The sequence below is a fragment of the Phaseolus vulgaris genome, chromosome 11 (assembly GCF_051622355.1).
Source record: "Phaseolus vulgaris cultivar YP4 chromosome 11, ASM5162235v1, whole genome shotgun sequence".
Taxonomy (NCBI): domain Eukaryota; kingdom Viridiplantae; phylum Streptophyta; class Magnoliopsida; order Fabales; family Fabaceae; genus Phaseolus; species Phaseolus vulgaris.
In genome coordinates this window covers 10,584,664-10,645,611 of record NC_143508.1, presented here as the reverse complement: position 1 = coordinate 10,645,611, position 60,948 = coordinate 10,584,664, and the positions used below count along the sequence as shown (strand labels likewise).

At 31.7% G+C, this 60,948-nt stretch overlaps 2 protein-coding genes across 3 annotated transcripts; one reads left to right on the top strand and one right to left on the bottom strand.

Moving 5' to 3' along the window:
• The first annotated feature begins 579 nt into the window (after window positions 1-579).
• LOC137811170 (serine/threonine-protein phosphatase BSL3) lies at window positions 580-20,108 on the top strand. 2 transcript variants are annotated; one of them, XM_068612800.2, is made up of 21 exons: window positions 580-1,499; window positions 3,633-3,693; window positions 3,769-3,847; window positions 3,954-4,033; window positions 4,114-4,208; window positions 4,307-4,406; window positions 5,751-5,820; window positions 7,179-7,280; window positions 7,366-7,447; window positions 8,043-8,222; window positions 14,321-14,594; window positions 14,686-14,923; window positions 15,020-15,190; window positions 15,289-15,527; window positions 17,107-17,191; window positions 17,279-17,377; window positions 17,460-17,659; window positions 17,746-17,821; window positions 18,862-18,997; window positions 19,088-19,227; window positions 19,398-20,108. In XM_068612800.2, the coding sequence occupies exons 1-21, from the start codon at window positions 1,067-1,069 to the stop codon at window positions 19,479-19,481; spliced, it is 3,024 nt and encodes a 1,007-aa protein (XP_068468901.2). In that variant the 5' UTR covers window positions 580-1,066; the 3' UTR covers window positions 19,482-20,108. The 2 variants fall into 2 exon arrangements, with proteins under 2 accessions (XP_068468901.2, XP_090153139.1); XM_090297013.1 differs by having other exon boundaries at window positions 658-1,499; window positions 4,307-4,609.
• Window positions 20,109-34,526: 14,418 nt separating this feature from the next.
• On the bottom strand, window positions 34,527-36,990 carry LOC137824676 (protein FAF-like, chloroplastic). The gene is made up of 2 exons (XM_068630349.1): window positions 36,821-36,990; window positions 34,527-36,429 (listed from the first exon to the last, which is right to left on the bottom strand). Exon 2 carries the CDS (start codon window positions 36,396-36,398, stop codon window positions 34,815-34,817), a length of 1,584 nt encoding a protein of 527 aa, XP_068486450.1. The 5' UTR covers window positions 36,399-36,429; window positions 36,821-36,990; the 3' UTR covers window positions 34,527-34,814.
• Window positions 36,991-60,948: the final 23,958 nt, after the last annotated feature.

The following is a 60,948-nucleotide window of genomic DNA, read 5'->3' as shown; positions in this document are numbered from 1 at the left end:
AAAAATTACAATTTAAAGAAGTCAACCTATATATTACTACTTTAATGTCAATATTGAAATCTGAATTCTAAAAATTCCATGGTGTTTGTTTTAGTATAAAGTACAAGTTTAAGAGCATATTTTTTTTTTCAATATAAATAATGGAATAAAAATGTATTCTTTGAAGAACATAGCGTATCCTTTCTGTATAAAGGTTAAGAGAATTATATTGATAGTTTTTTCTAAATTATTATCTAAATAATTTTTTGCAGTATTTAAATAAAATTTTCCCCTTCTTAAAAAGGAGAAAAAATTTCTAAAGACAGCGCGTGGTGTCACCTTCCATGTTTATTGGTACAATAATGGTAAAAAGAAACAGAATGATGTTACCTTAAGTGGCTGAGTTGTTTTTGTGGAGTTAAACCAATCCCCGGTTGTCCCGGTAACTCTCTTCCGTTCTCCGCTCTGTCGCGGCAACAATTTATTCCGTACGACCGCCCCTACCGGTCACCAACTGCACTCTTCCTCTGCAACCAACCAACCAAATACCGAATAATTCAGTATCAATAAATACACGCCCTTAGAAATAATATATAATATATATAATATAATATATAATTAGCTTTTTAAAAAAAAGATTAGAAAGCTAGAAAAATAAAAGTAGAGAGAGAAAGACACGAACCCTTTGTCTCAGTGAAATAATTTTTTTTATAATTTTTTATTAATTTTATTTTTCTGCTTTGGGTGGTGATTGTGTGTGAGAGTTCAGATTGCTCCTCCGTCCCGTTTCGTTTCGTTCACCACCGCTTCTTTCATTTCTTTGTTTTTCGCACAGACAGAGAGCGAAAATACAGAGAGAGAGAGACAGAGAGAGAAAGAGAAACGAAATAACCTAATCGAATTTTCCTCTATTTTTGGAAAATTTGCGTGGGTGAAAATCTTAATTTGAATTTGAGGAGCGGAGGATCTGAGTTAGGGTTTTCGATAGCAATTTTTTGAACCGAATCGTAATGTTGGCTCAGGACGCGGTTTCGCGGGAATTCTAGCTCCGATCTTACAGGAATTGCTCGAATCTTAGGGTTAAGAAATGGACGTTGATTCCTCGATGGTGCCGGAGGCCGATCACGATTCGGCGGTGCAGAACCATGCCGAAAGAGACCAGTTAGGAGAGTCGCCGCCTCCGTCGCCGCCGCCTTTGTCGACGGGAGGTGGATCTCCGGCTCAGTCGCCGTCGCAACAGCAGCCGTCGTCGCCGGTGACGGCGGGTCAGGTGCAGCACAGTCCGGTGGTTGGTCCGAGACTCGCGCCGACCTACTCAGTGGTAAATGCGATTTTGGAGAAGAAGGAGGACGGGCCGGGACCGCGGTGCGGCCACACGTTGACGGCGGTGGCGGCGGTTGGAGAGGAGGGGACGTCGGGGTACATTGGTCCAAGGTTGATTTTGTTCGGCGGTGCCACTGCGCTTGAAGGGAGTTCTGCGGCCTCAGGGACTCCTTCATCCGCTGGAAATGCTGGCATACGTATGTATTTTACTTTCCTTTTCGTCTTTCCCTGAAAGCAATAACATGACGTAGATACAGCTGCTGAGTATTTTGAATTTTGGTTTTGTTAGTTTGATCAGAATCTGGAAATTTGCGCTTCGCGCTTTGTATTGAGCCATGTATGTATTTGGCTAGTTATTATGGATGTTTACACACGATGGCTTCGATTGCCTTGTTGATTAAGGTTATGGAAATGTAAGTGCTAGGCCAGAAGGTTTTTTTCCTGTTCATGTCCTATGAACTAAATGCTGGTCATGGAGACCAGGGTTCTCATTAAACTTGTTTTGGATACTTCATTCATCTTTGGCACATTGCAATAAATGAGTTTAAATCTATGGAATTTTTTAGCAATCTTGCCACTTTATTAATTTCTTTCCTTTTTTGTGGTATGTGGGTTAAATTGGAAGTTTATAGTTAATTTTAAAACGTTTCCATTTGCATGGCTTTCTGTCCTCTCTTTAGTGGGGCTTGAAATGAATGGAAAAAACAGTACTAGGAAACATTTCATTAGATTAGCTAGTTGTCTTTGATTCCTAAACATAATGTGTCTCATCTCTTCCAATCCAATATATGAGCCATAATTTTATTTCATTATCATTTATATCTTCTCCGATTGCTGTTTGGGCCAATCTCCATTCCTTTGCTGTGGATTATGGAATATCCTCTTTGTTTGAAGCTATGAAGCTCAGATCTTGAAAACCGGTAACTTATTGGTGTAATCCACGTATCTAATATCTGATACCAATATCGTAGATAAAGTATTCAGGGAGTATTCTTCAACTATCTTTTCTTTTCGTTTATTTTTAAATTTAATTGACTGATGTTTGGGTTTGGGATGTGCTTCTGCTACTTTGAGTATAAATAAAATTATATATGATTGTATCTTTTCCTCAATATCCATAAAGCTATTGGCTATTATATGGAGCCCATAATTCTTTTGAATAGTATGAAGGATATATTTTATCACATTCTAACAGGTTATGGAAAAATATGTAAAGGGAAGATATGGAACTATGATTTTCTTGCAACGATCACGAGTATTCTTTTTTGATTGCAAATTATGATCATCATCCATGATGAAGTCTTGAATTAATGGCAAAAGATCAATATCTCTTTACAAACACTATGAATTTGCATGAGTTTTGTTGTTGTTTATAATTAATGTCAACATATCTAGCACTTATATTATATATATTGAACTTTTACTAAATTTCTGTGTTCTTGTAGCCATGTCATATCATTTCCGTGTTGCTTGAAGTATCTAGGCTCGGTTTGTCTGAACTTTTTTATTTCCTTTCTTCCTATTGTTTCTCTTGCTGTTGTATATCTCATGTATTCTGCTAAGATTTTTGTTTGATATGCTGATGTATAATGGAAACATTCCTTTTATTCTAGAAAAACTTTGGATTCAAAAAAGTACCTGTCAAGATATGGTTGTTTGCATATTTGGCTCTTTGGTTTCCTGAATACCTTAACATGTTGTTTCTCATGAATTACAGTGTGAAGTAGTATTGATATTAAATTATCATAAATTAAAGGATATGGTTGGTTTCACAATCACAAGATTGATGGTAGATTGCTGTTGTTTCTGGTGTGATTATTTTTTCTTTTGAATTTGTCTCAGTTACTTGATATACCACTATTGATCAAGGAAGAAAAATAAAAAGGCAGATTAATAATGTTTTATTTCTCATCTAGGCCCAAGTGGTATTCTTTCAGGCAAGCAATGCAACCCATTTCTACATAGTTGACAGGCCTTTCCTATATGTCATAATTTAACGGCTATATTTTTGTACGTCATTTGAAGCTCCATACAATTAGTGTAATTCTTGAAGTTCAAACTATTCTAGTAGAATGATTTTTATTATTTCTGGTGCAAGCCAATGTCAGAAGCTAAATACTGATGTAAAAACTTGATTTGGCCATTCCTAATTTAATGGGAATTTGTATAATCTGTTCATTGTGTGAGGGACGTTTCAAGACAAAAAATGATTTTGTCTACATTTTTTACATTCTTCCCTACCCCCCTTTGTATAAGCACTGATATTGATTGGATCGTTAGTCTTTATGGTTGAAAATTTTCATGACTGGTACATTTCATTTGCACTGCAGGTTTAGCTGGTGCCACCGCTGATGTCCACTGTTACGATGTTATAACTAATAAATGGTCTAGGTAAGCTCAGAACCAGTTTTAAGGCTTAAGTAATGCTTGTATTGCCTTCAGAGCTTATAAGGAAATTTAATGCAGGATAACTCCCATCGGTGAGCCTCCAACCCCTAGGGCTGCACATGTTGCAACTGCTGTGGGAACAATGGTAGTTATTCAGGTACTGTGGAGAGTCTATCTCTTAAGTTATCCGAGTATTGTTTAATTTAATTCCTTAAAATGGGTACCATAATTCTCACTGGAGTATTTTGCACACCATAAAACAGGGTGGCATTGGTCCTGCTGGTTTGTCAGCTGAGGATCTTCATGTTCTTGATCTCACTCAGCAAAGACCACGATGGCATAGGTTAGATATAATACTAAACTATAATTTCTTTCCTCCTCAATGACATTTATCTGATATAGTGGGTTCTGAATGTCATTTAGAGTTGGTGTTCCTGGCCCTGGACCAGGACCACGCTATGGACATGTTATGGCTTTGGTGGGGCAGAGATATCTCATGGCAATTGGAGGCAATGATGGTAACTACCTGAATGCTCCTTTTTGCATTGTTCACAGTGGATGTTCCCTCTGAATGTAAATTTCTTGGATGTTAACTCGTTTGTTCCCTGCTTTCCAGGAAAGAGACCTTTGGCTGATGTGTGGGCTTTAGACACAGCTGCCAAGCCTTATGAATGGCGCAAGTTGGAGCCAGAAGGAGAGGGTCCACCTCCATGCATGTAATGTGTCCATGAAACTTACCCTTCTTTACTAATATCTTGACTTCACTACACACACACATATCAATTAACTACATTGTATTATGCATGTCCCGTTCCAAAAGCCTTTGATACCACAGACTAGGTTCTGAGGCGCACTTAGGGCAGCCTTTTCTTGTTCTGTGCCTCTGATGTCTTAAACTAGGTTCTGATGGTTAACACAGGTGATTGTATTTGAGTTGAATAAATTTAAATCCTTCATGTTGGTTTGTTAGATTGACATGGTTGTGAAGATGTAGATGTGTTGGTTTGTTAGACTGATATGCTTTCGGTTAAATTTATTTTTAACTTTTCTTCGCTTCATATCATATTATTTGCCCCGATTTTGAACTATTTCCATGCCTTGGGTTTGTTCCTAATGTTCTTTGTTCTCTCCACTACCCCCCTCTACCCCTGCCGTACAAAATTGGTGAAACATAATTTTCTGTAATTTTCAGTAGTTCTGCCATGTTAAGCATGCTAGTATTTGGTTTACCATTGCATTGCATGTTTGGGCTTGTATATTTGTTGATTATTGCTTTATTATTTCTACACCTATAGAACTTTTTGATATTAGAGTAGGTTTGCCTTTATATTGGGGTTGCTTTTATGTGTGATGATAATTAGGTTGTGGAATATTTTTCTGAATCGTGTATTGTTTCGTATCGTGAATCGTAAGATTCATAAACATTAAAAAATGTGACATAATTTAATATATAAGATATGTAGAGATGCAATTAATAACAAAACAACCTCATATTTCATTTTGAGTGTTGTATCTACATATATATACCACACAAAAGAAGAAAGTAGAGAAGGACGTACAAAGGAACTTTTGAAATTAGTAGGGGACGTTTGAAATGACGCACCGGGTTCTAAAATTAGGGCTTTTATTTATAAAAGCAATTAAACTTAAAATTAGGATTTTTATATAATAATTCAAATTAAAATTAGGATTTTTTCAAAAGCAAGTCGCGATACGGAATCGTTTCGCGATTGCTGCGATTTATGTCACGATTCACACGATACAGCTGCGATATGGGAGCAAAAACGATTATTCTTGCGATTCGTATTGGGGGCACTTTGAATCTTATCGTATCATGAATCGTACGATACTTACTACCATGATCATGACACTTTTTACTAAATTCTTGCTTAGCTATTGCTGTGTTTTTGTTGAGCTTAGTAGTGCACTATAAGAACTTTGATCGTTTTTACCGCATAAATAAATCTTTCCTTTTCTTTATTTATGTTGTATGTCATTTTGTGCTTGGATTTTTTATAATTTGGGGTTGAGTTGCTGTTTTGTCATTTACTTTTTATTAGGTATGCAACTGCCAGTGCACGATCTGACGGGCTTCTTCTGCTTTGTGGCGGGAGGGATGCCAATAGTGTTGTGAGTTATCTATTCAGTCATTCACTTTGTCATTCTATTGAATTGAATTCTGTAGAAATTTCCTGGTATGAATTTGCCATAGTTTGTCATCGATATCACTCTTATTTTCCATTATGCCCTTGTCGCTTGCCTGCATAGTGGCCTATCCACTTTTCTTAAGCTAGTGGGTAGATTGCGATTGTTTTCTAAACTCACCATAATAATTAGGTCTGTCTCTACCTGGTTGCTATATAAGGAACATTCTGATGGAGGAGGAAACTGGGGGCAAAGATAAGGTGTGGTCAAGATTTGAAAAAAAAGCAAAATCAAAACAGAGATACTAGGAAGATTGTAGCAGATTACAGGACAGTATATTTCTTGCAAAATTGGATTGATCCAAAGAATGGTGACTGCCTTTCAATTCTTCCTAAATGAGTGATGCTCTGTTTTTTGTGCTAGATTTGCGTGTGAAGTACATCAAGGGTGAGAGCAATGTTTAGGCTTGCAATTCAGTGTGAAATAATATCTTAATCCTGTTGAACTGCTGTTTGAGCAAAGGAATCTCAATTTACTATTGAGGGATCTTTGGGCTTCCAGCCAGTTTTGTCTAGGAGAAACCTTAGACATTCAGGTCAATAAGAAGCCAAAAGGAATATAAAATGGAGAATAATCCAGAAGTGTGCAGAGTTCAAACCCTGGTGCCAGAATATGCACAGAAGCAAGTAGATTCAAGTGAATTAAAAAAAATGATGAATACTCAATCTAACCTACCTCTAGTACTGAAGGTTTTTTCCTCATTCTAAAATCCCAATACAAGGAGCAGCAGGACTAGGATATAAAATATTTATGGGCTATAATCAAAAGTAGAAAAATCATATGGTCAAAGCACACATTCAGTTTCCACCTAGGCATCATCATAAAACTTAATTCAGGTTCCGTCATGTTGATAGTGACCATTTGTCTGAAAGAAATATACATGGATTAATGTGAGTAGAGGTAATCACTGGATTGACATCTCCATTCATTCAGATGTAAACTGTATTTGCTCTTTCTTGATAAGTAAAATAACTTGCTTCTTTATAGAGGTATTGCTTTGAAGGAAAAAATCCATAACCATACCACTTATTTTTTTTCAAAGTGTAGCACAAAATCCAGCAAGTAGCAATATGATCACTTCGTAGATCCCACTCCCTTAACCAAGCAAAGTCTCTGTTACCAATTTATGCCTTTTGTTTTCTTATCTGCAAACACTTTTTTGTGGATTCATGTAATTCTGTCTTTGTTAAATATTTTCATGTGGCCCATGTGAATTTCTTGTTTCTAACCTTCTGACCACTTCTTCTTTCCCTCTTGCCCTTCCCCAAAATCTTATATTACAGCCATTGGCAAGTGCATATGGACTTGCTAAGCATAGAGATGGTCGTTGGGAATGGGCCATTGCTCCTGGTGTCTCACCGTCTCCAAGATATCAACATGCAGCGGTTTGACTTAGTTTCTTTTATTATTTATATTTTTTACTTTGTCATATATTCTAAGGATTTCAATTTACTTGTTTAATGATTCCAGGTATTTGTTAATGCAAGGCTCCATGTGTCTGGTGGGGCCCTTGGGGGAGGACGGATGGTTGAAGATTCATCAAGTGTTGCAGGTACTTGATTCTGTCGCTGCTAAGAATTTGCATTTTGGTTGGTTCTTTTTTTAGATGTTTGATCTTGGATAAAGAGCAGAAGTATAACTGGTGATTGAAAAATTAATGGCTTATATTGTAGTAGCATACATGCAATTGCATACCGAACTATGAGATTATTATGATCTATGCCTTTTTAATTTCAGATCAACAGTTGTGACTTTGTGCTTTATCAGTGTATCCCTCCTCACTTTAGAGAAATTAAATCTTCTACAAACTAGTTCTTTACCTTAATGCCCTTATATCTTCCTATACTCTTGTCTACATATATTTTCATTTTTGACTGAAGGATGAATATACTTTTGGTGAAGTTGAGAAAGAGAATCTTCTTGTGGAAATCGGGATGATCTGCTATAAGCAATAACAAATACTTTTGAAGTTTCATTACTGTTTTAGGTACTGTTTGTAGGGTAGCTCGCCGGTGCCTAGTTGCCTCTGTAGCCTTTAGTTATTTTTTTCCAATGGTAATTTCTTTTGTGTGTGAAAGCAAGATTTATTGTTATGCCAATTAATGTTGCATTTAGAAGTATTTCTATTGTTTTTTCACTGTTTGTAGTGTTGGACACTGCTGCTGGTGTTTGGTGTGATACAAAATCTGTTGTTACCAGTCCAAGAACGGGTAGATACAGTGCTGATGCTGCTGGTGGAGATGCCTCTGTTGAGTTGACACGGCGTTGTAGGCATGCTGCTGCTGCAATTGGTGACTTGATTTTTATCTATGGTGGTTTACGGGGCGGTAAGTCTTAAATTGATTGAAGTTATGTGGGTTGATCTAAATGGAATTAATTTCCTATTTGCTTGACCATGCATGATTGTTTTTGTTATAATTATAATTATTAAAATAAGGAGTAAATCCTATATAACAAAGAATATTTAGGTTTATATGTATTATTAGGAACAGTTTTATTTATTCATGTATCATATCTTTATTATTACAGGATATAAAATCTCATTTATTTATTGTATTGATTCCTTTTTTCAATATAAATAAAGCATCTGTGTTGTCTCAGAAACACATGCTACTCAGTGTCTCTCCCTTTCCTATAATTTAACATGGTATTATACTCTATTCTAGCAAACTTTTGTTGGGTCTATTGCACCACCTACTATCGAGTCACTATTGGACCACTCACAAATCTATTCCTAAGCTTGAGATGCCCAATCCTTGACGTGACGGAGGATGTTGGAGATTCTATATCAACTAGAAATATGACCAAATTGTAATATATAGTGCAAACCTCACCTTAAATATTGGTTTTGAAGGTTAATTTTAAAGTTTGCTTCTAAGATAGTTTGATATGGTATGTTGTCTACATAAGTCCCTACATGGTCTCAAGCGATAATCTCGTGTGGTTTGAGTGTTTTGAGACTATCATCCAACAGTTTGCAATAATATAAACGTGATGTTGATTGTTCTTTGTATTATCATCATTCTCCCCTAGGTTATATCTATCTCATTGTATATATGAGTAACATTGTTATCACAACACAACAAGGATAAGGAGGGTGTTGTACAACTAAAACAATATCTTGTTCAAAAGTTCCAGAAAAAAGATATTGGACACTTGAGATATTTCCTTGTCATATAAGTTGCACAATCCAAGGATGGTTTGGTTATAATGTTAGAAAAAATATACTCTTGACATTCTAGAAGAAATAGGGATGTTAAATGCTAAGCCTGTGGATACATGAATGGATTTGAATGTCAAACTTATACCTGACCAAGTAAAGTCGTATTCTGATCCTCGAGATACAAACGATTAATTGGTAAGCTAAATACCTCATTGTGACTAGTCTTGACATCATCGTTGTACTGAGCATCGATACAACCATATGAATACTAGAGTATATTAAGAAGGCTCTTGGTAAGTAAGGATCATATATGAAGATAAGGGAAATCTCAAATGTTTGGTATTCTGATGCTGACTAGGCAGGGTCACCAAGCAATTGACCCTCCAGTTTTAAGGTATTGTGTTCTTGTTGGAGGTAATTTAATATTGTAGAACAGTAAGAAACAAAATTAAGTGGCAAGATCAAGTGCAGAAAGAGAATAACGAGGAATAACACTAGTCATTTGTGAGCTCATATGGCTAAAACAACTCCTCAAAGAGTTTGATGGTAGGACCAAATATATTAAGGTGGATTGTCATTCATAAAAGAAAAAAACTAAAGTTTGGAGACATCACTACTAGATTTGTCAATTCTAGTGAATTGTCAGTTCTAGTGAATAGTCGGCTGACATATTCACCAAGTTTCCGATAGGACCAAAAATTGATTATATTTGCAGCAAGCTCGACACATGACATGACTTATAGGGGGGTGTTATACTTATAGAAAAAAGGAGCAGATTCTGTATTAAGAACATGTTTGTTTATTCTCCTATCATATCTTTATTATTAGAGGATATCAAATCTTCTCTATTAATTGTATTAATTCCTTTTTCTTAGAAATTCACAGTTTCAGTTTCAGTTCAGCTCAATCTCTTTCTTTCCTATTGTTTAATAGTTTTATCAATACCAATGTTGTTGATTAGATGAGCCTGCTTTGTGATGTTAATTTAGTCAATTTAGTTAATTTGCTGTATGTAATTTACACATTTTATTTTGCTTAATATTTAGTTGAATTTATTTTTATAATTTTTATTTTTGTTTGGACTTTGGAGCGAATGTTATAAAATTTTAGTATCTTTTACTAGAATATGAATTCTTAAATTGTGTTAGAAGAGGTGGGAGATAGAAACTTACGAAGTAACTCAAATCATACGATCAGCTTAGCATCTCTTAAAACGTGGATTTAGGCTTAATTGAACCTCACAAAGTCAGCTTGTAAGTTGAGATTTGTTCTCCATTTATATATTATATTTTAGTCATATTACTGGTTGATGTGAGATCTACAATATCCTCCTTAGAGTTGAGGATTGGACACCTTTAACATGAGACTGAATATGAGTGGTCTAATTGTGGCCCAATAGTGTATTGGATTGGATGATAGGTCTTATATTAACTAGAAAATGATCAAATTATTGTATAAAAGTAGGGAACAATCCTTATCTGAAAAACTGGATTTACTATTCTTAGAGCTTCAATTTTTCTGATCGTTAAATATATTTCTTAGTTTCTTACTATTCTGTTAGAATGATTTTGTTCGAGGTATTTTTCTTTCTCTTTTCTGTTGCACTGATTTTCTGTTAGACTCTCTTATGTTAGTTTTAACTGGCAATAGCAGTCAGTTACTGCTAATACCTATCAGTGATGATTCCCTGGTCTTCTTACATGACTTCCGAAAATCTTAATCTTAATATTGCTCAGTTGCATGCTCAGCAGCAGTTTTGAGGAAGACATTGAGTTGAGAAGACCACATCTAGACTGTTGAGAGAAACATTGGGGTATTGGTCTTTGTTATAATAATAGAAAGAAAATAAGAGCTTATCTTGTATAATGAGGAATATCTAGATTATATATGTATTATTAGAAACAATTTTATTTGTTCGTGTATCATATCTTTGTTATTAGAGGATATCAAATCCCCTGTCTTTATTATATTGTTTCTTTTTCCTCATTATAAATAAAGCACCCATGATGTGTCACACAGTATGAGTTCAATGTTTTTCTCTTCCCTAGAGTTTAGCATGGTATCCAAAGCTTTTTTCAAAACCATGTTGGCCCGATAGACCCAATGTCTTCAGAGGATTTTTTTTTCTCTTTGCCATCCTCTCTCTCATGTTCGCTTTCCACTGTTCTGGCACCTTCTCCTTAGTTTTTTATTTATTTTTTCTTCTAGCTTAAAAAAATGTCTTCCAACAAGTGTTATCAAATATTGGATGACGAAAAATATTAGTAACTCAAAAATCCTTTATGAAAATATATTGAATGCCATAAGGGGTTATGGTGGAAGCATCCTGAACACACACACACACACGTGTGTGTAAATAAATAAGTAAACTGCATAATGAAATGCAAAAGAATAATGAAAGACATCCATAGAATTAATGATAATAATAAGTATAGACTTTAGAATTTCAAGTTCCTAGAATTAAAATAAGAACAAAACATGATTAATATGCTAAATTTCTAATCCTCTGACTCTTCCTCAATCCCAACATAGTTATCTTAAATGTTATCCAATGGGGTGGATCCTTCCTTCTCTTCCTCTTCAGAGGAAGCTTGGTTAAAGTTAAATAGTTCTTTTAATATATTTTTAGACTCAAAGTTAGAGCTATCAGATTCCAATTCACCATCATCCAAGGCGGGTCATTTCTATTAGATGATCTTGAATTGGCTTTCAAGTTTTGCCATTGAGTGCTATTCAACTAAAAAGAAAAAAAACAATGATAGATTACCACAAAAAAGAAAGAAAAGAAAGAGTAATGAAAAAGAAAAAATGAACAGAAAATATTTTATTTTCGAGAAGAACAAAAAACAGAAAAGAGTAAAGAAAATTACAAAAAAGCAGAAAAACCAGAAAAGAAAAGAAAAATACAAAGAAAACAGGAAAGAGAAAATAGAAAAAACCAGTCAAGAAAAATAGAAAAACAATAAACCGAAAAAAGAAAATAAAAAAATACATGATAAAAAAATAGAAGGGAAAACAAAAAACAAAATTACTGAAAAAAAAGGAGAGAAGCAAAATTAAAATAGAAAAGAAGAAAAATAAAATAGAGGAAGAGAGACAAAAAAAGAATCAGCATTCCATGATAGCCAAAGCTTCGCCATGGACTGCCACTTGAAAATCGCTTCATCATTACCTTGTGGTGGTTGCCAGCAATTTCGACACCAATTTCTGCCATGGTGCCGCCATGGTCGATAATCGATAACATTGCTAACCATGGTGCTTCCAACACCACAATAACCCCTTGAATAGATTCTCCCATCTTTTCTAACCATATGATAGTAATGAGAAGATAGATGGGTGCAACTATTCCACTTCCTGTGTTGAGTCATTTGTTGCTCCTATATTTTGGGCTCATCCATCTCCAACAACATTTGAAGACTTTATCAAATGGTGACATGCAAATCCACTAGTATCATTGCTTCAGTGACATACACTAGTAATTCATTGGCTTGTCTCTCAATCACCTTCTTTTGGTCCATGGGTTATTGACTCTAGTGCAACCAATCACATATCTAGTTATTGTTCTCTTTTCTCTTCCTTTACTAAAGTTGCCAATTTTTCTTTTACAACTACTGCCAATGGTTCACCAACACTAGCTTGCGGCATTGGTAGTACCCAACTCCTCCCAACCCTTACTATTAACTTTGTTATTTATGTCCCCAATTGTCCTTTTAATTTATTGTCTGATTCCCGATTGACTAATCCCATGATATTATCCTCACCTTCACTAAAAATAAAGTTACCTCACACGATCGGATCCCATGATATTATCCTCACCTTCACTAAAAATGATGTTACCTCGGAGGATCGGATATCAGTTGAACAATTGGCGTTGGATGAGAGTCACATGGCCTTTATTACTATTTCTATCCATAACCCTTATATGTACATCGACAACCTCTCCAATGATGATGCATGCTCAATTAAACATTATGGGTTAAAAATATATGGAAGATGGTGCCGAGTTTAAAACATTTGTCTATTTTGAATTGTGAGTTATGCTAATTAGGTAATATTAAGAAGTGAATTTTAAGTCTAACTCAACCTTACTAAAACCGGTTCATAAAGTGAGGTTTGCACCCACTTATATACTATTAAATATCCTTATCACTAGTCGATGTGTGATTTCCAACACACCCCTCATGCCGAGACCTAACAACTTGTGTGTGGGATTATATATTTATGGGTGGTCCGATAACGACCTAACCTGATAAGCCCAACAAACGCTGGCTAGGATAGACTCTAAATGACTATGATACCATCCTAAGAAGTGGACTTTAAGCCTAAGTTAACCTTACAAAATCGGCTCATAAGGTGAGGTTTGCATCTCTTATATACTATTAAATGTCCTTATCTCTAGTTGATGTGAGATCTCCAACATGAAACATGTTCGTCAGTCTTTTTTGATATTCTTAATAAATTATCTTTGTCTCCTTTTTCTTTAGTTCACTTTGATATTTGACGAGATAACCAAGCCACATTACACATTGTCTCTAATCCTGTCATGAGAGAGTGAAACATATTGAGATGGATTGCCATTTCATAAGAGAAAAACTGAAGTGTGGAGACATCATCTCTAGATCTAATGAAGAACTAGCTCACATATTCACCAAGTCTCTAAGGGGAGTGAGGATCTATTGTATTTGCATCAAGCTAAGCACATATATGACCTATATATTCCAGCTTGAGGGGGAGTGTTTTAATTATAGAAATAAAATAACTAGTTGATCTTATATAATCAGGAATATCTAAATTATAATGTATTATTCAGAATATTCTTATTTATTCCTGTATCATTTTTTTTTCTGTATCTTTGTTATCAGAGGATATCAAATCTCCTCTATTTATTGTTTTTTTCTTACAAATAAAGCACATGTTCTGTGTCAGAAACACATGGTTTGTGTTTAATGTTTCTCTCTTCCCTAGAGTTTAACACTATTCAACTAGGTTTACTGTCGGACAATGCTAGGCATGAGTGAACATTATGAGAGATAATTCCTATTAACACAGTTGCAAAATTCTTTATTTATTTTTTCTTTTTTATGGATCTAATAACAATATTATTTCAAGTTTGAACTATTGTTGAGCATGGCCAATCACTTTTTTTGTCATGGAAGCTAAGATGCTTGTTTTTGTGCTCATTTTGGTATTATATGTTGTGGTGAGTTATAATTTTTTTGTTTGATGTGTATGACTGGCCATGATGTATTATTTATGCTGTAGGGGTCTTGCTAGACGATTTACTTGTTGCTGAAGATCTTGCTGCTGCTGAAACAACAGCTGCTGCTTCACATGCAGCAGCTGCAGCTGCATCTAATGCACAAGCTGGACGACTACTTGGACGATATGGTGCATTTGTTGATGATAGGACAAGGCAAACCATGATTGAAGCAGCTCCAGATGGTTCAGTTGTTTTGGGAAATCCTGTTGCCCCCCCTGTAAATGGGGACATATATACTGATATCAGCACTGAAAATGCCTTACTCCCAGGATCTAGGTATGTCCGCTTTTATCATCTGAACATATCTTCGGATGAAGTATTGAATTGTTACTTTGGCTTTGTCATTCACGTGAAGAATTTTGAACAGGCGAACAAGCAAAGGAGTTGAGTATCTAGTTGAAGCATCAGCTGCAGAAGCTGAAGCTATCAGTGCGACACTGGCTGCTGCGAAAGCACGACAAGTAAATGGAGAAGTTGAATTGCCTGACCGAGATCGTGGGGCTGAGGCAACACCTAGTGGGAAACAAATATCTTCCTTGATTAAGCCTGATTCTTCTGTGTCAAATAGCATTCCTCCTGGTGGAGTGAGGCTGCATCACAGAGCTGTGAGTAATACATTTTTTATTTCCTAGGAAAAATTATGCTGTCACAAATTCCATGAATGTTCAAGCCCCTTGTCCATTTTCTGGAATTTTCTGCAGGTGGTTGTTGCTGCAGAGACTGGTGGAGCATTGGGTGGCATGGTTAGACAGCTTTCAATTGATCAGTTTGAGAATGAAGGCAGGCGAGTCAGTTATGGAACTCCTGAAAGTGCAACAGCAGCTAGAAAATTATTAGACCGTCAGATGTCTATCAATAGTGTCCCAAAGAAGGTACTTGTCTCTATTAGTTATAATTGATTAGAGTATTTGTAGAAGGAAATCAAGCTTCTTGGAGTGTACTTATTAAGTTTCTGGACCTTCTTTTATAGGTTGTAGCTCACCTCTTAAAGCCTCGTGGCTGGAAACCGCCAGTTCGGCGACAGTTTTTCTTGGACTGCAATGAAATTGCGGATCTATGTGATAGTGCAGAGCGGATATTTTCAAGTGAACCAAGCGTCTTACAGCTTAGGGCTCCAATTAAAATATTTGGTGATTTACATGGGCAATTTGGAGATCTCATGCGCCTCTTTGATGAGTATGGTTCACCGTCAACTGCTGGTGACATAGCGTAAGTTGCTTAGTTCTCAACTCATGGATTGATTTGTGTATAAAAGTTAATGAAGGATATTTATCCTGTGTCACTAATGTTATATCTATTATTATGGTATCTGTCTCCTATTTCTAGCAATAGCCTTTGGGTCAATAAGTATTTATCGGATAGTGTCTAAGCATGATTGATAAGATGTTAAGATGTCAAAACTAGTACAACCTGTTTTTAATTGTTTGTGCCAGAGGGTACTTTCATAATTTGTCTTGAACATCTGTGGAGTCCAAATTTATAGCTAATGTTAATGAATGTTTTTAAATCAGACCAACCGATGTACTGGTAAGGGCCTTGATTGAGAGTTCGTTGGTTTGATTGTGGTTGAAGTAGGGTTGAGTTGGTAATAATAAAATATATTTTTATAAGCAATATACTATTATAGAATTGTTAAAATATTTAGTTAGATAATTTTTTAAGTTAGCATAAAAGGATCATATTATAAATTCTTAATTTTTTTTGAAGTTCTTTATAAGTAGTTAAATAAAAGCAAAATATGTGAATATCATATATGAGATATGAGCCTTTATTTGTTTAATAGATGTTTTAGAATATTTTTTAAACTAACCAATAAAATAGATAAGCATTTTTTTTCTTCTGAAAAGACCAGTTCAAATAAGTTTCTGAGAAGTTTCTTACTCTTATTCTGGTTTTCTGCTGCACCATATTTTTTGGGCTCTGCCAATCCAATGACCCGTTCTCAATTCAACTAATTAAACTTGTTTGCCTGTTGCATCCTTAATAGCTATGATGTTAACTTTATCAATTTTCGTACTTGGAGAAAGAAAGCTTTTTCCCCCAATTTCGCCTTTTTTTTATGAAAAATAAACTGTTCACAAAATAAGCTAGATTTTTTGAATATTAGCTGATATTTAGTAAGAAATTTTTTCTTTTTAAAAAATATGATTTTATGAATTTGAAAATCTGTAGAATATGATTATTTTAAAAAAAGAGAATTTACTTTCATACTCTTTCTTTTGTAAAACTGATCCCTTTTTTTTTCATCCAAACAATTTTCTCAACCATTTTTCAGCAAATTTATCCAAACAAAAACTGATTTTGGTTTTAACCAATTATTCAAATAATCTAATTTTCACAGCTATCCCAAACACATGCTTGATGTTTTGTATCCATTTTTTTAATCTCTCTGGGCAAAAATTCTTGTGATTGATTATCCAACTCAGTTATAATGGTCTCATGTTTTTTCATTTCATGTTTTCATTGTAACCTACCAAGTTTGTTTGCACCAATGCATACCATACATGCATTCCTTCAAATAATAGTATGATGTAAATCCATTGTTTTTATAGGTTCTTTACTAGATAGATTGATTGTTAGGTTTAGTTTATATAAGCAAATGGATTGTTATATTTATATGTTGATCTGATAGTTTATGAGTACAGAGGTGCTGAAGAAAATAAATAATTAGTAGGTTTTTTCCCTTCCCCCTTGACTGGGTAGCATTATATTTTTTGAACTATTCTAATGTGCGTGATTTAGGTATTTTAATTTCCTTTAATTTTAATTTTGTATAAATGACAATCAGATACATCGACTATCTATTCCTTGGAGATTATGTTGATAGGGGTCAGCACAGCCTGGAAACTATTAGCCTTCTGCTTGCTCTGAAGGTACTCTAGATGCTATAGGTTGTCTTTTTTTGTTGTTTGACAAGTTTGATGGCATCAAGTTTATGCATGATTATTCGGATTATGCAGGTTGAGTATCCAAACAATGTACATTTAATACGTGGAAACCATGAAGCTGCAGATATTAATGCCCTTTTTGGTTTCCGAATAGAGTGCATTGAGAGGATGGTAAGGAATTTGACATTGCATATACTGGGCTGTATTTTCTTTACTTATTTGTCATTCAAGAACTTCTGAATTTTGCTTATAGGGTGAGAGAGATGGAATTTGGGCATGGCACCGTATCAACCGTCTGTTTAATTGGCTTCCTCTGGCAGCATTAATTGAGAAAAAGATTATTTGCATGCATGGGGGTATTGGTCGTTCAATAAATCACGTAGAACAAATTGAGAATATTCAGCGTCCAATTACGATGGAAGCAGGATCAATTGTGCTTATGGATCTACTGTGGTTGGTGCATTTTGTATACTCGTGATGTTTGTTACAATTTATTTCATTTTCTTTTGGAAGAATGACAGCATGAAGTGTTTCTCCAGGTCTGACCCTACAGAGAATGACAGTGTGGAAGGGCTTCGGCCAAATGCTCGGGGTCCAGGATTAGTTACTTTTGGGGTGAGTGGTTGTTATTTGTAGTCTGTCAAACTATTATTTAGTTTTAGTTTTCTGTAGAATGATAGAAAGATTCAGGTTTTGATTTTTCTAAATTTGGTAACAAATATACAAGAGTTTAATTTTTATTTGTTGGCAGTGCAAATATTTTTACACCATCAACCAATTAAAAAATACCCTAAATATGACATCTAAAGTAATTGCTATGAATGTCAACACTCGTACATAATTGACAATTTATGATTGGAGGATGGTGATAAAATATTTACGATGTCAGTACATTCTAATTCAATTATTCATTTTGTATATTAATTTTTTTTTATTTTATTTTTTGGTTTCATAAATTTGATAAATTTTTAATTCTCATATATTAATTGTTTTATTATTCTAGAAAATTCATGTTGTATTACTGTCTATTAATTTTGATGCATCATTTGAAACTTTTGAAGTAAATTGTGCAGTGTTTATGCCCTGAAACTTTTGTAATTGCAACATGCATCTATTAAGTAATTATTTTCGAAGCTAGCCTTAATATAGATTGTTGAAATAACTACAAATTTGATTTCTTTCATTTACTACTGCTGTAGTTTCGATTTTCTATACTGCATGTCTCAACTCTCATTTATTCCCTTCCCATAGAAAGTCACTCTACGGCTGAAGAATGAGTGTATTCTCGGGCCATCGTAGAAACATAGATAGGGTTGATAATGAACTCACCCTAGATACAGCTTTTTGTATACGTTCACTTGCATCACATTCACAAGTGCTCTCTGAACCTTGCAATAAGGTCACCCCATAACACGGCTCTCCCACTTTAGTTACCTTCAGCCCTAGGCATTTTCTGACGTTATTGTTAATGCCTACACTATTTCCTCTAATTTGAGGACTGCATACGTTTTCTGATGGTTATTATTTTTATTGTTCTAGGCATTTTCCTTCTTGGATGTTGTCTGCGTTTTCTTAATTTTAGGCTTCTGTTACCTTGATTGTTTAGACTCCTATATGTGATATTATGCTCATCTAAATGGGTCTTGCTGTTGCAGCCTGATCGGGTCATGGAATTTTGTAACAACAATGATCTTCAGCTGATTGTTCGTGCACATGAATGTGTGATGGATGGCTTTGAGCGTTTTGCTCAGGGACATTTGATCACACTTTTTTCTGCGACAAACTACTGTGGTATTGTTACTGGGCTTTCTCCATTGCACTTTCCTGTAACGATAATTCTCCGTTCTAAATTTTGGCACTTCATTGTTGGCTGGGTAATAGGTACCGCAAATAATGCTGGAGCGATTTTAGTTTTGGGTAGAGATCTTGTTGTGGTTCCTAAATTGATTCATCCCTTACCACCTGCAATTTCTTCACCAGAAACTTCGCCGGAGAGACATATTGAGGACACATGGATGCAGGTATTATTCATGAAATGGTTGGCACGCTCTTAGTGCTGCATAACATTGCACATATTAAATAAATACGTTCATATCTAAGTGAATTTTAAGGTGGTTATTATGGGACTAAATCTATATTTCTGCAGTTTCTTCTTTGGTATTCACATTTTTTTGGGTTAAAACGTATACAGGAGTTGAATGCCAACAGACCACCAACACCGACTAGAGGCCGTCCTCAAGTAACAAATGAACGAGGTTCTCTTGCTTGGATATAGTGATTATTAAGAATACCCGTATTGTTTATGCCTTGACGCTTGTGCTATCGCCTGAATTTCCGGTGTTACATATATAGCATGATGCCATTTACGGGTTAATGGAGCTTGTGATCTGATGCCCGCAGAAAGCTTGTAGGACCAAGCTAATGTTTGTCCTGGTTCTCATTACTCAATCATCTGGCATCTAGATGATACAAGTTCGAGAAGCAAAGTTGGTAGCCACTGCTAGGTTGGTTCACTTTGACAAAGCTAGAAGTTGCAGTTTGGGTTCCCTCCCAGCTGTTGTAAATTGAGCCGTAGGTACAAAATCAAGGTCATGGATGTCTGCTTCATGAGTGCTGGTTATTTTTCTCATTATTTTTTTTACATATTTTTTACTCATCGTCCCTAGGTTATTGTTTTTTCAATTTATATTTTAAATGAAGAGGACGGGTTTCTTTTCTTCTTTCCTGTGATGGTGAGATATATAAAATCAGAAATCTTTCTTGGGGGTCCATGTATCATAGTTGTTGCTTTGTGTAATTCCCATCCATGCTCTGTACAACTAACTTTTTGTGTGAACCAACATATTCTGACAGAAATGTGAATTTTGAGAATAGAATTTTGTATATTGCCTTGTGCTTCAAATATCGTGGACTGTTCCCTCTGATGGATGTTATTTGCCGGCAGTGATGGATACTGTGTGGGTTTGCTTTTTTGTTTAAAATCTCCATTCTCACTTTTCAAAGCACGTCCAACATGAATCCGAGTCTCAAGTCATCCACGTTAGTTCAAACACCCCATGGAATTTTAGTTGTAGGGTACTATTAGACCTTGTTTGTTTCAAGGACTAAATTTGAGGGAATGGAAAAGGATAGAAATGAGAGAAAAGTGAGTAGAAAATTATTTTTATATTTCAACCATCTGAAAAATTGTTAAAAAATTAATTCACGAATAATCTAATATGTAAATAAACAAATTGTCTTCGGAACAAAAACAACGACATACCTATAATGCACCATGTAAGTTGGTTTTTCCCTTCTCTTTTTTTCTTCTTTTTTTTCCCCTTCTTATAACTGAGGAATCTCAATATGCAAATCAACATATACTTCTTTTTATATAATTAAATTGAAATAAATATTTTTTATACATTGTAATTGAAATTTATAATAAATTACTATATTTAAATAAATTTTTTATTTTAGATTTACAATGAATAATTTATAGTGATATTCCTGTGTTTCTTAAAACAATAGAGATAATGATGAAAAAGGACATTGAATGTGATAGACAGTTAAGAATTTAAATATACATGTATTAAGGTAAAAATAAATGAAGTTTGAAATGGTGAAGTAACATCTCTTTTGTTAATTACAGGTATGAAATGCACATGCGGAGAATATTTAGTATGTTTAATTAAAGGTAAAAATAATGAAACTAAGAAAATACTTAAGGTGGTTTATAATGACTTTACTATATTTTAAATTATGAAGGTAGTTTATAACTACATATTTATTTGCTGACATAAAATGATTGTTCAAACGCGGATAAATAAAAAATGAAATTTCCAATGCAAACGCAGACCCCTTTCTGGTTTTGAAAGTAGTAGAAAAGAATGTGAGAACAAATTTATTTTTAAAACATTTAATTTGATACTTTTTAGAAAATGAAATACTATAGAATGTGTCATTTTATTTATTTAATAAACATTATGTAATTCTCATATTTCTAAAGAGAATATATTTCTTCTCAAACGTGATTTCACACCATCAAAATGCATTTTCAAATCCTGAAAGTATCTTCTAAATTCTAAAATTTGAAATATAAAATTATGTTTCGAATTCTAAAGTTTGGAATACATTTTGAAATCCAAAAAATATTTTTTAATTTTAGAATTTAAAATATAATTTTGGTTTTTGAATTTTAGAATTTGGGAGGTTTATGAATTATATAATTTAGAAATAAAAAAAAATCTTACATTTTTTTAAGGATAATTTTGAAATTAAAAACATTTATGGAGGTGCAAGAAGAAACTACAGAGGTGGAGGAAGAAATTGCAAAAAAAAAATAAAAATTTACCGTGTTAGCTAATAAGGGGGAAACCCTGTCCACGATGGTTGTAGTCTTAGAAAGGAGGATAATCAAAGTCTGATGAAAATGTGAGTATCAGCACCATCTTCTCTTAGAGGAATGACATTTTAACATAATTAAATCTAAATTGTTAAATAAAACCACAATAGCATTCTCCATAAATTGAGGTATAACCCAACATTACATAATGACACTAAAACCTGTTTCCAGTAACAATTTAAGAAAGACTATACCTAACAGATACACTACAATTTCACAACTTCAACTTCAGGTGAAGCATGAAAGGTCTAAGATTGAAAAATGGATTTAAATAGAAAGATGATATCTTTACTTTGAGATTCATCTAATTGAGTTTATTTTGGTGTTAGCTATTATCTCTATGAATAGCCAAATCATGCGAAAGAACAAGTTGTTTCTTTGAATTAAAACGAGAAACGAAATTGAGAAGAAGAATAAGAGAATAAAATCTACAATATCTCAGAACCAGAATTAGAAGCTAACATTCACGAAGATACGAAGAAACAGAGTTTGAGATTAAATAAGAAATAAACCCCAAAAATTTTGGAAAATGAAAATCTGAGAAACTATGAACAAAATCTAAATCAAAATATTTTTTCGAGATCCTTGAAACAAAAAAACTTATAAAAAGATACAAGGTTCAAGGAAAAATTATCAAGCTTCAAAGCTTGATAACGATGTTAGAAAAATAGAGCATTAGGATTTTTTTTTTATTTTTTCGTTGTAATACTTTTGTTTTATTTCCGTATAGAAGACTAAACTTTTTTGGGGTTGATTCTCTTATGATTTCACAATGAATTTTACATTTTCTGTTCAATAAAATTTTATTCTTAAATTCTCTTAGTAAATTGTGCTTTACTGTTACTATTTTTGAAATCTGGTTTTTGTTAAAAAAATTGTTTTGGAACACTTGTTGAGAATTCAATTATTTTTTTAATTGGATTTCTTGATTAATTTGATTAGTCTTAATCAATTTTTTATTTGCTTAATTCAAGAGATAGAAGATAAACATTTTATGAGTAAATGTTAGAACTAGTGAGATACTGAAAATACTTGTTTTGCTGATAAAGTTTTGTTGAGTTTGATTGACACTTATCTGATTAAGTTTGACATTGTGTGAGGATTGAAAAAGTGAAAATCTTAAAAAAAAAATGAATTCATTGTCAAATAAACTTGAGAATCAACCTACTTCCTTTTACTACTTTATAATCTCTAATTTATTTTTTCTACACAATAGTTTCAACTCATTTTTATTTTCATTATTATTTCTAACCCTTTTTATTGCAAATAAGTTTTGATTACGATCTTAACTAAATATACTATTGGATTCATTAGGAGATGACTTAGGGTCATCTGACCTTATCTACACTATCATCTCTTTGATGTTAGATTGTCTAGCATTACGTTAGTCGGTCTTCACCGAAATAATTTTAATTTTACTATTAAATAATAACTATCAAATTTGACATCGTTGTCGAGAAATTCAATTTGAAGTTGGTTATCAATTTTCTTCTTTATTTACATTTTTTTTATGTATTTGCATTTTTTTTATTTTGTCTGCATATCTAACTTTGTTTTTCCCATTCTAATTCTATAGTTTTTTAATTTTCCCAATGATGACATTATTATAAAAAAAGAAACATATTTTCAGAGTAGAAGGTCTACTGATAGAATGCCTAAATATTTTTCTTGATTTTGATTCTGAAATTGATAGAGATTTAAAGTATCTTTCATCTTGAAATTATTCTTCATCTCATCATGATCAACAATACAACTATGAGATGCATTGTGGGTTATATTTGCAACAACCTTCACAATTTTATGAGCCTATGATAGGTGCCATATTTCAACAATATTTCATATTAAAAGATAGACATTTATGAATATTTATTGCTAAATAACTATAATTTAATCTCTAATTTATGAATTTAAACCTTTTGACATATTTTGTGATTATAATAAGAATAAAAACTATTTATTTTCCCAAATTTGTGTTAATTTTAGGATTTTAGGGAAAAATGGGATGAAAGGACTATAGGAGAATATACAAGATGAAAAGGGAAAGCTGAAACACTCAAAAGCCGTCCAAACTCGCCTAAGCCAGATCACTCCAGAGGAACTCGCCCAAGCGAGTCCAATCTCGTCCAGGCGAGATCACTCCAGAGAAGTAGGGATTTTTCTCGTCCAACTCGTCCAAGCAAGTTGTAGCTTGCCTAAGCAAGAAGTCACTTAGTCCAAGCCCAACTAGGTTAAATATGAGGCGTGAGGCATAATCCTAAACATCATTGGGAGAATATAAGGTAATAGAAAACCCTAGAGGAGGCAACCGTCAAGGAGAAACATCCTGAATCTTCTTTTCTTGCTTTCCATGCTTGTAATGACCAACATGAGTGACTAATTTTACCCTTTAGATTGTGAGTAGTCTATTTAAACTCTTATGTATTGAGGTGATATTTAAACATAATATTTTGTTCTTGATTGATGATTGGTATTGTCATTTTATTCTTAACGCTTGTTTTATCATGATTTTAATCCTTAGATTTGATTGAAAAATACTTCTAAGCATCTGACCTAAATGATAATGCTTAACATATTTGAATGTTAGGAATAGATTTGAAATGTTAATTGCTATCCAACATCTGTTTGTAATGATAAGAAGTTTTTATAAATATGCGAGAAATTGATATTTTAGGATACTATCTTAATAATTTTATACAATATAAATGAATGTGATATGGGCATCAATATCAACCAATGATAGAATATTATTATGCTTTTCAAAATATAAAAGAGTGAGAAGGATGAACCCCAATCTCAATTTTCCCAATTGAATAAAAAACTCTTTACTTTGTTTTATTTATATTCTTGCAATCTCATACAGAACAAACATCCAACAATCTCTTACTTATTGTTTTTTATTTAGTGAATTTTATACTTGAGAATTCAACTATTCTTGTGGGTTCAATATCCGTCCTTAGGAACAAATTTATTACTTCTGACACGGTACACATGCCGTAAAATATTCATCAGCATCCTTTGTAGCACAATGAGCCTTACTTTCAACATCCCTAACCATCTTATGAGCCATATTTCCAACAATCTTGTGAGCCATATTTCCAAGAGTCTTCTGAGCCATGTAAGATTTATAAGTCATTATTATGATGAATATAAGAAAAGTTAACCACCCTTTCAACAATTTGTGCAACCTAACATTACTCCTCACAGTTTTGAAAAATCCTCTTTAGAGGAGCGTATGAGGCAATTGATTGTAACTACAGTGCAATTCCAATAAAGAATACATGTTGGTTTTTATAAAAATGGGAGAGAAAGTTGGTCAATTGGCCAGGCATGTTAAAGGTTTTTCTAAGTAAGAGTTGAATTCATTTCATGATCCTACTTTATATTTTGATTTAGCAAAAAATTTAGAATTTGATATAGATTATACTTGTGATTCTGATATGTGTATTGAGATTAATTCTTCCATGCCTCCAATTTCCATTCTATTTGCATGTATAAACCCTTATCCAAGTATAAAATCTCTTCCACATAAGGTCATCACAACAATTATAGATGAACCATCTAACATAGATGATTTTGTTGATGAACCTAATGTTGATCCTATTAATGTTTTTGATGACACTCTTGAAGTGCATTTTACTGCTCAAGTTTATAAGGATTTTGTTGATACATGTGCAAGTACAATCACAGATTTAAATAGAATGTTTAACCTTGAAATGTCTACCATTCGAATAACGTCTACCCTATACACTATAAAAGAACTAGTCTAGAATCACTATGTTCTTTGCATTGGCAAACTTACTGGTTTTAAGGATGATAATTTACTTAAATTTTCAGGAGAATTGGAATTATCCTATTTTTTTTACTTGTGATTCATGTACTGGTTCATTCACGTACAAAGCATGTGTTGAGATAGACAAAAGCATATCATTTGATATAGTTTGTGTTGTAGATGCTGGTATTACTACATCAGCATCCTCTAATAAACTAGAGTGCAAAGATGAAGTCATAACAACTGTTCCTAGACCCAATTGATCTGCAGGTTGTTGAAATCTTTGGAACATTACCATCCACTGTCTAACCACCACTAATGGAGATGAACTACTTCTTAATCAGGAGGCACTAGACGTTATGAAATAGTCTATTAAGGATCATTGTGTATATCATATTCCCACTGAGGATAAAAATATGCTTGAGTTTCTTGGAGATTTTAATTGTTCCAAACTAATTGATTGTACATATGCTGAGATAGATTATTTTATATTGTCTATTGATTGTTTTAACATTTGTAGTGCCAGTTCTGATATAGTAGTAGGGATAATTGTGCCAGAATGCTTAGGCTCACCTAAAGCAACTATAGACGTGTTTAGTTCAACAAATTTCAAGATATTGAAGTCTTTTTAGGAACTAGGCGACATCCATCACCACCTCCTGACATACCTCTCACTCCATCACCTTCCATAACTAGACGGTCTAGTCAACCCTATCACCACCATCCCACCTAAACTGAACCATCTATACTGCCACTTGAGCATAACCTTAAATGTTCCAATTCCATTAACACCAACCCACACCCCTAGATGATCCCATATTAGAAAATCCTATTAGACTATTCATAATGTATATGCTTATCTCTTCCATCTATTCATCAAACACTACCACCCATTCATGAAACCCTCTCTATTCGCCTAATGACCTATTCCAATCTCATCTTGTTGTACAAGGATTCATAATAACAAATGTTCTTTATGTTTCATTGTCTATACCGAGGTTCTATATGGCTTGACTAGATTTTCTAGTAGACATCTTTTTACCACACTATACGAAGACCCTTGACTCATATTGCAAAAGCGGATGGTTGATCAGTTGTAGCTTCCACTACCCTCAAGCTTGACAAGGGAGTTTTTCTTTCTCATTCTTTTATTACTTATATTGTAATTCTAGTTGCTTGCTCTTACATTGAGGACAATGCGTGATTTAAGTGTGGGGAGGAGAATCATGGTTTAGGATTTATTTTTGTCTTTTGTTTTTATATTATTTGTTTGAGTTTCCTTTTCCTTTTATTAAAATAAAAATAAAAATAAATCAGTTTTCTAGGATCTAGGATCGTTTAATAGTTGACAATTTCATAATTTTTGAAAATTTTAGTTTCTTGATTTTTGTTGTTTAGATTTCCTTAAAATTGAAAAATAAGTTGGTTATAAGAAATTTTGGGTTGAATATTTTGTGATAGAATGTTCCTGGTGAGATTTTGAGCTTTATTGGCAGACCGTCTAATGGACTGAGTGTTTTCACTCATGTTTGCTTATAATCTAAAACTTAGTTTGATTCTTTGTTTTGCAATTGTGATTTACATGCATGGACTTCTTGGACATCTCAACTATCCAACTTTGATGTTTGATGAAATGATGGTTGAAGACTTGTTGTCTTATGTGTCTAGGTAGTTTAGTTTTTATTTTGTATGTCTTGATTTATCTTTTACCTTTAGGAATGATGATAAATCCAAGAACAATTAGTTTTTCAACTGGTTAAAAAGTTTTCAATTGGTTTTAATTTTTTTTTTCTGGAAACTTAGAGTTACTACTAGAAAATTATTAAATAGAAACAAATTTCAGAGACTAAAAATAATTAGTTGTTATATTGACTAAATTAGATACTATTTTTTTTTTTCTAAATTAGTTTCTATTATTGATAAATTGTTTCTAAATTGGTATCTAATTAGCTACCAAGGTTTTAAATACCAATTATTTAGATTCTAAATTTGGTAGCAAAAACCTTGGTAGCTAATTAGATACCAATTTAGAAACTATTTATTAATGATAGAAACTAATTTAGAAACCAATAATTTTCTAGTCTCTAAAAATTATCTAATTTAGTCAATATAACTAATTATTTCTAGTCTCTAAAATTGGTTTCTATTTAATGATTTTCTTGTAGTGAGTTTTTCAATCTATTATCTTTCAAATCAATTGATTGAAAATATTGAAATAGTTTTAGATTTTTCTATAATATGTTTTATATATTACCATGTTTTAATATGTAACATAGAAAATGTTTTCAGTTTGAGTAGTTTATATTTGAGAGGTTCTATTGTATTTCTTGGTTCACAGTTAAGGTTTACTCGTCCCCTTACATTTTATTTTGTAACTCTATAATTGTTGGGGCCAAGATAGGGTTTCTTGGTGTGTATCACTACTGTGATAGGGTGTTGCAGTGAGTGGTGTTGTTCTTGTAGTGTTCAAGAATTGTTTTTGTTTTTCTTATAAAATAATTGTGTTGCTTTAGTGAAATCCAACTTGGTGTGAGGTTGGACTGAATGTAGCTCTGTTGTGAATGAAACAATATAAAATCTTGGTGTCTTTTATGCTTTTTTTTTATCTTTGCTTTATATTTTTTCTGCATAATATTATGTATTGGTATAATCAATTGGTTGTTTATAAAAATCATTTTGTTGTTTTTTGTTCTTTGTAGTTGTTTGTTTTTCTATAATAACTAAAATAGATGTGATAAGCTATATTGAATGTTACATTGCATATTGATATAGTTTGTATCCATTCATACTTGTTACTGATTAAACAAGTTAAATTGAAACAAAGGTTTTCTTAAAATATTGTTTGATACATTTAAATTCTGCACTTATCTTGGAATCTGTAAAATCTCTTTTCTGTTATTCTTATTTAGAAAAACAATATGTTGATTCCGAAAATAATCTGTTGAAATTAATTCAGAAATTTGTTTCTTTAAAACAAATTTAAATCTTTTCAAACTGTCTTTGATTTACAAGATTGTGTATTAAAGAATTTAATCAAATGTTTTTTAATAAAACAAATTCATTTTCTTAATCAACGTACTTCTCTATAAGATCAATTTGTTGTTTTGAAAAACAATTTGTTAAAATTTTGTCTGAATTGTTGTAAACAATTATTTGTGAAAATATTTCTAAGTACTGTTCACCTCCCTTCTTGAACTTAGCTTCCCCTTAGTTCAGCAGGATTGATATGATTGATGGATTCTTTATTCAATTTAATCTACTAGCCATATTACTCTACCTTCATGATAATTCACTTGTTAGACCCTTAAGACTATAACATTTTCTTCTTTTTGACCTTCATTATGGGCCTAAAACAGAAAAAACATGTTTGTGCCTACCAAAGGAGATAAATGAGCTTTGAAATTATTTTAGAAATAGGTTCTTGAATAAGTGAAGAGGTGTACCTCATTGTGCATAAATTTACCTCCTCAATATCGAAAAAGATAGAAAAAGAAAAAAAGGAATAAAACAACAAAAAGAAAAGAAAATGAAGAACATAAGAGTGGACCGTCTAATACATTGGATAAATATTCTACTACATGAAAAAAAAAAAATTATATCTTGAAATAAAAAAAGGAGTTGAATTGTTATCATACTTACACTTGTTCTTAGACCTATCCTCCATTAATCCTTCAATTTTCTATGGTTTTTAAACTTCTTTTCCCCATCTTACCTACCTTTACATTTATGAAGTCCTCTTGGTATATGATTGCATGTTTTTTAATTATTGTAAATATTAGTGTCTTGCAAGCATATGATAATATTTGTTTGCATGAGTGTTGAGTGTAAATACACCTAAACACTTGAGAGTTAAAGAGCGTCTAATGAAAGTTTTGTCATTCTTGATTAAAAATTGGATTTCAATTACGTACTTGTGTATTAAAATATAGGAATTTCTATTCACATTTGTCTTAATGCATTGATTTCTTAGAATTATATCATGGTAACCATTATGCGCTCTTATGATTTGTTTAAATTTTGACATTCACTTGTACTTTGTTCCTTTGATTTGTTGTGAGTCTATAGAGTGTTTCATCTAGGAGTGCAAAATGATAAATGTGGGGGTATTTGATGAACATAATTTTATTCACACTTTAAGGCTTTAATAATATATTTTTGGACTAAAATCATGAATAAATCCACTCTTTTAATTGAAATTCATCTAATTGGGTTTATTTTGACCTTAATTGTTATCTCTACTACCTTGTTTTTAGTAGACGGTTGGGTGGTTAAAGGAAGTGGATGATCTTAACTAGGCGGTCTAAATGAAGTGTCTTCCACTATGAATGAGCCGAATCAGGAAAAAGTACAAGTTGTTTCTTTAAATAAAATTGGGAAATGAAATTCGAGGAGAAGAATAAGAGAATAAAATCTACAATATCTCAGAAATAGAATTAGAAGTAAATCATCCTTGAAGATTTAAAGAAACAAAGTTCATGATTAAATAGGAAACACAACCCGATGATTTTGAAAAATTGGAAAGTACGAAACTGTGAACAAAATCTAAACCATGATATTTTCTCGAGATCCTTGGAACATAAAAACCTATAAAAAAGTACAAGGTTCAAGGAGAAATCATCAAGTTTCAAAGTTTGACAATGACGTTCGAAAAAACATAGCATTAAAATTTTCTTAGTTTTTTTATTTTCTTCGTTGTAATCTTTTCGTTTTGTATTTGCAAGAAAGGCTAAACTCCTTGGAGTTGATTCTCCTGTAATTTCACAATATATGAGATTTTTGTTCAATAAAATTTAATTCTTAAATTCTCTATAGCAGATTGGGCTTTATTGTTGGTCTCTTTAAAATCTAGTTTTTGTCCAAAAAATTATATTTGAACGCTTGTGGAAAATTTAATTCTTTTGGTTAATTCACTTAGTTTTAATCAATCTCTTGTTTACTTAATTTAAAAGATATCGCACGTAGACAATACTCAATACATCAATGAACACTTGTTTTCGTGATAAGGTTTTGTTGAATTTGATTGAACCTTGCTTCATTAAGTTTGAGACTGCGAGGATTGAAAGAATAAAAATCTTAAGAAAGTCAATCAGGAATTCATTGTCAAATATGTTGAAGATGGATGAAGCCTCTTCTCTACCTAGTGTTAGTTTGTGTTTGATGTAGAAAATGCTAGTTTGTTGTAAAGTTTGTAATAGGTTTAGATGATCTTGTATTTAGGCTTGTGGTTGTGTAAGGTTGCCTTTTGCTACATGATCTATCCTAGATTCCTAACCAAGCCTAGATCAAACACATGATGTGGTTAAATGGTTTTTGAAAAGCTTTTAAAAGTGCTCTTAAAAGATTTAAATCAGTACAAAAATAAATCTGTTTTATGGAGAAAGAATCGATTTATTTCTTCTCTGTTAAAAGTTTTTTTTCTAACATTCTGTTAGGGCATCACAGGTAAAGCTTAGTTCGTTATTTCAGTTAAGCTGAGCTGGCCTGTTCGTTATCTTTTAAATCTGTTTCTCTGTGAATGAACAGGTTTATTCTTTGGTCAGCTGAAAGGTTTTTCGAAAGTTAGTTAGGGCACCAAAGGTACAACTCAGACAGTTATTTCAGTTAGCTGAGTTGACAGTTTTCACAAAATAAATCTGTTAAGTTTAAAACTGAATCTGTTGTTTTCATAACAGCTTTTCAACTGTTTTTTGAAAAGAAGTTTGAAAATGTTTTCTATATAAAGAAAAGCCTCTCTCACATGAAAGGAAGCTGAGCAATTACGTTTTTGACAGAGATCAAACATTTTCTATGTGAGAAGAAGGATCGAAAGGTTTTTGAAAGGTTTTCCAAAGGAATTTTCAAGTGTGCTTGTTCTAGGAAACCTTTGATCTTGGTGAAGGTGCTGGTGCAGTTCTGCAGCAAATTGAACTACTGGTTTTGAGTTCTTGCATCTTCTTTTCAGGTGTAATCTTTCCTTTATTCTGGTTTGTAAAGGTGTAAGTGTTAGTCACTCCTTGATAGGGTTTCTTGGAGTGCAAGGTGTGCTGAAATAGGGTTTTTCAGCATTGGTTGTATTGTTCTTGTAGTGTTCAAGAACTGATGTGTTTGTAAGTGATTGGTACTGTTTTTTAGTGGATTCCACCTTGGGGTAAGGTGAGACTGGACGTAGCTCTGTATGAGTGAACCAGTATAAAAACTTGCATGCCTTTTCTTCTCATCCCTGCACTCATTTCTAGTTTTGATTAATTCTGTCAAGAACTTAATCTGTGCTTTTGAAATTGAATCTGTTAATTCTGGGTTTAAGTAAAAACTGTTCTTCCTGATTTGTTAAAGCTCTCTAATCACAAACAAGGCAGTTGTATATGATGTTTTAAGTGATCTGTGAACAAACAGTCTATTCATTAAAATCCGAGAAAGAGTCATTCTCCTTAAAACCTTGTGTTGAGTGAATTTGTTTGATTTCTAAGCATAGTTGTATCCTTCATCCTCATAATATCCAGCTGATCTGATTCTGTTATAATTATCTGTTGATCACAATTTTATATTGAACAAATTCAAATTGTGCTAGACTGCTCTGAAGAATCAATCTGTTTCATGTAAAAACAATATGTTCTTTTTGCCTCTGATATACGATATACTGAAAATTGTGTGTTCTTGCAAAAATTTTATAAGCTCAATTCACCCCTCCCCTCTTGAACTTAGACACTAATAGACCCAACAAAATAAACTTGTGAATCAACCTGTTTCCTTTTACTATTTTATAATCTCTATTTTAATTTTTCTGCACAACAATCTCAACCTCTTTTATTTTTATGTTAATTATAATAATTTCTATTATTAAAAATAAGTTTTGAATACTGTGTCAATTGGATTTACTTTTAGATTAGTTGGCGACAACATGAAATCATCTATCCTTATTTATACTATCATCTCTTTAGTGTTAGACGGTATAACACTACATTAAACGGTTTCTAGTAAAATCATTTTAATTTGATTCTTAGACGATAATAATGTGGCAAAATTATTAATTGCAGCAATCAAATTACATATTTAAAAGACAAATAGTATTTCATCGATCGATAGATTCTTTTAATATTGTTTTTCTTTAGAAATGGAGTTTTACTTAACTTATTTATACTAATTTTTAACATAATATCAAAATAAACCTTCATTTGTAATCGAAAAATGGACTTAAGCAATGACATATAACTTTTTTTCGTTTCTCATATCTCACCTCGCTTTATCCTCTGTCTATCCATATTTTAATTTCTAAGTTTCTGTAGAAAAAAGAAATTGGATTATGCCATCTACCCAAAATGTTTGTGGGTTAAGTCAGCTTTTCTCTGCTCCTTTTAGCCCTTTCATGAAACACAGAATTGGAAGGTTCCGTTTTCACTTTCTTGGTTCCGTTTTAGTCATATCAAAAGGTATTTTCTGAGAAAAATATTTTTTAAAATGGTAAAACTTTCTGGTACCAATACAAATTCGGAATTTGCCTGGTAATTCATAATCATAACAAATTGTTCTGTTTTTAATTATAGTAAATATAAAATAACTTGAGATATGATTTTAATCCTGTTCTGTGACGTTTCTTAAATTTTCACATAACTTGTTAAATGTTGAAAACTCTAATCAAGAAAGTGTTAGACTCTCACTCTCACTAGTATTTTAAACATTACAATGTTTATATTTACATTAATTTCTCAATAAGCACAGTTAATAAATCGTCTGAAAGGTAAATATACTGTCCAACATCAAATCTCACCTTTGATCTCTTGGTTCCAAGTGGCATCTTCTTTCACTATGACATGTGTATGTAAGTGTGTAAAAAATGCAATCTATAATATATTCACTTTTAACACTTTTATCAGTTGAAGAGATTAAATTCAAAAGCTCAAAAGCAATGGCTAAGAAAATTCTTCAAGGAGAAAATTCCTAACTGTGTGGATGGGTAATAATACAAGTAAACAAAGGAAATGTCTTCTTTCTTAGGAAATTACTAGAGAAAGAAAAAGAGAGTAGCATGATATGTAACATGATTACTCACAGGAACAACGAACACAATACAAACACTTTAATCTGTGTAATCTATTAAAAGTTTAAATTTATTTTTAAAAAAATAATAATTTTAACAAATTTCATATTATAAAAAAAATATGATAGGATTTGTTCTTTTATTAATATATATATGATACAAATTCCAATAATATATATAATTTAAATAATTTTTATTATATATAAGATTTGTTCTTTTATTTTTATTATAATTTTGTTTTACAATAAATAATGAGTTTTTAAATTTGAAATTATGTTAAAATTATCGTAAACTCTAAAATATATTTTGAATTAAATACTTTAGTCATATACATGTCAATATCCAATACATATCCAACATTGAAGCACACCATTTAAATTAAAAAACACCATTTTAAAAAACGTGCTTCCAACACCATTTAAGCTGTGACCCAGTTTCATAGTTAGCATGTAAAGCATGCTTTAGCATTAGCAACATATTGGAAGTAAAATCACACTCCATGTTAATTTTTTATTCATAAGTTTGTGTATTTCTGTTTTGTATTGGTAAGTCGTCATCTCCACCCACAGAAAATTGACAGCTAAAATATATATATCAGTTGAAGTTGGTGATGCTGTCATCATCTTTTCCATAGTTGTTTTACATGTTTAATCATATCATTCAAAAATGCATTGATGATGTTGCATGATACATATGGCTACATTTTCCTTTTTCAGTGGTAGGCTCTTTGCCCAACTTTATTTCTGAAAACCAAGGAATGCATGAGTCGGTGGATGTACAAGCATTAGCTGCAGTATGTAATCATTAGAAAATTGTTGTTATATTTTTGTAATATTGTATTGCAGTATCTTATGATGATGTTAAAATAATAAATTTATGTTTTCATTTCATATCCCTCAGGAAATTGTAATTGTGAATATAAGAAAGAAATGTATGAATATAATTTGGTTGGTTGAGTTTGTTAGCTTAAGAGTGAGGAAGGGCAAAGCATATGAGGGAATGATCATGGTGTTCCCAAAAAATAAGACCAATTAGGCAGGACAGGACCGATTCTGAAACCCCATTGGTTAGGATTAGAAAAGCAAGAAAGTTGAAAAAGCTAAGAAACGATGATAATTTTAGAGCAAGACAAGACAATGGAAGAAGTCAAAGATGAGCTAAGATTACGTTGTGTATGTATTAGACCATTAGCCAATAGCAAATACAGACAGATAAATAGTATTATATATCACAACACTGTTCAACTCATTTCTTTGATCTCACAACACAAATAAAGTATTTTCTTCTCTCTCTCTATCCCTTTCTCCCACTCCCTTTTCCCTTATTTGACTACACTAAACAGCTCCCTCAAAGACTGGAACCAGGTAGAGATAAAAGGATGATGGAGCAATAAATAGTGTTTTCAGCAATGATTTTGAGTACTTGTTTCTCACTCACTCACTCAAGAGGTGGCAATGCAACAGGGTTCCCAGAACAGAAACGACCTTCTAGAATCCTTGCAACTCTTCAAATTCTGAACCAAGTAATCACCATTCTTCCCTCTTAGAACCACCAACTGTTGTTGCTCCCTTGGGACCACCTTGTTCATCTCCCCGGAGACAACCACCTTGCTCTTCATGTTCTCTTGATGATTGTGATGATGTTTTTTGTTTTGGTCAAGTGGGTTAAGTTTCACACTAGTACCTTTTGATGAAGCAGAGTTGGTCCTCCAATAGTACTCATAAGCATTGAAATTGAAAGATGCTGCAGCTGCAGCCACAGCTGGTGCTGATGGAATCAACCTTGCCACCCTTGGCCTGGGAGGCAGTGATTGTGCCCCATTAACATCATCAAATTTGGTCATCTCATTGAACTTCTCCGCCCACTTTGGATTCCTATTCACTACCCCGATTGGCTTATTCTTTTTATTCATCATCAAAGCCAACCCATGAACACTACTTGTCACCCCACTGGACAATAAGGGTCCTTTCTCCATCACTCTCTCATATTCCATGAAGCCAGAATTCACTCCAGTGGAAGATACTCGTGGTTTCCTCCCAAAACCGTATTCTTCTTCCTCTTCTGCCTCATCTTCCCCAAATTCCAACCCTCCTAAGTATTCTTGCTCCACACAACCATCATTCTCTTCTTCTTCTTCTTCTTCCTCCTCCTCTTGGTGATTGGAGAAAGAGAGGACAAGGCGACCACCTTGGCGCTGAATGCTGAAATTGTTGTGAGAAGGGACAGAAACAGCTTCTAGAACCAACCTTCCATTGTCTCGGCGTGAACGCATGTGAAGTGAAGGACCAGCTTGTTGATGAGAGAGTGAATGGAGTGGTGGAGGGAAAGCACGTGTTGGTGACGAGGACTTCTTTGTAGCCACCACTGAAGCATAATTGCTCAACTCTTCTTCTTCTTGGTGTGTTGGTTCTGCAACTTTCTCTTCTTCCTCTGCATCCCCTGTCTCAGAAGAAGAGTAAGAAGAGACCAACAACCCATCAGAGCCAGTCTCGGATCCGAGACTCTCTGTGCAGATTTGGAGGCTCTTCTCATTCAAACAACTCTTGGATCTTTTCACAAGAGGGTGAACATAAGGTGACACAGGAAGAGATTTCGAGATTTCATCTTTTCCTTTCAGGGATATGATTGAACTCCACGTATCAAATGGCCCTGATTTCTCTTGCTCCTCCTTCTTGTTCCGTTGGATGGAACTCCAAATCTCGAGCCTCTCTCTTTCAGCTTCATCTTCAAGCTCCTTGTTACTGCTCTCTTCATCTTCCCAGTCACCAATGGTTTTGGCATGCACGAGTTCTTCGGAAGTAGCAATGGTTTGAGAGAGCCAGTTCTTTGAGGACATGTCTGCCGAGAGAGCTCTTCGCAGAGAAGAAGCAGAAGAAACAGTGTTTATGTTAGTGTTTGAGTCCAAAATGGTGATGATGCCCTGCTTCTGCATCATGGTCTCTTCTTCTATCTTCGCAGAGGAAGAAGAAGAAGATAAGAGGTTGTTGTTGGTGGTGTTGGTCATGACAATTGAAGGTGCTGACATGTCCAATAGAAAGTGCTGCTTACTTAGCTGGCTGCAGAAAAAAAAGTCACAAGAATTTAGAACAAAACGCCAAGTAGCAACAACAACAACATCATAAACACTCCCCTAGAATTGTATGTGATGATAACTATAAAGCAGTGAAGTGAGTCACAAGTGTTATAAAACAACAAAAGAGTTATCAAGTTTCAAAGTGGAGTCAGATAGGTAACATGCATGAGGTTTTGGAAAACGCACAATATAAGTGAGGTGTGGGGAAAATGCATGCACAAAACTAAAATACATTATTCCAAGTGATTTTAGTGTTGTTTTCTGATCAGAAATGAAGCTTTATCTCAATTCTGACTAGAAAAGACAAGAAAAAAAGCACTTAAAAAATTGTATATAAAATTTGTACAAGAGTGAAGTGAAGTATGAAAATATACCTTGAATGAAACAAGGCAATAGCCTCCAACAGAGGTCTCTAGGGAGAGACCACTGTGAGTGGAAGTAGGAAGTAGGAAGGATGATGAGGATGAGGGTTGGAGATTGTGAGTGTTGTGGTGGTTGAATTGAATGGAATGGTATGGTTTGGGTTGTGGTTGATGATGGGAATGGAGGGAGGAGGGAATGAGGGTATTTGTAGGGGGCCAAAAGCTCTAGGAACCGTGTTCACTGGACCCTACTTACGCACCAGGAAAAGACTCCTTTATGATTTCCATTTTATTTTTCTTTACCTTTTTCCATTTTTATTATGGACACAGGTTTGTGAGGGATTCTTGAAAATGATAATGTGTCTATTTATTTTAGATAATTTCAAGATATAAATTCATGCATGTTGTCAAAATTTATGAATACCTTGCACTTAAACATATTACAACAGATCATCCCAAATTGCCACTACTTCATTAGGTGCAAGTGTTTTAGGAGAAACAAAAACTATCCACACATTTTTTAAAAGTCATATTATTAAACTTACAAAATTATAAGAAAAATTATTAAATAAGAAATGAAATTTAAAAATCAAGATTTTAAATCTGACCAAATTTAAGATTTCCATGTGGTTGGATACATAGTGATAATGTATTTGAGTAGTAGAGAAAATTTCACTTGAAATTGTTTGGGCCAAATGATTAATTGTCAGTTGAGAGTTACTTTGATATTGTAGTAAAATTCATCTAAGAATATGAACATGAGGATTTTTTAGGCATGAATGGACACTGTCTTTAAGAACTTCTCTGCGATGTATTGCACAAGTTCCTTAAAGTACAACAAAAACTTTTCAGGCAGTACCAAGGATCACACAAAATGTGTGAAAGTGTGTTTTGGAAGAGAAAAAAGACACATATTTATAGAAATTAGAGACTTGACCTACACAGTCACACGTTCCCATGATCACCTAGGTTACAAAAGTTTTGGAGAAACATTACGTAGATAGTGGAGGCACGTTGCGGAGAAAGTGGAGACAACGTTCATGGAACCTAAAAGCCAAGGATCACGTAAAGCTAGGGTCAAACAATCACAAGACCAAATAAAAAAGTCTAGATAAGTTTTAAAATTTATATTAATCAAAGGCAAAAAAATTATAAAAATTGCCTAAATCTTAAACAAATTAAGCGATAAAAAGAACATAAACCTTATCGCACACGTAGGGAGGAGTCAACAAGATTTGAACTAAACTGTGTATAAAAAGTCCATGAGACCTATTTCATAACAAGACCCACCTCCTTTGTTACCTATTTTAAAAGTGTAAGGAGTATCTTGATATATAAACCCTTTGAGAGTATTTAATCCAGGAAATGTAGGACTATATGTTTTTTGTAATACTCATAATTTACAGCAAATATGTGACTTTCTATACTCTCATGTTCTTGTTTAAGAGCAAACTGACAATTATTATTTTCTGTATTTAGCTAGATTGTTCAAGGTTGTGAAGAGAGAATTGTTCAATGAACAAATCGCATGGTCCTTTTTGAACTAGTACAAACTTGTTAACCTTTTTATTTGAAGAATCATCCACATGTAGTGTCCATCAAACACTTTCTTTTATAAGTTTTGATTGTAACTTGTTAACGAAATTGACTAGGTTTTAAGACATAATTGGCCTTTTAAGCTCGTATTTGATGCTGAATTATAATAACTTTAATAGCCATGTGATCATTCTTCTTACTAGCTTTGTTTTATGGAGAATCTTAGATATCAGACTTTTTTTTTTGTATGATGACTTGGTGACATTAAAAATAGGCATCAACCAAAATTACAAGGGCAAAAGTTACCTTCTTTTATCAACGGGTATCAAAATAAGTTGCTTTTGAATAAGCAATATACACTTTTGAACAAATGTGTATGCTTTTGAATAAATAACTTTTGTCTTATTATTCACATACTAGTCATTATATAGATCTTTGAGAAAACACAGGAAACAATATTCCTGAAAAATAATATATAATGTGTAATGGATATGTTCAATAGTAACAAATTATTTTTATCAATTAATTTATCCTAATACTTCTCCAAGGTGGAGCATGGAAGGGGGAAATGTCCAACTTGGATAATAAAAATTCAAGATGCTTTTTGCCAATCGCTTTAATCAGGATATCTGCAGGTTGGGAAGAAGTGTGAATGTGCGTTTTAGAAATATGGTCATCACATGTTCACAAATAAAATGAGAATCTAGTTTAATGTACTTTGTACGCTCATGAAATAATGGACTGGAGGCAATATGAATGACAAATTGATTGTCATAATATAGTTTCATGGGCATGGAGTGGGAAACACCAAGATCTTGTAACAAAGCTTTGATCCATAAGAGTTTATAAATAGCAGTTGTCATGGATCGATATTTAGCTTTTACAGATAAATGAGAAATAATATGCTACTACTTAGATTTCCAAGAGATAAGAAATTGTCTGAGTGCAATAAAATAGCTAGTGATGGACCATCGAGTAACATGACAACTCGCCCAATCGAAGTCACAATAAGCACAAGACAAAAGATCACAAGTATAACTAACTATGTGTGATTACTCTTGATATTGTATAGTTCACGTAACAATGTATAATAATGTTCTTGTAAGGGACGTTGAAGAGATTGAGAAAGTGCATGGACAACATGACTTACCTTAGGGCGAGTGATGGTAAGATAGACAAGGTGATCTAGAAGTCATCGATAACATGCATGATGATCATAAGCTGAAAGAGATACTTTATGATTTTGATCCATGGAAAAAGTAGCTCATTTGCACCCAAGTAAACCATATTCACTTAAAATATTTATAGCAAATTTGTGTTGACTCATAAATAGACCAGAAAAACTATGAGAAAATTCAATACCCCAAAAGTATTTAAGTTTGCTAAGATCTTTGATTTTGAACCAAGACTGCAAATGACAATTAACCCGATCACAACAATTAACCCGATCACAAGCAGAAGTGTTATTGATAGCAAAAAGGATATCATCAACATGTGATCTTCAGTAAAGGTGAACAATGTGTAATCAACTTTGGATTAGCGAAACCTAAAACTAAAGAAAGAGTCACAAAGTTCGCAAACCAATTTCGTGGAGACTGCTTGAGATCATAAAGGGAACAAAGTAGTTTGCATGCAGGTATAGGAGAACTAGTAGAAAAACCAAGAGGAAAGCGCGTATATACTTCCCCCTCAAGATCTCCATTAAAAAAAGCATTACGAAAATCCAATTGATAAATATCCTAATCATTTGCAATAGTCACAAAGAGAAAAGTGAACACACTCACCATTTTAGCAACATGAGCAAAGGTTTCATGAAAATGTTGTCTTTCCATTTGGTTATTATCTGCAATAACTAATCTAGCCTTGTATTGTTCAATAGAGCCATTAGAATTATACTTGATTTGAAAAATCCATTGACAAAAGTTAATTTTTTACCAAGAAGAAGATGAGTAATAATCTGTATGGTTATCCTCAAGAGCTTGAATTTTAAGTTTCATAGGTTGTTGTCAAAGTGGAACCTTCATCGCCTCTTTAAATGATTGTAGTTCAACAGTACTACTGACAACCACTAAGAAATTTTGATGGTGTAAAGAGAAAATATTATTATTAATAAAGTTCAAAATAGGATAGGGAATACCCAAGGAAACATTTGAGATAGTATTGAGAGAAGAGGGTGTAGTAGTAGTGATACAAACCAAGTTAACAAGGACCAAGAAAGCACAATACCATTCATACTATGAGAAGTCATCTCAACAATTAAGTGAAAACCTTACCAAGGTACTAGCAAACCTCACTAGAGGGAGAAATGGTCACAAACCAGAGCATCTTTTGTTCTTCCTGCTAGTCTTCTTAAGAATAAAACAAGTTGTAAATAATTTGGGCTCACTTTAGGGGTCCAAATAGCAAGATAGGCTAGAATAGATGTTTTTAGCATAATAGGGGGTGTAGTTATCATTTTAGCTTGTTTTTTGACCTAGTTTCTAGAAGAACAAGCCTAAGGTGTGGTTTTGACTTAGTCAAACCCTAAAGGCGGCCCCATTTTTAGGTTTCCCATTCTACCCTTGCTTCTTATTTTCCAAGGCACCATCTCCTATAAATAGGGTGTCATACTTCTTGTATTTACATGTTAATTTTGAAGAGAAAAGTTACTCTGCACAAATTATGTGAGAAGTTTGTGAGGTTTGAGTCCTCTTGACTATGTCTTATCTTGAGTAGTGTGAGACTTTCAAGTGACGATCCTTCACTCATCTTGGTGGCTACCACACCCCAAGTGGCGTGAAACCCTCTCACAACCACTCCATAAGCTACTATTCTTCCACTCTTTTCATTTCCATTTCATATATGTCTTTGTCTTGAATTCTTACTCTTGGTTTTGCTTTTGTTATATGTTTATGGTTCATCATTTGGTTTGACCATAACCATCATTGGTGTTTACCTTATTGCTATTTCCATTCTACATTGCATTCCATCTATCACTTTGTATTGATTTTCATCTTTGCCTTTGTGAAGTGAACCTTCACACTTACTTAACCATTTGGTTAAGTTCGTGTCCAGTGGGAATCTTCCTTAGGTTTTCACAATAAATTGCTAAAATCCCAACTCTAAGTAAAAGTTTCACCATAAAATGGAACCATCTAAAACTCAACTCACATCAAGTAATGTGATGATGATAGTCTTTCAATTAACCTCGTGTTTGATGAGTTTTGCTTGTGCGATGGAAAGGCACTAAAGGTGGAGACAAAAAATTAGAAAAACTCCTTTGTCAGCCAACCATAGGTGAAAATGGAGGATCCAAAGTTCTCTTCCTGTCAGTAAACTCTTGGTCTGGTCAGGGTGCAATATCCAAAGACGGGGCACAAAATAATACTACTCATAATGAATAATAGGAGGAGAGTTAGACTATGTGGGAGCTTAAGGAATGTCTACAGTAGGTAATGCAAACAAAAATATATTTTCAAAAAAATGAACATCATGTGAGATAAAAAGTTTCTTAGTATCCAAATCAAACACATTCCAACCTGATTTAGGAAAGATTATAGCATACACAAGCAACAAAGGACTTGAATATGATCATAATTGGGTAGACTATCATGAAGCACTTCATATGGACATTATCCTTTTAAGTAATGGAGTGGGAGTTCGATTAATCAAATTAGCAGCAATGAGAATGCATGAGCCACATTAAGAATATGATGATGACAATGACATTGTTCAACTTTACCATTATGTTGTGGCGTGTATGCACAAGAAAACTATTGTAAAATGCCTCGATTATAAAAAAAAAGACTAAAGAGGGAAAGATATAGGTTTGTTCCTATTACCAGTTTGTACCTATTTCTCTATGGAATTAATTTTAATTGAGTGTGCACCATTGGTGACTCTTTCACAACAAGTGTACCGAGTCAGAAGTAATAATTTGTCCCTAAGTACGAATATTGAACCCACAAGGAACAATTATTTAAAATATGAATAGTAGCATTCACTAAGTATAAAAATATGTACAATAATTTGATTTGAAAGATATTGACATAAGTTTGTATGAAAATTAAATGAAAACAAAATAAATGATTAAAATAATTCAATTAAGAAAATTGGGAATGAGGTTAATCCTTCTTACTCGTCTGTAGTTTTAATGAATAAAAACATATAACATTCCATCTTGATTGACATTGATGCATATATAAAATCATTCATATTGATCTCTCGCATACAAAATTATTAAGATTGCTCCTAAATATCAATTATTCGAATATTTATAAAAACTTTCTTATCATTACGACAAATGTTATAAAGCAATTAAAATTTCAAATCTATTCCTAACATTCAAATATGTTAAGAATTATCATTTAAGTCAAATATTCAGAAGTACTTTCTAGTCAAATCTAAGAATCAAAATCATGAATACAGTTTCAAGTTTTGAGATTATAACTAAATTACTAAATTAGAGGTTGAATTATAACTATTTTATTAATTAAAGTCCATAAGTTCCTATCTTTTTGTATGAAATATTATTGAATTATGACACTTATCAACCATTGCAATAAATTTGACTAAAGTAAAACAAAGTTCATGTTCCTCATACAAAAGATAAACCCAAAGATGCCAACTAAAATCATTCAAAATTAGAAGAAAATATTATGCACCAGAGGAAGATACAAGAAAATTTGTAATTACCTACATCAGAAATGTGTAGATAACATAGAAAATCCAAAGGTAAAACAATGTTACCTACCCTTAGTTAATTGACATACGTATATACTATTGTTAATTATTAACCTTATTAACATTTTTTTTAAGAAGAAATCAAATCTAGGTCTCAAGAGTACAGATAGAACCTTTAATCATCACGCTAGAAAAATATTTTTATCATATTTATTATGATTATTATTGTTATAATGACTATTATTATTATTATTATTATTATTATTATTATTATTATTATTATTATAATAATTGTTCTTCTTATTATTAATATTAACAATAATATAATAATATTGATAATAATATCAATAATGATAATATGATTATTATAAATATTATTATTAATACTAATACTAATATTAATAATAATATAATTAATATTATAAATTATGTTAATAATAATACTACTAATATTATTTATAATATTAATAATAAAAAATAATAATACAAATAATGGATTGGGAGTTTTGTTAATCAAATTAGCTGAGAATACATTCACTCCATAAATTGATTAGAAGATATCAATCACACCGTAATGCATGAGCCAAATTAAGAAGATATTATTGTAGAATGTCTCGATTATAAAAAAAATTAAAGAGGGAAAATATAAATTTGGTTCCATTATCAGTTTGTAATTTATTTATGAAATTGATTTGAATTGAGTGTGAACCATTAATAAATTTGACTAAAGTAAAATAAAGTTATTTTTTTTAGCGGCAATAGAAGAATCAATACATATAAATCATTTTAGGTTTGATTCAATTCTAATATAAAATTGCACTTTATATTCTTCTTACCTACTAAGAAACATCTACCAAACTGTCAAACTCAAGATTCTAACAAAACAAAAGCGTAAAAACAACATAAAAAAATCAACCTCATACAAGTCAAAGGGTCCAAATATCAATTAGGATAAAAGAACAAACTAAAGTGAGACTTTAAATAAATCTAAATTCAAACCTTTACTTGAATCATTGTAAACGCTTCTCATACATCAGCCACTTCCCTTTTAAAACAAAGTTCATGCTTGTCACACAAAAGATAAACTCATACATGATAATTGTAATTATCCAAATTAGTAAAAAGTATCATGTGCTAGTTAGACCAAGAATTTATACAAGATACAAGAAAATTTTCAATTATTTACAAAAGAAATCCATAAGAAATAGAGAAAATTCATAAGTAAAACAACGTTAACTATAAATATTAGTAACAGATTAGATTTATCTATAGGTAATTACATAATATTATTTTATTATTATTATTATTATGATTATTATTATTAACGTTATTGTTTTTATTTAATTTTTGTTAAGAAAGAAATCAAATTCAAATTTCAAGAGTACATATAAAATTTTTAACCATTACAATGAAAAAAATATTTTTATGATATTATGATTATTATTATATTTTTATAATAATGGTTATTATTATAATTATTCTTGTCATTAAAACTATTATTAATAAAAACAATAATATTAATAATACTTATATAATCATATTATCAGTATTGTTATTATTAATATTAATACTAATAGTACTAATATTAATAATAATAATATTATTATTATTATTAAGATAATAAAAATATTACAAATATTATTAATACTAATATAAAAATAATAATAATATTAATAATACTAATAATAATATTTTTAATATTAATAATAATAAAACAATGATAATATTAATATTATTAATAGTAATATTAATAACAATTTTAATAATAATATTATTAATATTCATATCAATAATAATAATATTACTATTATTATTATTAATATTAATAATAATATTATTATTATTATTAATCATATTTCTATTAATAATAATAACATTAATAATATTAGTAATATATAAATAAGTAAATAATAATAATATTTAAAATATTACTAATAATAATATTAGTAATAATAATATTTATAAAATTAATAATAATATTTATAAAATTAATAATAATATTTATAATAATAATAAATTTATAAAATTAATAATATTAAAAATAATAGTATTAATAATATTAATATTGTTAATAGTAATCTTAATAAATTTTTTAATAATATTAATAATAATGTTAATAATATTTAAATTAATAATAATTTGTTAATCTATAACCGAATTATATTTTTCCATATACATTTGGTTTTCCAATTTTATCCTCTATAATATTAAAATATAACAAATTTAATAATTATTTATTTTAAATTAAAAATTTAGAGAAATTTGAATATGAAAAAAGGCACAGAATCTAATTTCTTATAACTTTACCCTTTAAATGACTATTTTTCTAAATTTAAATAATTCTTCCCAATAAAAATTCACTTGCACAATAAAAAATTACATACAGCAAAATTAAAAAAAAAAAATATTTTTATAATAATTTTTAATAAAAATATTTTTATAATTTTAAAATATATTTTTGTTTAAATAGTTTTTATAATAATAGTAATTTTTGTCAAAAGAAAAAAAGTGTAGTTATTCATCTATTAAAAAAACAATTTATGTCTATTTAATACAAATAAATAATTGAATATTTTTTAATTTTAAAACAATCAAATAATTTCTCTTTTTAGAAATGATGATTACATATAGATAATAATTTTTGTCTTTTAATATATATAATTTATTCATTAAAAAAAATATACTCCATGGTTGTTGTAATGTAATAAATAAATTCAAGTAAATTGCAGGTAATAGTTTTCTCTATTCTCTCTCTTTCGAAAGGGATTTGGAGCGGTTAGGGTTTGTGTGAGTGACTGTTCATTCTCCAACTTGGTGGTGGACGGCGGTGGCGCAGGGGTCGCAGATGCTGGTAGGCGGAGTAGTCTGCCAAGATGCTAGTGGTAGCGCGACAACTCTCTATGTTTGCTTATAAGGTGTATTCTTTCCTTAAATCTTTTTCTTTATAAAGGTGTTTCTGCTTGGAACTTATATTGCACACAAAAAGTTTCCACCTTTTTCATGTAGCCACTTCTAATTTGTGGTAAAGTCAAGTTTTTTATCAAAATTTTTGGTAAAGTCAAGATTTTTATCAAAATTTGTGGTAAAGTCAAGACTTTTATCAAAATTTGTGGTAAACTCAAGATTTGGTGTTGTGGTGGTACGGTTGTGCGGGGGTGGTGTGGTGAGTAGTGGCTTTTGGAATGGCGGAGGGGTCTAAGGGTTTCTTTATCTCATGGACTTGTTTGAAGGATTGTTCTCCTGCGAAGACAGTATATGATAAGCCTGGCCAAAGGAAAACTTTTGCTCAAGCTTTGGGAACTACATGCAATATTCCTTTGTCCGAGATACTCACTCCTTATATTAAGGGAGACATGATCGTGGTTCGAATCGATGAGGCATAATACTTGGCTGGCCTTGAGGATTGCAAGACCCATTTACATGGTCGAGTTATTCTTTCTAAGGGGGATAAACCTCTCACACACCTGGACTTAACTAAAAAGTAGCAGCCGGTGTGGAAGGCTCTTGGACCGTGGAAAGCAATTCCTCTTGGGAAGGGTTTTTATGAGTTTGAGTTCACTTCTTTAGGAGACATGCGATGGGCCCTCAGGATGGGTTCCTTGAAGCTATCTCCGGGTTTCTTGAGACTTTTTGCTTGGACAAAAGATTTTGTTCCAGCTACCATGAAGAGTACAAAAACTCAGGCCTGGATTAGAATCTATAGTTTGCCTTTGGAGTATTGGAGGCCACATGTGATTTTTTTCATCATCAAAAATATTGGTACTCCTTTGGTTTTGGATGAGAATACTATGAAAAAGAAAAGGGGTATGTTTGCTAGAGTGTTTGTGGATATTGATATGTTGTCTCCTCTTCCTAATCATATATGGGTTGAATGCTCAAACTTTACCTTTGTAGTTGATGTGGAATATGAATGGCTCCCTCCTTTTTACTCTCACTATAAGGTGATAGGCCATGAGCTTGCTCAGTGCTGAGTGATTCATGATTAGGGTCGTGCTCCTGGGTCTCAATATAAATCTTCACAAAAGATAATTTATGATGAACGAGATTAGGGGAGGACTGCGGTCCCAAAACAACATAAAGAGTATCGGAAGAAAGATCCGCAGCCGAAGCAAGTGGAAGGTCACACTGATAAATTGACCATTAATGCTCCTGGCGGAGCTAAAGCAGGGTCACTCTTGGGTCACCCTGCTCCTGATAAACCAGGTGGAGTGGAGGATGATTTTGCTGATATGCCTTCTTTTGAAGATGCCTCAGATTATGGATCCAGGCAGGGAGATCCCACTCACACTTCGGATTTCCCATACTACAGCTTTAATCAATACTCCAATTGATGCTCATCATGAGGAGGTCTCTGCTATTGTGACTGTACCATCCCCGTCGTTGGCTGAAAAATCACTTCTCTTCTCTTGATGGTTTAGATACTATAAATGTGGGAGGTGATCCTTATATTGGTACGTCTACTGCCATTGTTGAACCTCAAAAGGCTAAATCTCTTGGGGATGTTAAAGCACTATCGTTGGTCCTGCAAAATCACTTTTCCTCTCTTGATGGTTTGGAAAATGCAAATGTTCCTTCAAAATTTTGGGTTGATCCTAACGAGATGGAGAAGGATGAGAATGATACTGGGGAGGAAATAGTTTGTATCAAAAGAAAACCAGGGAGACCACCTAAGAGGAATGGTAAATCTAAAAAAACTGTTAAGACAGTTCTCTCCACAACGTCGCAATGAAAGTCTCTTCATTTTTCTGGAATGTTAGAGGATTGGGAAACCACAAAATTGTGGAGATGTTGATTAGTTTACTCAAACTACATAAACCTCTTCTGGTTTTTCTTGCTGAACCTATGGTGTCGTACACTGATGCTTTTGAAGTCCTTTTCAAATTTGTTAATATGCATTTGGTGGCTAGTCTCCTATTGTTAATAAACCTGCTAAGCTTTGGTGTTTGTCGGTTCCTAATTTGGTCCGAAATTTCTTGGTAAATGAACAGTTTAATTATGTAACTTGTCATTTGTATGATAAATGTTTTAGCTTTGCAGGTGTTTATGGTGCTACCACATACGTGGCTAGACGGTTTTTGTGGAGGGATCTTAGTTCCTTTATAGGGCCTTGGTGTATTATGGGAGATTTTAATGTTGTGCTCTTGGCGGATGACTGTAAAGGAGGGGTGGCTCCTAATTAAGTTTCTTGCAATGAATTTCTTGATTGGATTAATACTAATGATCTTTCTTGTATGCCTTTTACTGGAACTTGCTATACTTGGTGTAATGGAAGGAGAGGGCTCCATAGAATTCATAGAAGATTGGATAGGGTGTTATGTAACAACGTGTGTTTGGATGAATGAGATTCTTGTACTTATCAGGTTCTTGTTAAAAATTGTTTTGATCATTCCCCTATTCTTACTAGTATTGCTAGTAATTCTTTGAGAAAGGTTAGCAATTTTCGTTTCTTTTCTATGTGGCTTCAAGACGCTTCATGTATGAAGCTTATTCATGATTCTTGGGCTAATAAGGTTGTTGGTTGTCCTATGTTTATTTTACAACATAAGTTAAAAAGGTTGAAAGTTGAGCTACGTGACTGGAATAAAAATTCTTTTGGTAATGTTCACAACGCAGTTCTTCTTAAATAGGGTCTTCTCCTTGGTATTCAACAAACCTTAGAGACTGCTAGTATGTCTGATATTGATGGGCTTCTCTGTCAAGAAAGGATCGCTAAGGAGGAGCTTGATCAGGCTCTTCACTGTCAATATTTGTTTTGGAAAGAAAGGGCTAAAATGCTTTGGTTTAAAGATGGGGATAGAAATACTGCTTTTTTTCATGTTGTGGTCAAGAGTAGAAATAATTCTAGTGAGATTCATCGTCTACGAATTGATAATGTGGTTATTGAGGATCCTACACTCATTGGGGAACATATTTTGGACTTTTATAAAACTCTTTATGCTGAGTCTATTTCTCATGTTTAGGATACAGACAATATGGAAGATTTTATTGGTACTTATATTCCTGAGCTTGTTCCTCTAAGGAGAATATGATGTTGATTAAGTGTCCTGATTTTTTGGAAATCAAGAATGCTGTTTTTAACCTTAATGGTAATAATGCTCCTGGTCCTGATGGTTTTGGTGGTGTTTTTTTTATCATTCTTGTTGAGATATTATTGGGACAGATGTTTGTAATGCAATCCAACAGTTTTTAAACAAAATTGGGTTCTCCCTGGAATGAACAATAATGTGGTATGTCTTATTCCTAAGATTCTGGGTCTTATTCCTAAGATTCTGGGTGCTTAATCTATTAAAGATTACAGGCCAATTGTTGTTGCTAATTTTAAATTTAAGATTATTTCTAAGATTTTGGCAGATCGGCTTGCTCTTGTGGCTGCCAGAATTATTGCTCCTAATCAGTATGGGTTTGTGCAAGGCAGATAGATTCAAGATTGTATTGGTATTGCTTCTGAAGCTATTAACTTGCTTTCTAAAATGGTTCACGAAGGCAATGTGGCTTACCAAGTTGATATTCACAAAGCCTTTGACACTCTAAGTTGGAAGTTTATACTATTAGTTTTGTTACGCTTTGGTTTTCACCCCTCGTTTGTCGGTTGGATTAGTATTATTCTCTGTTCAGCTATGCTTTCTATCAGAATAAATGGCAGTTTTGTGGGTTTTTTTTCCTTGAAGTAGAGGTGTTAGACAAGGTGATCCTTTGTCTCCTCTACTTTTTTGTCTTGTAGAGGAAGTTCTTAGTAGAGGTCTCTCAAAGCTTGTGGATGATAAGAAGATTCTACATATGGTTAGTCCACAAGGTTTTCTCACTCCCTCTCATATTTTATATGCAGATGACATTTTTATTTTCTGTAGGGCGGATAGTAAGTCTCTTAGAAATTTGAGTAATTTTCTTAAAACATATGATGATTTCTCTGGTCAATATGTTAATAATTCTAAGAGTAGTTTTTCACCATGGATAATTCTACAAGATTTGTCACCAAGATTCAGTGTATTCTTTCTTGTAGTCATGGTTTTTTTCCTTTCACTTATTTAGGAGTGCCTATCTTTGTTGGTGCTCCAAAGGGTTGTTTTCTTCAACCTTTGGCTGATAAAGTCAAATTGAAGCTAGCCTCTTGGAAAGGTAAATCTCTTAGCATGATGGGTCGAGTTCAGTTGGTCAATACGGTGATTACGGGTCTTCTAGCTTATAGTGGTGTTGAAATTTTATCTAGACTGGTGATATTATGAAAAAAGGTATAGCTACTGTTAATTGGGATACGATTTGTTCTCCCTTTGAGAATGGAGGTTTGAAAATTATTAACCTTCACCATGAAAATAATGCATATCTTCTTAAGCTTGCTTGGAACTTTGCTTATAACAACAAGCCTTGGTCTTTGCTCTAGAAAGCCAGGGTCCTTAAATCAAAATACAAGTTTCGAATGGTTTATAGATCCTCATCTCTTTGGCCTGGAATTAAGCAGTTGTATTCTACTATACTTGATTATACTTCATGGACTGTTGGTACAGGTTCTTTTATTAATTTCTGGAATGATAAATTGTGTGTCTCCTACTTCTTTAGCAAATATTGCAGGATTATCTAATGGTGCTAGTATTCCGGATACAGTCTCTCAGTTTTGGACAGGTGGTGATTGAAATATTCCATTGTCTTTACAGTAGATGCCTAATCTTTTTAGTCATATCATGGTTAGGGCGGAACAGGATATTTCTAATTGGATTCTGGATGAGTCTGGTCGTCTCACTCTTAAATCAACTAGGACTTTTTTCTCGGAACCAGGGGTTTCCTGTGGTTGGGGTAAATTTATTTGGTCTTCATGTATTCCGCCTTCCAAAACTCTTGTCCTTTGGAAATTTTTTCATGGGCGGCTTCCTACAGATCAATATATTCAAAATAAAGGTCTGCATATTTATTCTGTGTGTACGCTTAGTGAAAAGCACGAGGAATCTATTCAACATTTATTTTTTGAATGTGTTAATGCTTTGCGTATTTAGAGTTGGGTTCGACACATTTTTCCTACTTATGATTTCTTTAATAAGGATGATCTTCTTTCTTTTATTAAGAGTGATGGTAGTCCGTTGGTTAAATTGATTAAGCTAGCTATGATAACTTTTTCTATTTGGATGATATGGCGTATGAGGAATTATGCTCGTTTTAAGGATAAGATTGAGGTTTCTAGGACTATTTTGGTTATTAAAGATTTAGCATGTCTAGTGGGTAGCATAGTAATGTCTAACATGTAAGTTTTTTATATAATTTTTTTTTCAAGTAAATTGCAAGTAAACTTAAATAAACAAACAAATACTAATATTTGTTTGGTCACCTATTTAATGAGTAATTTATTGTTATAAGATTATAAAATTATCACGCTTTCGTTTTTATGTGTATAGTAAATTTACTCATATATTAATTCAATAAAATTATAATTTTATATTGTAATTTCTATAACTAAGAAAACACCACAAATTTTTCAAATATTTAATAAATAATATTTATGTTTTTACTAGTATTAATAATATTATTAATAATATCAATAATCATATTAATAAAATTTAATAATATTAATAAAATTAATTACGAATTTTATTTATAGAATACGGATTTAAATTCGTAATTATTTACGAATATAAATTCATACTTAATTATTTATAGATTCAAATTCGTATCTAATTATAAATTGGTTAACTCTACAAAAATTATGTACGAATTTTACTTAAATTCAAATTTATCTACCAATTAAATATATAGGTAATATCAAATTTGCTTGTATATTAATCCAAAAATCGCAGTAAATTAAAATGGAAAGGATGCAAACTTTGTTTTTTATTAATAGAAAATGAACGACAAGTTTATTTGGCTCGATAACACATATCATAGGGACCCATTTTGTGAGAACTAGAAACAAATGGCAGCAAAGTTGTATATATATGTTAAACCTTGTATATATATATTAAACTAGAAACAAATCGCAACAAAACGGAAAGAGGAAAAACCTTGTATATATATTAAACTTTTTATGTTAGATTTGTTTTTTATAAAAATTAATTTTATTTAGTGACTTAATTTAAAAAAAATACACACTATACTTTTTAATTTTTAATCAAAATTATTAAGATAAAATACAAAATACATAAAGTAATCTGACATAAACATCACGTCTCATACACAAATTCGAGTTCATACAATTTTTTTATATATTTCATGTAACTAATATTGAGTAATCTAAAATATATAATTAAATTCAATCCAGTTTTATATCAGATCGTTTTTCAACGTATGAATTATAACAGGATTCAAGCTAATGAAAGAAAGAGAGTTTTCCTTAGAGATTTATTTAATTATTGTTTTTTTATTTATTTGGATAACGTTAATGCAGTAGATTCTAAATTGATTTCGTTAATTTTTTTTATATTTGTATAATTTTTAACTTACGTTGATAAGTTCTGATTAGTAATCTTAAAAATTATTGTAAACATCAATTATGCCGATGTTAATTAAAAATTTACAAAAAAGGATTTTTATTAATGCTAACTTTACTTTAATAGCTAAATTTAAAACATTCTCATATATTTTTTTAAACTCATATATATAGTGTTGTGATACATTGATAAATTATCGTATATATAGTAAAGATATTAATTTCTATAATATTTACCTTAAAAAGTCATAATAAAAATATTTTTTAATTAATTGAAGTTAAATTTTGAACTCTAATAACATATTACCATTAACTTCTCTCTATATATTAGGTTTGTTAATTGTGAGAACTTATGTATAAAGTTCATGACCTTAAAATAGAAACAATAAAGGCGAAAACATAAAAATTTCATTGAATGACACGAACAATTTTATTTTATTTTTTTAAAAAAAGGCTAGTATAGATTTTGTTTAGTGTTGACATAAAGTTATTTTAGTGGAGACTAAGAATCACTTTTAAATGAGACAAACAAGTTAGTGACGAGTTTCGAGATGGAAATTTATATTGTATAGGATCTTAGTGTCAACTTTGAATATTGTATTGGTAAATTGATAAATATCCTAAATAGTATATGAAAAGAAATGAAAAATATTATAAAAAAAGTTTGTATAAAAATAATATAACTCAATTTTAATGATGATGAGAAATTGAGAACATCCATTCCCAATAATGTATATTTGGAGAAAATGTACAATATTACAGTGAATTACGAAAAATAGGAATTTAAAAAAATAGGAATTTTTTTGTGAAGAGAAACAGGAACCGTGTTTGGATATTAAATACACTGAAGTGTCACGCAATGTATGTTATGTCACGTTTACTTGCAATCTAAATTTAATTACATTAAATAAAAATGGATGACGATGCTGCACACTCAAAATGGATATGCTTAATGACACCATGTTGTTGTTACCTACTATATAAAGTAAGTTTGTTTCTGTTTTAATTTATTACATTACAAGAATAAATATGTTTAGAGTAGGTAGAAAACTAACACAAACCAAATAAACTCCACATTTTAATTTGATTAACATACGTCTTTTGTGTTGGTTAAATAACCCACGTATATGGTTGAAAAACTATTGAATCTTGTGTTGTAGGAAGAAAATGCTGGTAGTATCACTAAACAAACACAAAATCGATTATCAATAAATTAAAATAATTACAAAATGTAAAATAAGTTGTAAAATAAACTAAAAGAATTGTGTTGTCCAGGTCAAGGAAAAAAAAAATAGAATAGGTCAAAATGAGTTAAATATTAAAAAAATAAAAGGTTTGTGTTGGTCTAATCTATATTATAAAAAAAATTGGGATTTAAAGTGGGTTTGAACGATGTTAGAAATAATGAAAAAAGAGTAAAAACATTTTCAATCTGATTTCAAACTTGTCTATACATCTCATTCCAATTGTATTTAAAAGGTAAAATCCAATATAATTTCAATTGTAATTCCTTATTCAAATCCAACATCCCATATTAATTGTAATTTCAAATTAATGTGAATTTTTAAACTTAATATCATTCCAATTGTAATTAAAAAGTGAAATCCAATATCAATTTCAATTGAAATTTCATATCCAAATCCAGTATTTAATATAAATTGTAATTCTAAATTCAATTATAACATCGATTCTATAGATAACATGCTAAAAATATGGTAATGAAGCAATACTGAAGTAAAATATACCATACACTTGCCCTGAACAATTTAGAAAGTAAAATTGTTTAAGAAAATAAGTCATAACTATTTTCTAGTTCAAATCTTACCTTACTAACTTGATAATTAGTAGATATGCTCCACATAAAATGAGAATGGACTAGGATTATGAACTTAGAATCGAAAATCTAATGATCGACTTTTTCCCACACAACCAATAAGCATCGGTTAAACCGACATAACAATCTTAGTCACCATTCTATCTATTTGACAAACACTACTACGTTCTTATATTATAAAGCTTATAGACATTAGCTACATTGTTTATAAAATGATTTTAATTCATAATATTATGTTAGTATTCCCATTTACGTCTACCAGGTTGGCGCTTTATTTTTTTTTTTTTTTTTTTTTTTGTAATTCTTAACGTGCATTTAATGTCGGTTTAGTCAAAACTAAGTTTTTTTGTTGAATTATCGTTTGCTTAGCCGACACTAATAATGTTCCTTTCTTGACTGATACTACTTTATGACAGCTAATCAACATTATTGTAGTTTTAGGAACTCGTCTTCACAAAGTCAATTAGTAAGGTGAAAATTGTTTCTACTTATATATTTTAAATTAGATTTATCTCTAGTCAATATAAGATCTTCAACATATTCCCTCACACCTAGATATGGACATCTCGTACCTGAGACTAAATATTTATGGATGATACAACAACCCAATAGTGAGTGACATGATATACTAAATGGATTCTAATATGCTAAATTTTGATACCATATTAAGAAGTAAGTTCAAGCTTATCTCATCCTTACAAAACCAATTAGTAAGATGAGAATTATTCTCACTTATATTATGAAAATCGATTTGATCTCTAGTAGATATATGATATTCAACGTATATAAATTTAAAATATTTAATATTATCACATTGTTTGAAAGAGAACATTAACAAAAAATACATAAAAAAATTTATTAATTTTAAATTATCTCTCTTATCAATAGTGATATGCCGACAAAAACCTAAATGCTGTAAAGATTTTAAATTGAGTCATATTTCAGAAGTTATTCATACATTTACCCGCCAAACCATGTTAATATATTTAAATATCCATTGCAAGTTGAACTAACCAATTTGAAATTTGATGTGTGAAAATTAAGGTAATAACACCATAAGAAGACACTCTCATACATAACATTTAGTTTTGCAACGATTTTTGGCATATGAACCAAATTTGGATATTGAATACTATACATTTATCATGTTGAGTTGAACATGTATTAGTTGACAGTCCCCTGCACGTTTCATCTGGTTCATGCAATTAGCTTTAGCTAGGTCTCTTTCACTGGGATGTTCCCTATACTTACTTTGATAATGAAAATATCTTAAAAGTATAGGTAAAATCTCCTGCTTCAGTTATCCAAAGTACTCCCTTTAGATTAACAATAGAATTAATGAACTGTCCATAAAAGTAAAAAAAATAAGTGATTTATTTTTAGGTTAAATTATTTGGAAACTATTGTTTTAAAATTAGGTCTCTAAACTAAAAAATTAAGTCACTTGGGTAAGTTTCCACAGTTTTAAACTGCTAAACATTGGCATTTTAAAAGTTATAGGAACTTGATTAAGAAATTTTACATGATGAAGGATCAATTTTTTTAAAATTTTAGAAACCTATTTAAAATTTTTAAAGAGGTTTCTAAACTAACCAAGTAATTTAATTATATACACTAATAGAAACCAATTTTTAGAAACCAAAATAATTAGTTGCAATAGTAACTAAAGTAGAGACCATTTTAGAAACTAAAAAAAATTGGTTTCTAAATTAGTTTTTATTATTGTAAATAGTTTCTAAATCGGTATCTAATTAGCAACCAAAGTTTTAGAGACCAAATTTAGAAACTAAATAATTGGTAGTTAAAATTTTGGTTGCTAATTAGATACCAATTTAGAAACTATTTAACAATAATAGAAACTAATTTAGAAACCAATTTTTTTTTTAGTTTTTAAAATAGTTTCTAATTTAGTTACTATTGCAACTAATTATTTTGATCTCTAAAAATTGGTTTCTATTTCATGATTTTCTTGTAGTGATATATATATATATATATATATATATATAATTTTTAAAGTGACACTACAATAAAATCATTAAATAACAACCAAATTTTTTAAAAAATAATTAGTCATTATATTGACTAAATTAGATATTATTTTAGAGACTAAAAAAACATTGATATTTAAAGTCATTTCTATTATTAATAAAAAATTATAAAATAATTTTTAAATTGATATCTAAATTAGTTACCAATGTTTTCATTACTAATATTTTATATTATAAATTAGTCTTTAAATGACTAATAGAGACTAATTTAGAATATAAATAGTATCTAAAATCTTGGTAACTAATGATTAGATATTAATTTAAAAACTAGTTTATATATTTTTATTAATAATAAAAACTAATTTAGATTCTAATTTTCTTAATTTATAAAATGTTCTCTAATTTATTTAATAGCTAATAATTTTGATTTATAAAATTAACTTTTACTTAATAATTTTGTTGTAGAGTGAAAGTAACTCATCTTTCCCTCTCCCACAAAACAAAAGCATTATTTTAAAAGAAAATTGGGAAGGAGCATAAAAGTGATATTGATAGTGGAAATGCCAATAGGAGCAAGACAAGAAAAGTGATGAGGTAATTAATTAGCACCATAACCTTACTCAATGGAGAAAAACACAGTTTCAAGCACATTACTAATGCTACCAATTAGGTAAGACAGAAAGTGTTGATTTTTTTTTTGGTTGAAATTGGCTTAAGAAGGAAGCAAAGGAATCACCTTTGTGGGAGGAAAACACGATTGGCTGCTAGAAACCCACAACCCAACTCCATGATCCCATAGCCCAAGAGAAAGAGCATACTTCATTTTACATGCATACACATAAATAAATATTATCAATATAAAAATCACAATAGTTTAATCTCAAGGAATATTGTATGTGGAAACAAATGAACGCGCGTCACGTCTTGATTTTGAGGGACCCCTTTTGGATACAAACCTCACTTCTTTTTTCTCTCTCCATCTTTCATCCCTCACTCTAGTTTTTGCATTTGTGCGTCTATAAAGTCATCGTGTTCGTCTATACAAATATATATACACACACATCCACCAACTAAAAGGTCATGATGTTGATCATTTCAATTCAATTCAAAGAAGAGTATATATATACATACATATACATAGAGAGAGAGAGAATAATATATACGATGTATACATGAAATAGGAAATAGCATAAAGAAAGTATTAATGAATGAATAGATAGAGCAATTGAAAGGCAAGTAGTATCCTTTGCCACGAACTGAGGAACGCAAAGATGGTAAGTAGATGCCTCTTGTCTGCTTAATAAAATATAAAGTAAGCCACTCAACCTACAAAAGCTTATCTACTACGTTCAACGCTATAGTATACCCTCTACAATTTTTTATTTTTATTTTTTCAAAATTCTTTTCAATTTTAACCAGAAAAAAAAAATGGGCGTCTAGCCAAATGCCAAGGCAGATGCTACTCCAAGATATTTACATGGCAACTGGCAAGCACCACTAACCAAGCTTCATGTCGTGGGTTTTTGTTTTGTTTTTTGGTCCAAATCAAATCCAACAGCGTTCAAAGTTAACTAGTGAGAGCACCTTTATACAAATTCTTCTGGCTAGTACCACGCAAGGTAAACTTGCTTTTGTGTTTTAACTTTTCATTTGTGAGTGGTTTGTGATGTTACCTATGCTAGGTTAGGTTCCTTACACATCCGAATATCGCAAATTGATCATAAATCAAAATTTTTTATAGTGTATGTGAAATTTCACTTTTAAGTCGGTTTTATAAGTTTGAGCTAAGTTTAAAGTTCACTTTTTAATATGATATTAAGGTTATAGTTTATCAAAGTAAAAAATTGTTGAACTGATTAGGTCATTCACTATCAGGTCGATATCGAACCTTCTACTACATAATCTCATACACAAATTAACGGTTTCAACGTAACGGGGTGTGATGAAGATTTCACGTCGATTAGAAATAAAAATATTTTATGATATACAAGTTAGTTTAAATCTCACCTTATAAATCAGTTTTATAAAATTGAATTAGAGACTATACAAATTGAAGTGATGTACGTATGCATGTATGAGAATTTTCTTTTGTTTCACATATCAACTATAATTAACTGCCGTTGCAGTCTAATGATTGTAATGACCTAACTCTATGTGACCTTCCGGAACAAAAAGGGAAGGATGATCCTAAAAATTGATAGATAGAGATAGTTGGGTACCAAATTCGGACGAGCATGGCCTAAGCACATTTGGCTTTGCAACATCAAAATGTCCTTTTAAATGCTGATCATTTATTTATCCTTTTAATAAACAAAATGAAGGAGGAATCACATTCCCATTATTTGGGGTGTCAAAAGGATAAAGAACTATGGAATGGTGCACTCGGTAACGTTGGTGATATTTTTATATACAGGGTTTTCACATAACTCATTTTTTAAAAAGAAAATATGCAGGAGTAATGTTATTTATCTAATCTAATTATTTTAATATCAATGATTTTTATATTTTTTTTGGTAAAAAAATATATTAGTGGATAATTACTTCCAAAATTTGACGGCACCCATTTCACGAATTAACGCGTAATATGTATTCTTCACTAGAACAAAGTTTATCCAAGTAGAAATTGTTTAAAATTATTTTAATTAAGGTGTTATACTACAATTAAGTTTAATGACTGTTGTATAAATTGGTAATGTTTCGTTCGTTTTTTCATTAAGAATATTATTGTATCTTAGTTACATCGATTGATATGTTTTAATTTATTTTATTTGTAGATTAATTTCACATAATTAAATTTATATACTGTGGTTAATGTTAGTTTTAAAAACGTATAACATATAAACAAGTTTGCTTATGACATATATCAGGAGGGTTAAAGGTTTCATATGGGAAGTAGGATGAGTAGAAAAACTTATAACTAAAATTAGGAGACACTGCGAAAATAAGGTGTGGTGTATGTTGGGAGACTTTTGAAAGAAAATGACTAAATTAAGAGGTAATGAGAGAAAATAACTTTTATGTTCAATAGTTCTACAGTAGGCTTTTGGGTGTGGTTGTTCTACTCTTCCAATGTAGGTTTTTCATGGAAGTGGTTTGGAGGTTTATAGTCTCCTTTTATATAAGGATTGGAGCATCTCTTAAATGTTTATTTTGTCGATAAAAAAAAGAGATGTACAAGGATTTAATAAGTTTACTGAGAACATAGAATTGATATATTCATCCATGGTCAGGAGAAAGTCTACGTGATACATACCAAATGGTTCAATCAAAAGTAGGTCAGACAGAATCATTGTCTCTCGCAAATGGGTGGATATGTGGTCAAGATGTAAGTAATATGTTAAAGATAGAATAATGTCAGACATTGTGCATTAGTATTAAAGGAAACACTAGTAGATTGATGCCCTAAACCTTTTAGAACCTTGAATGTTTCGATAAAGGATTTGAAGAAATTGTTAAAAGGCATTGGAATATCTGCATGGTAAATGCAAGCATATGTTAATACTAAAGGAGAAAACTAAAGAGTCTAAAACAATAGTTGAAAATCTACTACAAAGAGGTCTTTAGGGATATAAATCAGAACAAAAAAAATCAATACAAAGATAAGTGAATTGGAAAAAATGGACAAAAATAATTGTTTCAACAAAGAGAGAGAAAGAGAGAAACAACTTTTTGCATAGTTAAGTTTTAGGAAGGAAGCATTAGAGAGAAACAAATCTAGGTTTGAATGGATAACATTAAGTGACTTGAATACAATAAATTTGCAATTGTTGATTGACAATACGAGAATAAAAAACACAATTGAGGGAGTAAGAATCAATGATGAGTGGTGTGAGGAGTGAAAAAAGGTTTAAGAAGAGGTAAAAACATTCTATAGAAATAAAATGAGTAAGTTAATAAGTTTTTCGACATTAGGTTAGACAACATAAAGTTCCCATTTATATCTTACGAAGATAATCAAATGCTAATTGGGAGAATCTGAAAAATAGAAGTTAGGGATGGTGTTTTTTTTTATTAGCAATAAGAGTTAGGGATGTTGTGTGGGAGTGTGGGATAAAAGTTTTTGCTATGAAGATATAAATTTTAGTTTCACAAAGAAGTTTTGGGAGACCACTAAAGTGGAGGTGAAGAATGCAATTATAACTTTCAAAGTAGTGGGAAGTGGCCAATGGAGGCAACACATATTTCATAACACTCGCCTAAAAAACAAATAAGTCACAGGGACTAGATGAAAATATGCCTATATTGTTGGTGGTAGTAATACAATATATTATCCAAGACACTACCTAATAGACTGATACCCAAAAGATCATATTATAAAAGATATTTCTTGTTCATTAAGGATATACGATTACTAGATAATGTGCTAGTAGCTAATGAAGTAAGGAGAACAAAGAAAAAAAGTGTGATTGTTAAGAAAGCATATATGACTCAGTTAGGTGAGATTTCTACACCATATGTTGGGCGCAAATTATGATTATGTGAAAAATGGATAAGTTGGATGATTGGTTGTTTGGAATCGCCTACAATTTCATATCTCATTAATGGTAACAAAGGAATTCAAACCATCAAAAGAATTAAGATAAAGAGATCTTCTAGCTCTATTTTGTTCTTATTAGTTGTCGGGGGATTAGCAGGCCTAGTAAGACATGTTTGGAAAGCACATGTTAGAGGGCATTAGGATAAGAAGTAAGAAGATAGTAAGACATGTTTG

Excerpts from the sequence above, each read along its gene's own strand:
- LOC137811170 (XM_068612800.2), top strand. The coding sequence starts at position 1,067 with ATGGACGTTGATTCCTCGATGGTGCCGGAGGCCGATCACGATTCGGCG. Across the intron at positions 4,407-5,750 it reads GAGGGTCCACCTCCATGCAT|GTATGCAACTGCCAGTGCAC; the intron begins GTAATGTGTCCA and ends ACTTTTTATTAG. Across the intron at positions 17,192-17,278 it reads GCCTTCTGCTTGCTCTGAAG|GTTGAGTATCCAAACAATGT; the intron begins GTACTCTAGATG and ends CGGATTATGCAG.
- LOC137824676 (XM_068630349.1), bottom strand. The coding sequence starts at position 36,398 with ATGTCAGCACCTTCAATTGTCATGACCAACACCACCAACAACAACCTC.